This window comes from Ictidomys tridecemlineatus, chromosome 5, assembly GCF_052094955.1.
Source record: "Ictidomys tridecemlineatus isolate mIctTri1 chromosome 5, mIctTri1.hap1, whole genome shotgun sequence".
Classification (NCBI taxonomy): domain Eukaryota; kingdom Metazoa; phylum Chordata; class Mammalia; order Rodentia; family Sciuridae; genus Ictidomys; species Ictidomys tridecemlineatus.
In genome coordinates this window covers 120,480,401-120,549,650 of record NC_135481.1, presented here as the reverse complement: position 1 = coordinate 120,549,650, position 69,250 = coordinate 120,480,401, and the positions used below count along the sequence as shown (strand labels likewise).

Genomic DNA, 69,250 nt, shown 5'->3' with positions numbered 1-69,250 from the left:
GCTGCTTTTCTCCAGGTGTGGAAGGAGAGCCAGGGACAACAGGAGACAGAGCTCCTGACTCACCTGTCCTGGCCCAGAGCCTGGAGTTTGGAGCTTAATAAAGCCTTGGACGGGAGCCCGGAGCTCTGTAGACCCAGATCTTCAACCTACCTCTAAACTCCCTGGCTAGGGGTCAGAGGCAAGTTACGACCTCTTTCTCTCCTGAGACCTTGACACGGCTCCATCTTTTGGACAGTGTGAATCCCGTGGTGGATCATGTTTTGCTTGGACTGCCAGGGAGCTCAGTGTCAATGTTGCCACCTAATTTTAGGAACTGTGTTGGCGTCGTGTTTCTGTATCATTTTTTTATGTCTGAAAAGAAAGTGAGAAAGCCAGGGACACGTGAGTAAGAAATGAAGGACGGAGACCAGGCAGAGGTCCACACGAAAGTTTATTTCTCAGAGCTGACAAACAAAGGCCGTCTCTATAGGAGAGAGAGGCCCCCAGATGTCCGGGTGTTCAGCTTTTGGGGGGTAGGGGTTTGGAGTTGGCGGATAGGCTCGGGGGGTGCTTGCGTCAGAGCTAGGCGGGTGGGGAAGAGGGTGGTTTAGGTCCCTGGCACCATGGGGCTTTCCGGAGTCAAGGGGCCGTGTCCTTCTGGGATTGGCTTAGGGTTATGGTACCATGGGGTGGGTCACCAATGGGGTGGGGGTAGCTTCCGTAAGAGGAAGCACAGAAAGCGAAGCATCCCATAGACGGCTGCTGGAATGTTAAATCAGCACCCCACAGTGTCCCTCTTCATCTCTATCCTGCTGTCTCTGACTTTGTGGGTGCTCTGGACAATGACCCGAACTTCCGTCCAACACGGAAAAGCTTTCATCCCGCAGAAGGGTTGACAGGTGGGTGCTGCCCTGTGGCTGGCAGGAGCAGGGCTGGCGCTGGCACAGCCACAGGCAGCCGGTGTGTCCCCTTTTGGGGCCATGGCCGTAGCAAGTGTCAGAGCTCTTGGAAAGGGAACAGGCTTTCAGCCCAGGCAGACCGGCCACTCCCCACCCAGGCTGCTCCTCGCTGGGGGTGAGACTGGGGGCTGCCCCATCTAGGCCTCCACTTTCCCCCGGAGACACCCCGGGCAGGTCTCTCCCTGGCCTCACCCGGGGACCCTCAGAATCGCTCCTTCTGGCCTAGTGAGTGGGATTCTCCCTCTTCCTGAGCCTCTGAGATCCCAGGAGGACAGGCACCCCAACTTTCTGGGGAGGCTCCATGAGTCTTGGTATTTGTGAAATTTCCATCATCGGCATCTCGTTTTATGGTGCGGGAGCCGTGCCGGGTGGGCACTGCCCTCTTCTGCCTCTGAAAGTTCTTAAGGTCTCCAGGAAGGCGGAGAACCCCCAGCTAAGGTTCAGTGGAGGAGGGGGGTGGTGGTCTGGCCTCAGACTCGGATTCCAGTTGCCTCTCCCAGGTGACCTTGAGGACCCCAGGCCGCCAGCACCTTTCTCTTGAGGGCCTTCTCCATGATAACTGGCCAAGGGCATCCAGCACACAGTAGGTGCTCTATGACTGCAGGTTCAATGAGTGATTCAGGGAAAGTGCTTCTGAGCGTGGCCAGGAACTTACAGCCACCAGCCAGGGCCTGGCAGGAAAAGGAATTCTTTGGAGACTCAGGTCACCAACATCAGGGTCCCTTGGGACTGTGTCCAGGGCCCTCTCCCTGTGTCCTCCTCCCCCTGCCTCTCTCCAAGCCGCTCCCCAGCGAGTGCTGGCTGCAGGTGCAGCTACCCACAGGGGTCTGTGCCTGCGACTTGGAAGCCTCAGTGCTGCTGGTCCAGTTTGGCTCACCCCTGCCCCAGGCTCCGCCCTCTCCTCCCCCACTCTGGCCCCGAGCCTCCAAGGGCTACGTTGCAGACCTGAGATCACCTCCTCCCCCTCTGGCCACACCTGCCCTCCCGGACCCTCCAGCTGCCTTGCACGTGTCCCCGCATCCTCCTGCCCCATGCCCCCACCTGACCGCCTGTGGGCCCTTGCTGTCCCCCCGACGTGCCTCCCCACCTGTCCTCCTGGAGCCAGACCCAGACACGTCGCCTTCCCCTGCCACGGTCCTGAGCTAAGGCCTCCGTGCCTCGGGAGGGAGGCGCTGGGGTCGGGGTGCCTGAGCCGAATCCCAGCCAGGTAGGGGCACACGTGAGGCTCGCCAAGGAGGGGGGAGTGGGCTTGGGCAGAGGGCGTAGTCCCCGACAGCCACGGCTGGCCTGGAGTGCGCGTTGTCCTCGCTGGGCCCGGGGCAGGGCCTGTGGCCTGCTCAGTGCATTTGCTGCTTCAGGTGTGGCGCTCTGGGGTGCTGGCCACAGGAGCTGGGCAGCAGCAGGGGCAGTCTGCTGACCTGGGGCCACGGCTGGGTGGAAGAGCCGCATCGGGGGACTTTCCTGGAAACACTGAGGGGCCATTGTTAGACCGTTAGAGCCCCTGACACTGCTGTTGGCCTCAGGGATCCCTTCACCTCCCTCTGCTGTCCCCTGTCCCCTGCCCTGTGCTACACTGGTTGCTGAGGCTGGCTGAGGAAGACCTTGACCTTCTTCATGTAGAGCCACACTTGGGCAGGAAGGGCCAGAGGCGCCCCAGCTTCCCAGATTCCCACCCCCCGGGAACAGCGGCACCCCTTCCTGTCGACCAGGGCCAGTGACCCCTGCCAAGACAGCCCGTTCTCCTACCCGACAGTCCATGGGCACAAGATGCCCAGCCACTCTGGTGGCAGCCATGGCCTGCCATCCAGCGGGACTCTTTCCATGGCCCCTGGTGAAAAGGTGCCCCTTTGGGGAACCAGGGTCTCTCACCCTACGGAGGAGCCCAGAGGTGAGAGCAGAAAGTGCCCTGTGTCTTGTGGACATCTGGTTCCTCTGGGACTCGCTGAGAGGGCCGCAGGATCTTTACCTTCTGTGTCCACTGCCATCTGTCACCACAGTCTAGCCAGGACCCTGGGACCCTCATCTACCTCCCCCCACCCCGGGGGTCCTAACCAACAGGCCAGCTCTTGCCACTGCCCAGCGGCACGTGCACATGCTCATCTGAGGCTGCTGCCCACTGAGAGGCTGTCCCTCTCCATGCCCTCGAGGTCGCCCCTTGTTGCCATGACCTCTAGCTCAGCTCTGAGCACACCTGGGAGTGGCCCATGCGGAAATCTTGTTCAGGTGCTCCCCCTCCCCATGCCATGGCCCGCGCAGAGGGTGGCCTGCTGGGATGATGCTGGCGGGAGCCGTGGGGTGCGGTCACTGTACATTCAGCTCCTGCTGAACGCTGCCCCTCGAGAGGGCAGAGGGCAGCGCGGCCTGCTCAATCTGCAATGTGCTGGATCTGACAGGACCCCACGATGGGCAGGGGGGCTGCATGGCCACCTGGTGTCGTGCCAGGCATCCTCCCCTGAGGGTGGAGTGACGCTGTGCAATGTGACTCTCAGTCACACAGAGCATGGCCATGTGGAGAGGCCCAGGCTCTGCCACGGTCCTCCAGGACAGCTAGCCCTGGGCTGCAGTGACATCTTCCCCACAGTGGGTCTCCACCCGAGCCAAGGCTGCAGCCTCCTTGGGGCCAAGCCTGGACCAGCTGCAGAGCCCTGTGCTGACCTGGGACCCACTTGAAGCTGGACATGGTGGCCCACTCCAGAGTGTGGCTGGAGCAGCCTTGGGAAGGCGGGCGGCTGTCCCAGAGCCTAAGGACCCAGCAGGGAGCCTCCTTGGGGTGGGAGCAACAGCTTGGCTTTTCACTGGAGGGCTGTCCCCAGGGTCCCTGACCTCTGCACCCCACAAAGGATGAGCGTCCGGCAGGCCCCTGGATGGTGTGGGATTGGCTCCTGTCCCCTGGAACACCTGCACCCTACCAAGGCCTGCGTGGGTCTGGCTCCTTGCTCACCTGGCCCGGACAGCGTGCTGCCACAGGTGGGGTGACCACTGTGGCTCTGTGGGGTGCCGAGGTCCTTCTGTGTGCATCACCCCAGAGGACAAGAGCGTCAGCACAGCCTGGGAAGCCGGGAGGCCTGCTGCTCTCCATTGCATGTGAACGAGAGCCGTTCCGGATCCCCCTTTGGATGGGGAGAGAGGAGGCCGTCTGTGAGCTCCCTGGGTGCCCTGGCATCCTGTGGCCCTGGGACCTGCTGGGCGGGGCACCTCAGCAGCCATGAGGGGTGAGGTGCAGCTGCTCCTGAGTGGAGCTGATGGTGGCTGACGTCTTCCTTGGGGGCCTCGTAGGTTTCCAAGTGGGTCAGATTGGGGAGCTCAGGAGAGACGTGAGGGGCAGACACCGGCCCCCTTTAGCTCCTTAGAGGTGGCACTGATCTGTCGAACCTCTTTCCTGGGAGGTGCTATTTGTTTTGCTGGCCAAGGAGGGGCTTCTTTCAAAGGCTTCATTTGGCCTCCAGAGCTCCTACCCCACAGCCCAGCCTCCGATCAGACGGGAGTCCTGGGTGTGCTCACTGGGCTGCTGCTGCTACTGTGCCAGCCGGTCCTGGGACCTTTGGGAACCTCCTCTCCCTGCCCTATCAGGACTGGCATGTCCCCAGCTGGTAGGTGCTGTTGCCTGACACTAGCCACAGCCTGGGGCCAGGCAGGAGCACCTGCTGTCCCCACTGGCAGCCCTCTGCCCTGCCTGTGGGCACAGGGGACCGTGAACTTTTACCTCGGCCTCCCTCCCTGTCTCCGCCAGGTCTCTGTTCCCCAGCTGGGGGATAACGGCCCAACGGTGGACGGGCATTGAGCCTTCTTTGAACTCCACCACAGAGGTGACTGGGTCTCAGGCCGGGTCCTCGGCTTCCTCTGTCCTGTCTCAGGACGGCCCCTGGGCTGCGCACTGGTTTGGGGGCCTATTTCTCTCCCTCAGCTGTCTGTCACCTTCCTGGAGACCATCAGGGTGCTTAGCAACGGCCGCAACCCTGCCATCCTTACCCGCTAGGTCCCCCACAGGCCCCAGGTGTTGGTCCATCACACCTATTAGAGCTTCCCTCCTCCCTGTGACCCTGCCACTTCTCACAGGTGAGACCGGCTGTCACCCTCTGTGGGGGCCACAGACACCACCAGGCAGGGCTCGGCTGTGACTCTTGCCTGCCTTCCTGGCCCTCCCCGGGCCCACCCTCCGGGTTGCTCAGGGTGGCAGCAGGGTGGAGAAGGGCTGATGAGCGCCAGTCCCTGCGGAGAGAACGGGAGGGAGGGAGCTGAAGAGGAAGGGGTCGGGCTGCCACGCTGGCCTGGCCCAGTCTCCGGCTCCGCAGTCAGCCCTAGCACGGGCGCTGGGCCCGGCCAGGTGAGAGGTTTCCATCTTTCTTCCTGAACTCCACCTGGACAGGGGTCCGGGCATCTTGACACCGCTGCACAGGGCTGGCTCCATGTCCCTTATACAGCCCACCTGGGCTGCCTGCTTTACTTCACCTCTTGGAGCACCCTGCAGCGTGAAGCACCCCACTTTACAGGGCAGGGAACAGGGAGGCCAGATCTCCAGTGTCTGCTTAGAGGCTGAACAGGGCTGCACCCGACACATCTCGTTTGGACACAGAGACCCTCTCTCTGTGGATGGCACTGCCTTGACCCCTGCACATGTCCAGATGCTCAGCCTCAGGAGATGCCTCAAGCATCAGGCCGTCTTGTTAGATATACGGGACCCTGCAGCGTATTTTGATGTATTATACACACATGAAGGATGACTTCCCATTCTTGAGGTTGTACATGATGTGGAGTTTCACTGGTCGTGTACTCAGAGATGAACAGAGGAAAGTTATGTCTGATTCATTTTTCTATCTTTCCTATTCCTATCTCCTCTTCTTTCTTCCCTGCCCAATCTGGGGAACCTCCACTCCTCCCCCCCAAAACTTATTGTGAGTCAGTATCTGCATATCAGAGAAAACATTTGGCCTTTGGTTTTTGGAAGTCGTTTTTGGAAGTCACTTAGCAGGGTAGTATCCAGTTCCATCCATATACCAGCAAATGCCACGATTGATTTCTTCTGTATGGCTGAGTAATATTCCATTGTGTATATTTTCAACATTTTCTTTATCCATTCATCTGTTGAAGGGCACTTAGGTTGGTTCCATAGCTCAGTAATTGTGAATTGAGCTGCTATGGACATTGATGCAGCTGTGTCACTGTACTAGTAGGCTTATTTTAAATCCTTTGGGTATAAGGCAAGGGGTGGGACAGCTGGATCAAATGGTGGTTCCTTTCCAAGTTTTCTGAGGAATCTCCATACTGCTTTCCATAGTGGTTGCCACAATTTGTAGCCCTATGAGAAATGTATGAGTGAACCTTTTTCCCCACATTCTTGACAACAAATATTGTTACTTGTATTCTTGATAATTGCCATTCTGACTGGAGTAAGATAAAATCTCAGTGTAGTCTTAATTTGCATTTCTCTAATTGCTAGAGATGCTGAATTTTTTTTCCATGTATTTTTCGATCATTTGTATTTCTTCTTCTGTGAAGTATCTATTCAGTTCCTTAGCCAATTGATGTATTTTTATTGTTGTTGTTGTTTGTTTGCTTGTTTGTTTGTTTGTTTTGTTTTGGGCGTTAAGTTTTTGAGTTCTTTGTGTACCCTGGAGATCAGTGCTGTTGTATGAGGTGCAGGAGGCAGATTTTCTCCTATTCCGTAGGCTCTCTCTTCATGTTATCGATTGTTTCCTTTGCTGTGAAGAAGCTTTTTAGTTTGACACCATCTTGTTTATTGATCCTGGATTTTCTTTCTTGGGCTTTAGGAGTCTTGCTGAGGAAGTTGGTTCCTAACCACGTGATGGAGAGGTGGGCCTACCTTTTCTTCTAGTAGGAGCAGGGTCTCTGGATTAACGCCTCGGTCTTGATCCACTCTGAGTAGATTTTTGTTCGGGGTGACAGAGAGGGTTCAATGTCCCCAGCGGCACATGGATTTCCATTTCCCCAGCACCGTTTGTTGGAGAGGCTCTCTTTTCTCCGGAGTGTGTTACGGCAACCCGTCTTTGGCAGATCCCAAAACCCAAGTTGGTTTTGTCCTTTGAACCCCAAATTAGGACAAGTCACATGGGGGTGTTTGGTCCCTCCTGGGAGCGTGGAAGGCATCTGGGGGCTGGAACACTGGGCTTGGGACAAAGCTCTGGCTTTTCTGAGGGTGGTGGGTTTGCAGCAGGCCCGGGGGCCCGTTGGGGTCTGGCGTCTGACTCCTGAGCTGGGCTAGTGGGTCCTTGCCTTCCTCTTGGGGGCTCAGAGCCTCCTCTGAGTTCTGTTTGAGAAGAAGAGCCTGCTTGGTTGGGGGTGTCTGTCACCCCTTCCCACCCTCCTGGAGGTGTCCAGCAACAGCTGTGTGACCCAGCTGGCGCTGAGGCTGCCCGCTCGCTGTGTGCTGTGGTTGGTGGGTGAGAGGGTGCACAGCAGGTGTCGAGAATGCCCACCGCGCTCGCTTGGCACTCGAGTGGGAAAGAGGAGACAGGTGCAATTCTGTGCCCAGGAAAAGGGGGTTTGTGGGAGGTGCTGTTCTCTTTCCCTGGGAACCAGAGGCACTCGGCATGCTGGGTGGTTGCTTTGGGGGGGTTGGGGAAGGTACACCTGCCACAGCGGCTGCAGCCCCACTTCAGGGCCTCGCTCTCTGAGCTAAGAATTGCCCCCCATGGCTTTCAAAGGTGCCCACAGGGCAGCCGTGTGCTGGGAGAATAGCAGTGGCTCAGGGCGGGCAGGAGGCCGCTGAGCTGCCCCAACCGTGCGCTGGCTCCTCTCACGCCAGCCTCGGACTGGAAATCTCTCCCTTCCCCAGGACCACAGTTGGGAGACATGTGGGAAGCCCTGGACAAGGCCCCCAACCTTCCCGAACCTTAATTTCCCCAGATGTGAAATGGGTGCAGTGAAAGTACCTATCAGGTCTCTCTCTTTTTTTTTTTTTTTTTTTTAACATCTTTAAGCTCCACTTTCTTTTTTATTTTTTTTCCGTATCTTTATTGGCACGTTTTAATGACACATCAGGATTTGCTCTGACGTAAGTATAAAAGCATGGCATAGAATTTGCTCTGTTCCCGTCCCCAGCCCTCCCCCCTTCCCAATCTCCTCCCTCCCCCCGTTCCCTTCCCCCCACTCCACTGACCTTTCTGCCATTTGCTTTCAGTTTTTTTTAAATCAGATCCTTGTGGGCATATAAAACGGTGAGATCCACTGCGGCGTGTTTACACACATACGTGGGAAAGTTCGTTCTGCTGTTCCTCCCCTGTGGAGCCTCCTCCTCCCTCTCGACCCTTCCTCTACCCCACGGATCATCTATTTTTATGGAACCCCTCCTTTTCTCCCTCTGCCCCATCATTTGGGACTAGCTTCTGCGTGTCAGAGAGAACATCCACACTCTGCCTTTCTGGGTCTGGCTCACTTCACTCAGCACGAGGCCCTCCAGCTCTCAAGCCATGACCTCACTCTTCTCCAATCCTGGATGATCTGCCATGGAGTAGATGTGCCACATTTTCTTTATCCCTTCACATGTTAAAGGGCACCTAGGCTGGCTCCAATGCTTGGCTCTGGTGAATTGTGCTGCTCTAAACACTGAAGTGGCTGTGTCATTGCAGCATGCCGATTTAAAATGTCTGGGATATAAATCAGGAGTGGGATAGCAGGGTCATAGGTGGCTCCATTCCTAGTTTTTTGGGGAATCTCCATACAGCTTTCCAGAGTGGTGGCACCAATTTTCAGCCCCACCAGCAAAGTATGGGTGCACCTTTTCCCCCACATCCCCATCAACACTTACAGTTATTTGTATTCTTGATGATTTCCATTCTGGCTGGAGTGAGATGAGATCTCAAAGCAGTTTCTATTGGCATTTCCCTGATTGCTAGAGATGTTGCACGTTTTTTCATGTCTTTGTGGAGCATTTGTATTTCTTCTTTTGAGAAAGTGTCTGTTTAGTCCTTTTGGCCATTTATTAATTGGGGTATTTGTTAAGTTTCCTGCATTCTTTGAATGTTCTGGATATTAATGCCCTACCTGAGGAGCCGGTGGTGGCAAAGGCCTTCTCCCAGTCTGTAGGCTCTCTCTTCACGGTCTTGCTTCTTTCCTTTGCTGGGTGGAAGCCTTTTAATTTGATGCCATCCCACTTATTAGTTTCTGGTTTTACTTCTTGAGCTTTAGGAGTCTTGTTAAGGAAGTCAGGTCCTGTGCCAACATGCTCGAGTGTTGGGCTTACATTTTCTTCTAGCAGTTACAGAGTTTCTGGCTCAAGTTCTAGGTCTTTGATCCACTTTGAGTTGCAATCCCCAGCAAAATACCAATGACATTCTTCACAGAATTAGCTAACGAAGTTCTAAAATTCATTTGGAAAAAAATAAGAGGCCCAGAACAGCCAAAGCAATCCTGAGTAAAAAGAGTGAAGTCGAAGGCATTACTCTACCAGAACTCAAACTGCCACAGAGTTACAGTGACAAAACAGCTTGGTATTGGCACCAAAGCAGGCATGAAGACCAAGGGGTCGGAAGAGAAGACACAGAGACAGACGCACCTAGATACAGTAATTGGATATTTTACAATGTTGCCAGACATGTTGGAGGCTCAAGAGGCTGAGGCAGGAGGATCTCATGTTCGAGGCCAGCCTCAGGAACTTGGCAAGGCCCTCAGCAACTTAGCGAGAACCTGTCTCAAAATAAAAAAAAAAAAAAAAAGGTCTGGGATATCATGCTAAGTAAAATAAGCCGATCCCCCAAAAGCAAAGTGTGACTATTTTCACTGATACGTGGATGGTGATCCACAATAGAGGGCAGGGGAAGAAGAGAAGTTTAGTCGATTAGACAAAGAGGAATGACAGAAGAAGGGGGGTAGGAATAGGAAAAAACTTGGAGTAAATCTAACATAACTATAAAAATATCTAAGTGAACCCCACCATCGTGCCCACCCACAAGAATAGGACCCTAATTAGAATAAGGTACATCCCATGCTTGTATACTTTATCAAGATTGATTCTACTGTTATGTGTAACTAAGAAGAACCAATAAAACTAGAAAAAAAATCCTAAATGCAGAAAAAGTTCCATGGTACCAGATGTTTACTATTAAATATTAATAAAAAAAAAAAAGAAGCTGGAAACAAAGAAATAAGAAGAGCTGGGAATGTGGCTCAGGGATTAAGCACCCCTAGGTTCAATCCCGATATTGACAGTCTTTTAAACAAAAGTGCTAGAAAGCGGGATATCCACAGGTAACGAAGGGAGCCGGCCCCCATCACCTCACCCTGCACAAAAGTCAACCTGTGGGTTTTATCTGGGTCAGTGAGACGAGGCGTGTGCCTGGCCGGCAGTGGCCCTCAGTGTCAGCTAGTGTAGTGACCGCTTGGTCCAAGCTGCAAATGTTGCTTTTGCAAAAGGAAGGTGGTGTTGGTGAGGACACGGGTGTGGGTCCCTCTCGGGTGGGCAGCTGTGGCTCATTCTGTAGAGACAGCCAGTGAGGTGCCTGCAGGTCCATCGTGTGCACAGTGGTCTCTTCCTGGGGATGTGGCAGGGGTGTCCTCAGCCACCCTGCAAGGGGCATGTCAGGGAACTCTGCTTAGAGGTGCTGGGGCAGGGGGGCATGGGTGGGAGGCAGCGGATATGCCCTGTGGACAGCAGCCAGAACCAGAGATGCAGCAAAACAGATGGCCGTGACGCTGAGCCACCGAGAGAGGGGCCTGTGGCCACCCAACCACAGGCAGGTAGAAGGCGGGCTCCAGCCGGTTGGCACGGCAGACACGGCAGGGCTCCCCTGCAGGATGGCACACAGGCTGGGCCAGGCTGTGAGCAGAGGACTGGATGAGCTTGACCTTCTGCAGCTGAGGTTTAAAAAGTGAAGAAGAAACAGGAATAAAAGGGAAGGAAGGAAGGAAAGGGAGGAGGGAGGATCCAACCAGACGGTGTTAGTGCCAGGAGGGGAGGATTGGGCTCGGGTGTGAGGTGAGGGCAGCACCCAGGTGCCCCAGAGAGCCCCCTGGTGTCCTGCGTAAGACTCGCTGGCCATCGCTGAGGACCACACCAGCCTGGCTTTTTACAGTGACATCTGTTTTTCTCCCTGTCCCCTTCGATAATGACAGGGCTCTTCTTGGGACGACTGCCCCCATCTCACAGAAGCAGCAGGTGAGGCCTGGGGCTGGGGGTGACCGGAGGTCACACTTCAAAAAGCGGGCGGCGTGGTGGCAGACTCCAGTCCCAAGTTTGACTCGCCAACGGCCCGCAGCTGGCAAGTGCTTGAAAGAAACCCTGGCCAGCTGTGCTGCCTGCGAGTCCCTCCACCCCCTCAGAGCAAACTCACCAGATCTAAGCAACCAGAACCCCCAACCAAGCCCACGGCACCCGCGTTCCTCACAGCACCCTGCATAGGAACGTGGGGGTGCACAGCAGCCAGGCTCCAGGCTCCTGCTCCCTGAGCACAGAGGGCGTGGTGAGCAGGGCGCCTTTACAGGACCAGTGTCTGAAACCAGTGGGCCCCCAGTGCGTAGGACTGGAGCCCAGCTCCCGGTCCCAAGTCGGGATAAACCCTGCGCCTTGACCTTCCCTGCGTGCTTTTGAGCTCCCGCTGCCCACGAGGAAATGTGCAGTGTCCCCAGCAGGAAGACTGAACGGGCCCACAGCCTGCTGATGTCCCCCCAGCCCCTTCTCCTCCCTGTAAGTTCCAGACCAGCGGTCTCCAGGATGGGCAGGGGCAGGCCCTGGCCAGCCTCCCTGCACCGCAGGCCTCCCCTTGTGAAGGAGGTAAGGCATGTGATTCTTTGTATGGGGCAAAGTGGGTCTTGCTCAGTGCCCAGCATGAACCTTAGCATACAATAGGCACTCAATATATGTCTATTGACTGAGTAAGCATAGCCATAATGTATCAGACAGACTATTCCTTCAGACACAGCTAAACCCAGGGACGCGGACAGTGTCACTCAGTTTCTCTCTTTCCATGTCCTTGTTCTGATCTCTGTCTTGGTTCTGCAGGTGGAGGACACAAGGTGCTGAGATTGCATTTCCAAATTTAGTTTATGACCTTGGCTAAAGAGAGGAAGCCTTCGGTGATGGGTCCATATAGCAAATCTAAGGAGGTGTGAAAACCTGGACCTGGGATGTGTGCCTTCTTCTGTGGCCAGCTGGGTCCAGGGCCCTGGGATCCACACTGAAGGCTTCCTACAGGAAGGGGTTCTTTCATGTGAGGAGGGGGAGGGATGTTGGGCAGCTCAGCCCAAGGTGCCGTGTGGGACGCGGATTTTGACAGTGTGGCAGACTTCCACCCCTCCCCACCGAGCCTCCCAGGCTCACCTTCATCCCAGGCAGCCAGCTGGGGCCTGCTCTGGAAAACCACGTGACTAGCTACAGCCTGTGGGGCGGGGCTTCTAAGCAGCAGCCACGCCCTCAGGGTCCAGGGGCCGCGGTGCCTTCTCCCGCTGCTGTGTCCAGCTGCCTTCTAGCCCCGTGCATGGGGGGCACCGGCTCCGAGAAGCGGAGTGGGGAAGGGGCAGGACGGATCCGGGGCTCCAGCGTGTGTCAGGAAACCCGTCGGAGTGAACTCAGCCGCTCCTGGCGGCAGAAACCACGCTAATTGGGAACAGCTGTCAAGTTTTCCGTGGCACAGGACAGATCCGAGACTTAGATTTCACAATTTACCAGCGGAGTTCACGGGCTTTTGACAGCTCGGTCATATTTCCACAAGTTACCCATAGGTTCCTTCTCGGGGTATGGGGGTGCTCTTGCACCCCACCCCATGGGCCCTGGTCTTACCCCACCCTACATCCCTGCCTGGGTAAAGGGGTTTGCTACACAGATGGGGTCCCCTCGTTCTATAAATCAAACCCCATTTCCTTATCAGCTCTCTGGAATTTCACAGATGCCCAGATCAACAGACCTGCTGGAACTGGAGTCCCCCCAGCTCCCGACTCCAGCACTCCTGAATCTTGGAGCTGGGGGGAGACCAAGGGGCTGGGTGACATTTGAAGGCTTGGGTAATGAGACTCACAACAACGGTTTTGTTTTGAGTCACAGGGACCAGTACAGAGTGAGAGGTCCTGAAATATCTGTTGATTGTCTGCACCACTGCCACCAATTGGATTCTGACGTGGGCAGGTGGGTGGATGGACGCATGGACATGGGGTTGCAGTTTGGAGGGGTGGATGGGTGGTGCGTTTGGTGTTTGATTTGGGACGCTGTGATCCAATCTGGCTCTGGTTCTTCCAAAGGAGTCCCGACATTTTCACCTCTAGTCAAGAACTCCCAAGTACTCCCAGATTCGGTTCCAAGAGGCTGGGGAAGAAGAGGAGGAAAAGGGGAGAGTTGGTTCCTGAGTGTGGGAGGTGTTTAGTAAGGGGCTGGCTGGTGTTTAAGAGTGTGTGTGTGCTTGTGAGTTGTGGGTGCTTGGGTGTGTCTGTGTGAGAAGTTCCCCCTGAGCCAGGGGCCATAGGTACCCTGTCCTGGGGACGCGGCACTCACAGCCCTTCTTGAGCCCTCTGTGCTGCATTAAGCATAAACTGTCTTCAAGGCTCTGAACTCCCGCATGTCTCAGATCCACGTACTTTGAAATAATCAGAATTCTTTGCATGCCTAGGCAGCCAGGAGCGGTTTCTGGACTTCCTGCCAGCAGGAAGCCACGGGGTGCAGAGCCCAGAGGCAAAGGCACTGGCTTGAGAATGACCCCATATGGGGGTGGAAGAGGCAGCTTGGTTCCCGGAAGCCTGAGCCCTCAGCTCTAGCACTATCAGCTCCTCAGGGCCCAGAACTACCCTGCTGGTGCCAGGGAGCCCTCAGTCCAGGGCCTCTGGCTGCCCCCTCCCCTTGGAGACCCCCCATCTTCCTGGTCCCTGTGAATCCCACTCTACTTCCCACGGTTCTCTTGGAGTCCCGGCACTCCCTGACTCGGTTTCCCTCAGGTTGCCAGGCAGTACCTGGGACCTCGGGCCTCCATGAAGACTGCCACCACCCCTCTGTCCACCTCTCCAGCTGTGGTCAGGATGAGCCCCTGATGTGTCTTGCTGGAAACCCCTCTGGGTGGCAGCTGTCAGCCTTTGGGGCGCTTTCTGTGTCCCGCCATCACCTGTGTCCTCTCTCACCAATATGCTTGGTCACCTGAGCCGGTAGGGGCCACTTTCAACCCTGGTTGGCAGAGAAGAAGCCAAGGCCTAGAGACTTCAGGTCATTTGCCCAAAGTCATGCGGCTGAGTACACGAGTCCACCTGTGGGTCTGGCTGTTGCACGGAGCTGGACCCAGGAAACACTGCCAGGACCTGCTGCCCTGGGGGGGGCTAAGCCGGCAGCGGAGCCAGGTGTCATCACACCCCACTCCTTGCGGAAGCTCCCGGGCCCCGGGCCTCGTCTCTGTTGATCACAATCACAGCCTCTGGGCCTTTTACACTCCTAGAGTGAGCAGAGAGAAGCACCTATCAGCGCTCCCGGCCTGAGTGTCAGCATCTGTCCCCACTCGTCACCATCCCAGCAGGCATGTGGAGGCACACAGTCCCGGCCCTCCACCCCTCACCCCTCCCTGTGCTTCGGAAAACCTCTCTTTTCAGTGCAGCTGCTGGCCAGCGGGGCCGCAGGGACGTGTACACAGGAGCCTGGAGAGGGAGGTCACGTCCCAGCTCCAACCGCTGGCCCCTGGATTCCCTGCCCCCCTGCTCTTACACGTAGGGGTGTCCGCTGGAAGGCAAAGCCTTGGACATATTTCTCCCCCGCTGTCGCTGCTCAGGTACCCCAGGGTCCACTCTAACTGTAGGAAGTAGGTGCTGGGCTCCTGGCGGAGCCCTCCAGGCACTGCTTTCTTAAGTGGCCTGAGTGATATTTGAAAGAATGAAAGTTGATTTTAAAAAATTAGGTTCCTTCTATAACCTGTTTACTTTCTGCATGTGTCGTGGCCATGCCTGGTAGCTCTTAGAACTGGGCGGTGATATGAGCCTTGCATCTCCTGAGGACGTCTGAGATTCACCCAGGGTGGAGGGGCTGGGGCAGGTGGCAGTCACAGCAGCAAGTGGAGCTGATACCTGTTGGCATCTCCATGTCCAGCAGCCCTGCGTCCAGTGTGCTCAGTGCCACAGGCCTGTCCTCTCAAGAGCCCTAGGATATATGGGCTGCTATCCCCATTCTTAGCCAGTTGCACAGCTAGCTCACGGGTGGCAGGGCCAGGGCTTGGCCTGGGCCATCTGGCCCCTGGGCCTGTGCTGCAGGAACATGCTCTTTCCTGATGACAGTGCAGGAGCTGGGCCTGGGCTCCACAGCCCTGTGCTCCTGGCTGCCTGTGGCATGTGCTGAGGGGTGCCCAGGGTGTCCTTCAGGCTATGCCAGAGATCCAAGGGGACGAGGTGCCACATTAGCACTCTTTGGGGATCCCACTTAAGAAGGAAGTGGCTTTTGGCCTCCAGGCAGGGCCTGAGCAGCTCTTCTGGCTCCAGGCTGCCCATCTGCCCCTTGCACAGGTATAGACACTGAGTCCAGGGAAGGAAGGTGTTAAGGTCTGTAAACAAGTCAAAATAACACCTGGTATTTTGCCAGGGGAATGTTAGAGTTCCTAAACAAGTCTGGATGGTGCCTAGCAAAATGCCAGAGGGAGTGGTTTGAGAAGTAACAAAAGCGAGCCATTAAGTGTGCAGATTCCTTATTGGTTGACTGATGTATCTAGTTTATGCTATTTAAGATAAGCTGTGCAAAATGTATAAATAGCTCTGTTGTCCTGAAATAAACGGCTCCCTCTCCTGCTGTATCAAAGTACAGAAGTTATTCGTCACCCCCCGGTTATTCTGCTGCAGCCGGACTCCGGCAGGAAGGGCCTTCACTGAGAGCCAGTGAAGAAAGGCTTCTGCCTGCCCAGTGACAGTGATAAGAAGAAATACTGGTGCCAGCCCCGGTCCCCTGGACACTTCATGGGCACCTGTTCTTTCAATCCTTCTGCTCCCAGAGGCAGGCAGGACCACTCCTTTTCCCAGGGGAGGAAAACGGAGGACAGCAAGACGAATGAGGGGTCTTTTGTGCTTTCTGCTCAGAGCTTGTGTGGCTGAGGCAGGGTCTCCCCCAAGCAGGGGGCCCATTTCATTTTGTGCCCGCCCATGTTCATCCCCCTGCCCTCTGGGTAGATGCCAGAGCCACGGGTGGGCACAGTGCAGCCCAGGTTCCGTGGCACCCCGCCCAGGTTCAGAGACAGGTGTGAAAACTCTCCTTGCCCTCATGCATGTGTGGTGCCAACAGGGGGCAGGTGCCCCCTGGGGCCGCCTGGACTGAGCATAAAGGGTGGTCTCCAGCCAACATCAAACCCTCAGACCTGATCTAGGGCTCCCCGTGGTTCTGGGAATTTGCCCCTGATGGCCTTTCCTTCGACTGACCGAGGGCACGTGCTAGAAGTTGGTGGAAACATGCACGAGGAGCAGTGGGCTGGGTGGGGCAGCACACATACTAAACAGGAAGTGCCTGCCCAGGCTCCAGGGGCAGCCCAGGCACGCCTGTGCCCTCAATTGGACTTAGGTGGGATGCATCCAGTGCCCACCCAGAGGATCAATGTGTGGGTGGGCTGCCTCTTGTTAGCTGGATCATGGACCCTCTCATGCCGCTGTCTCTCCATCTGCAAAATGGGACTTAGAATCAGTCTTCAGAGTGCTGCTATGAAGACTAGTTTAGGCCCACTCCTGGAGCTCACCTGCACTGACCCTGGCCCTGTGTGCTGCCCTGGACCAGAAGGGACCAAAGCTCTTCTGGAGAAGCCCCCAGGGTGACAGCACTGGAGACTCCAGGAAGTTGGGCCTGAAGTCTGAGCATACCCACCCCTACTACTCAGAGTCGATGCAGCTACATTAGTTTTAGGATTTTAAACAGAACGTCAACGTTAGGTTGGCTGGATGCCCTGTCCTCCAGAACTCTCCCTCCTGCTCCCCAGGGGGAGTGATCTGGACAGGTGGCATGTGTTTCATATTTTCACTGCGTCTACGTGTGTGTGTCTGTGCATATATTTTAGGTTATTTGGGTGCTTCTCACCAACATCTCATTCTGTGTATCTCTGGCTTTTCCACTTCACACTATTTTCTTTTATTGAGGAAAACTTCTCATGTGAGATCCGCCACCTTGCAGCATATGCCTGAGTGGCACTTGGTGTGTTCATGTGCTGGCCAGCCGCCACTGTGAGCTGGTTTTAACACAGTCCCCTAGACTCACTGTCCCCAGTAAGCAGCCCACGCAGCCCCGCCCCTGGCCACCTCTACGCTGCTTTCAGTCTCTGTGGATTTGCCTCTTCTTTCCTGTGAATGGGGCTATGATACCTGCGCAGTGTCCGAGGCTCACTGTGAGGGGACATGCAGATCCAGGTGGTCCACTGGAGCTGCTGAAAGGGACCATGGCTCTGTAGCTCCTGCATTCCCTCCCGTGCTTCCCCAGGCAAGGACTTCCTGGTTCCTGGGGAGGGTCCAGTCCAGGTGCTCTGAGTACCCAGTGCTGCATACCAGACTACCCAGAACTCAGTGGCTAAAATAGTCGTTGTATTATTTCTTTTGCTTCTGTGGCTTGACTGGGCTCAGCTGAGCTGTTCTTCTGCAGGTCTCACTTAAAGCACCTCATGCAGTCAGATCGCAGCTAGAACGGGAAGCTCAGGGGATTTGGGGGTGGCCAAGCCTCTCTCCTCCTCCAGTGGCACTCCAACAGAGTAGCCAGCCCCTTACGAAGTGACTCTGGACCCTGAGAACAGGAAAGCAGAGTGACCAGCCCCATTGAGGCTGAACCCAGATGCCCAGCTGTGCCCTTCCTGGTTAAGGTAAGACCCACACCAGAGTGGGCCAGTGGGGCCATTGCTGAGGACCAGCCTCTCTACTGGGCTGTGGGGCTCAGAGTGGCTTTGCCAAGTCGTGGGTGCACCTGTGTCCAGTCTCCTGGGCGGCTGCTGACCCTCCTGCCCCATGCTCCAACAGGCAGAGAACCCATCCTCAGCGTCTGTGTCTTTGCCCTGGGACCCTGCCCAGTGTGACCTGGTGTGACTGTTACTATGCGTTTTTAAATCCCTGCTGTGACACTGTAACTCTGTGGCTTAAAGTGACATTCATTTATTCCTGTGCCATCTGGAGGCCACAGTCAGACAGGTGTCTCTCTGTGTGGAACTCAAGGTGCCCTCAGACCACAGCCCTCTGAAGACCCCTGGGAAGACCCCTTCTTCCCTTTTCCTTCCCTGCTGTGCCTGGCCGTGGTCTCTTCCTCATCTTCAAAGCCAGGGTGGGCACCTCCCTGGCTCTCGCTGCTCCGAGCCACTTCCTTCCATGGTCAGCCTGGGGCTGACCCTGTTCCACACCCAACTCCTCAATCATATCTGCAAGTCCCTTTTGTCCCGTGAGGAAATGCATCCATAGCTGCTGGGGACGAGGGCGTGGACCTCTGTGGAGGATGCAGATGTCTCTGACGGCCTCTCAATTTGTTGGCGGCCCCTCGCCCTTTTCTGCTTTGGGGAGTTATTGCATAATGCTGCCCATCCCCCCATTGGCTTATGGACTCTCACTAGAGACCGGCTTCTTGGTATACTGATGACCAACGTGCCTCCAGTGTCCACTTTACTCTTTTACATCCAGCAGGGTGGAAGCAGGAGCCACTGCATCCTCTGACTGGGGACTGAGGTTTTAACGATGCAACTGTTTGTAAAGGTGCAGAGGAGCCAACTAGGGACAGGAGCACCCTAGGCTGGTGACACTGACCCCAAGAGCCAAGACCCTGCCAGGCTTCACAGGAAGGGCACAGAGCGAGCTGGGTGGAGAAAGCCACCGGGTGGGAGCGGCGGTCTTACGCTCATAGCCAGGCCACCGCAGTCCTGCCGGGTGGACCTGGGACTACCTCTCCTCACCTGGCCTCCCCCAGCCCTGTCGCCTGCCAGCCAGCCCATCCCCAGAGCCCACCCAAGACAGTCTATTGATGAAGAACCCAGGTGGCTGGCCTGGCCCTGCAGGGCAGAGAGCAGGCTTCTGCAGGTGGCCACTGGTCTGGAGGGATAGGCACAGACCCCAGCATGTGCCCCAATTTGGGGAAGGCATCTTTTGTCACAAAGAGTGTTTGAGCCTAGTCATGTAGCAATATCTTTTTTATATTTTGCCTTTTTTCTTTAAACAGGACCTTTGTCCCGAGACCATGGGGATGCTGTTTTTTAAATTGCAAGTGTTTGCGCGCGTGTGCACATTACTGTGGTAAAATACAAATAACACAAGAGGGACCACCTTTGCCACTTCAAGTGTGTAGATCAGACTGTGAGAACGTTGACATGTGAAGCTGATCTCCAGAACTCTCCATCGTGCAAAACGGAAACTCTCCTCTTGGACATCAGTCCCTACTTCTGTCCCTGCCCTCTGCCACCACTACCACGGTTCTGTTTTCTGTCCCCTGGAGTGTGACTGCTCCAGGGACTGTGTGTGATGGAACCATCAGTGTCCATCTTTTCCTGCCTGGAGTATTCACTCAGCCTACTGTCCTCAAGGGCCACTCACGGCAGTGACAGGGTCACCCTCTTTTTGAGGCTGAGTAGTATTCCCTTGTGCAGATATGCCACACTCTGTTTATCCTGTCATCTGTCGATGGCACGTGGTGGCTTCCACCTTTTAGCTGTTGTGAAGAAAGCTGCTGTGAGTGTGGAATGTCTTTGAGACCCTGCTTTAATTCTTTTGGGTCTATACCCAGAAATGGAATTGCTGTCTCATATGGTGATTCTATTTTTGATTTTTCAAAGAGCCACTAAACTGCTTTCCTCTGTGGCTGCACCATTTCGCATTTCCGCCGACAGTGCCCGAGGGTCCTGCTTCTCACGTCCTTGCCTCCCATACCTTCTGCCTTCTGTATTTTTTTTTTTTTTTGGTGTCTCCCTAGTGGGTATGAGGTAGTATTTTACTGTGACAGAGAGACATTTTTCCACATGCTCTTTTAAAAGTGACAACAGTTTGCTTTTTGTACTCAGGTCTCTATTTCATTGGTGTGTCAGCTTTTCAGTGCTGTGACAAACACCTGAGAAATCCCCCCCGTAGAGGACGAGAGGTTGACTGTGGCTCACAGTGTCAGGTGTCATCCCTGCTGGGCTGGCCCAGTGCTCTGGGCCTGAGGTGAGGCAGAGCATCGGGCCCAAGGCTGTTCACCGCTGGCAGCTGGGATGGAGGGCTGGGAGGTGTGTGCCGGGGGGCGGGGGGGGGGGAACTATGGACAAGACCTTCCTCCAACCATGCCCCGCTGCCACTCAGCTCTCAAGGGACTAATCCATTGGTGGGGTCAGAGGCCCCGGGATAAGTCACTTCCCAAAGCCCCACCTCTGGGCGCTGTGCACAGGGGACCAAGCCTTCAGCACACAAGGCCCTGGGACACTCCAGACAGGGTATAAGGACTGGCTCCTTGTGTTCGTGGGTTGTGTGTGGTGAGGGCACAGTGTGGCTCCTCCTCACGGGCCCTGCAGGTGGGCTGCCAGCTGTCCGTGCCCAGCGCTGATGTCCCCCTGTCAGAGCCATGGTGCCACGCCTCCCTGCCCCTCTGCTCTGTCCCGGGCCTGGCTTTTCCATCGCGACCTGTAAGTTGCCTTTCCCTTACCCCAGCTGGGGCAGAGTGTTCTCTCCAGAGGTGGGCCCCGTGCTCCTCCCACAGGGTGGCCTGCGCTCCTTCCATCAAATGGTGGGGCCTGTGTCCACTCCTTGGACTGGGCTGGCCTCTGTGACTGCCTGGGCAGACAGAGTGTGCAGTGGTGATGCTGGGTGACTTCTGGGGTGAGTCGTGAAGGCAGCGCGCTGGGTCACCTGGGATGCTCGCTCCTGGCTGAGGTTTCTGGGAGCTGTGTCATGGGGGTGTTTGTGTCGTGGGCCGTGGGAGTCCCAGGCGCAGGTGGAGACGGGCACCTCTGAGATGACACCAGCCTGCTCCCACCTGAATGCAGCTTGTCTCCCACTTGAGATGCCTGCGGAACTTCCAGGAGGTCACCAGGTTTGGGGGTGACCCACTTCACAGCATTCAATAATGGAAACACACGCCTAATTTCTCTTTATGGCACTTTTTACCATGCAATGTTGGCCTGTCTAGGATGATCCTCCAAAGCTCTCTGACTTTTTATGGTTCTCCCCCAGCTGAGTGGTGTGCCCTTTGGGCAGCACCGGGCTGGTTTTGTTTCCTGTGGAGCAGGAACCGCAGCCTGGTCATTTTAGGTCTTAAATAAATATTTGTCAAAGGAATGAATGGGTAGGTGGTGTCTCCCCCATCCTTTCTTCTCCAAAATTCTCCTGGACCTTTGGAAGGTGAAGATATGCTTGTGAGCATGCTCCTGGGGATCTCGTTGGGTTGACAGGTGAATGGGGGGGGTGACACAGGGGACCACAGTCCTCAGACTCTTGGAACCAGTGGGAATTCTCCCTAAGTGAAATCTTCTTCTGGGTTCCATATGAGACTTTTGCCTTGCGGTCTCTGGTTCTGCGCTGTTAAGCAGGAGGGTGGGCCCGGTGAGGGACGGCTGTGAGGGCCGTGGTGCTCCGGGCAGGGCAGCTGGGGAGGGCTTGGGAGCTCCCTCTGGGGAGCCTGGTGTGGTGGTGGTTTACAGAGGCTGGGGCCAGCTCTGCTCTCACCATGCTCTGTGAGGCAGTCTGGGCTTTGCCTAGACCTGTGTGAGTGGGTCCACCTATCCAAAGGACACAGCGGGGAGTTCAGATCAGAGAGGGCAGGCTGTGGCCAGAATGGAACAGGAAACCAGCACCTTCTTTCAGGTGACCAGGCCGTCAGCATGTAATGGCGTCCACTGGGGACAGCTGCCTTGGACCAACTCTTGTCTGCTCATCCGCAGACATGGGGATGTCTCTCCAAAGCAAAGTGTGAGCTCCATCCAGGACAGTTAAAGCTCACTTTTTATGCTGCCACCTTCCAGTCATCCTGCATGGATGGTTCCAGGCTCTCCAGTCAGCCCTGCAGCACTGAGGAGGGTGCCAGGTGGGTGTCAGGGGCTGGAGAATGCAGTGAGAGATCCCTCCACACACTCATGTACACACATGCATGTGCTGGGTTTCTGTTCTCGCGACTAAAAGGCTCAGGGGTCACTCCAGTTAAACTGGGCTAACTGGGCTGCACGAAATAACCACACAAGAGACACAAATACCTTTTTCTTTGGGGTCGCTGTGACGGCTCCTCTGACCTTAAGTGCCCACGGAAAGAGAGAGAGCGAGAGCATGCGCTGACCCCTTTTATTGAGGAGAAGCTATTCAAATGGGGCAAGGGGTCAGGTTTCAGGGGGCTGAGTATCTTCATGATGTTCACTGTCAGCAGGTTGACTGACACCTGGGTAGGCCACACCCAAGGGCACAGTAAGAGAAGGGGACACACGCAAGGCACTTCCATGGAAGACTCTATCCTAAACAGGGCAAGGGGTGATATTACAAAGGAACAGGTGAGCATAGCTTCACCCATGGGGCTGTAGCAAGACACACCCATGCATGAGTCACCGACCCTTGCACCAAGAAGGGTGCCACATTTCTGTGACTGAGACACTCAGCACCCAGCCGAGGAGTGTAACTCAGTCATGTGTAAAATTGGCCTCCCACACGCGTGCACACACACACAGACCCATGCACATTGCACCTGCTCACACATGCACACACAAGCACATGCACATACATGTTAAACACACTGAGAGAGATGCACAGCACTCACAGGCACACACCTGCACAGTGTCCCTGGCCTCCTGACCCAGCAGAGCCCAGGGGACCATGGCGGTTCACATAGACTTGCTGTCTCCACGGCACCCAGCTCAGGGACAGCTGTACCCGAGAGGATGCCAAGAGGATGGAAAGAGGTTTTGGCTTCTGACAGTGGGTATCTGGGTGATGTGACCTGATAGCTCTGTGCCCACCCAGGAAAAGAGAACAACCATGACATGGGCGGCTGTGACCACGCAGGTGCCAAAGCACTCCCAGGACTCATGGCCAATGTGTCTGAGTGTACAGGGGACCATCTCAGTGTGATGTGCAGATGTCGCAGTGTGTGTTGTGTGTGTGTGTCTGAGTGTGTTGGTGGCTGTGTGTGTCTGGGTGTGTGGGCGGCATGTGTGCTTTGAGGTGTGGGAGTGGGGAGCGTGCCAGCCTGCAGTGGGGCAGGAGCCGGCCCATCTGGGCTTGCTGCCGTGTGCCCAGGTGGTCCCACAGGGCCCCTCCCTAGGACCTGGAGCCTGGTGAACAGTCTCTCAGGTGGCACCTCCCTGCCTCCTGCCACCCGGCATATCTTTATTATAGAACATGGAACTCTCTCCATGTTCCATAGTAAAGTCAAGGAATGTCAGTTGGTCCAGACAGGAGGGTTCTCTGATACTCACAAAGAGGGTAGGTGGGTAGTGAGCACAGGTGGGCTGTGAGCACAGGTGAACTATGAGACAGGGGAGCTGTGAGCACAGGTGGGCTGTGAGCACAGGTGGGCTATGAGCACAGGTAGACTGGGCATACAGGTGAACTATAAGCACAAGTTGACTGTGAGCACAGGTGAGCTAAGCACAGGTGAGCTGTGAGCACAGGTGAGCTATGAGACAGGTGGTTTGTGCCCAGCCAGACTGCGGCAGGCTATGAGCACAGGTGAGCTATGAGAAAGATGGGCTATGAGCACAGGTGGGCTGTGAGACAGGTGAGCGATGAGACAGGTGAGCAATGAGATAGGTGAGCTGTGAGCACAGGTGAGCTGAGCATAGTTGGACTGTGAGTACAGTTAGACTGTGAGCACAGGTAAACTGAGCTCAGGTGGACTGTGAGCACAAGTGGGCTGTGAGCACAGGTGAGCTGAGCACAGGTGGACTGTGAACACAGGTGGACTGTGAGCACAGATGAGCTATGAGACAGGGGAGCTGTGAGCACAGGTGGACTGTGAGCACAGGTGGACTATGAGCACAGGTAAACTGTGAGCACAGGTGAACTGAGCACAGGTGGACTGTGAGCACAGGTGAGCTGAGCACAAGTGAATTGTGAGCACAGGTGAGCTGAGCACAGGTGGACTATGAGCACAGGTGAGCTGAGCTCAGGTGAACTGTGAGCACAGGTGAGCTGAGCTCAGGTGGACTGTGAGCACAAGTGGGCTGTGAGCACAGGTGAGCTGAGCACAGGTGAGCTGAGCACAGGTGAGATGAGCACAGGTGGGCTGTGAGCACAGGTGAGCTATGAGACAGGGGAGCTGTGAGCACAGGTTGACTGTGAGCACAGGTGAGCTGAGCACAAGTGGGGTGTGAGCACAGGTGAGCTGAGCACAGGTGACTGTGAGCACAAGTAGACTGTGAGCACAGGTGAGCTGAGCACAGGTGAGCTGAGCACAGGTGACTGTGAGCACAAGTAGACTGTGAGCACAGGTGAGCTGAGCACAGGTGAGCTGAGCACAGGTGACTGTGAGCACAAGTGGACTGTGAGCACAGATGAGTTGAGCACAGGTGGGCTGGGAGCACAGGTGAGCTATAAGCACAAGTGAGCTATGAGCACAGTGGACTGTGAGCACAGGTGAGCTATGAGCATGGTGGACTGTGAGCACAGGTGGATTGTGAGCACAGGTGGGCTGTGAGTACAAGGACACTGTGGGCAGTTAATACTCTGCGTGATGGCTCAGGAGGACAGCGGAAGGTGAGCAATCCATAGCTTTTTGGTCTCTCCTGACTCGTCTGCAATTGGAAGACAGAGCATGTTGATATGATGTGCCCAAGAAGTCCAGCAGAAAGTCAAGGGGGCTTGGGTGGCAAGAAAGTCAAGGGGGCATGCCACATATGGGCTACATGTGCTTGCATTTGTTTGTAAGACTGGAAAGGCCAATGCTCAAATTCATGCTCATAATTTGAGATGGTTAATTTTATTTATTAATTTGACTGAACAATGAGGTCCTAGGTATTTGTTTAAATATCACTTCTGGGCATGTCTGGGAGGGTGTTTCTGCATGAGACTAACATTTGACTCGGGGAACTGAGTGAATAGATGGCCCTCCCCAATGTGGGTGGGCCTCATCCAATACCCCATCCCCCACCCCACCCCGTCTCACTAGAAGGGAAAGGCTGAGCAAAACGTATCTGTTCTCCCTTGCCTTTCCTTGAGCGGGCACCATCTTCTCCTGCTTGGACTTGAGTTTGGACTTGGACAGGAACTTGCACCATGGGTTCTCCTGAGTTAAGTTGAGTTAAGTTGAGCTTAGCCAGGATTGCTCAGCCTCCATAACTGCATGAGCTAATTCCTGTCTTTTAAAACCCATTTATCAGTGGTAGAGGCTTGCCCGGTGCACATGGGGCTCTGGGTTATGTCCCCAGCACCCCGCCCACACACACACAATTATTACAATGGAAAATAGCAAAGGATACATTTTAAATTTAATTCTATATTTGAATTAAATAAAAATATGTTGTACATAATAATGGAGTCACCATGCTACCAAAAGAAACCCAGAAAATGCATGTGGTATTCATGAACAATAAAAGCCTGATGGTTAGGTTAGCCCGTTTTCCATGTTAAAATCCGTCTGCTGATGCTGCTTTCTCTCCAGCTTTACTGAGTTCTCTCTCCCCGCCCCTGACACACACTTATGCATAGATCTGTTTGAGGTATAGGATGTGATATTTGGTACACATGTAAATGATAAATGATCACAACCAAGCTAAGTAACATAGCCATCATCTCACATCATTTCTATTTTTTGTGTGGTCAGAACATTGAAGATCTATTTTCTTAGCAATTTCAAGTATAAAACAGAACATTCTTAACATTCTTAACTACCTGAGACCACATGAACCTATTCATCCCAACTCCAGCTGTGTGCCCTTTGACCAGAACCTGCCCCTCCTGACCACCTTTCTCCCTCTGCCTGAGTCCACGGGTCATCTTCCACAGGAGACCATGCAGTTTGTCCTTCCGCGCTTGCTGTAGTTCACTTGGCATAACATCCTCCAGGCTCATCTGTGTTGTCACAAATGCAGAATTTCTTTCTTTTTGAAGGACAAATAATTTTCCATTTATGTAAAATAATTTTCTATCTTATTTCCATAGTATATAATTACTATTAATATAATATGAATATTCTATATTAGTATTGTATTAATGTCATACTCCTGTGTTCTTGTTTCCATATGGAAACCATGTTCCATATACACACAGCATTTTCTTTTTCCGTGTCCACTGATGGGCACTTGGGCTGATCCACGCCTTTGCTATTGTGAACAGTCGTGGGATTGCTGGATCACTGCTAAATCTAGTCTTAGTTTTTTGGGGAACCTCCATACTGTTTTCCATAGTGGCTGGACTCATTTATGTTCCAACTAATTATGTGCAAGGGTCCCCTTTTCTCCACGTCCTCCTCGGCACTTGCTCTCTTTGTCCTTTTGATGAGGGCCATTCCTGCAGGTGGGAGGCAGGGTCTCCCTGGGGTTGGGATTTGCACTTTTCCCTGCAACTGGTGAGGGTGAGCACTATTTCTCATATATGTGCTGCCATCTGTGTGGCTTCTTCTGAAAAAATGTCTATTAAGCTCCTTTGCCCATTTTAAAATGTTTCCTTGCTATGAAGTTGTTTGAATTCCTTATATATCTTAGACACCTTACCAGATGCATGGCTTACGAATGGCTTCTCCGCTTCCTATGCTTTCTTTCCTTTGTTGATTGCTTCCTTTGCTGTGTAGAAGCTGGGTAGGGTCCATTCCTTATAGTAAATTAATCTATCTACCTAATCACCCGTCCATCCAACCAGCACCTATCTACCTATCTCTTATTGGTTCTGTTTTTTTTCTTCTGGAGATTAATACATGATTTAAAATGTCACATTTTCTTTCCATACAGTGACATTAAACAGCAAACACCATAACAAGTTGAGATCTCATGGGAGAGAAGGCACTTTCCTACGCTTTCCTTCTGCCCTTAGACCTCCAAATCAGGGCCATTGTGCAGATGGTCACTTCTTCCTCAGCCACAGGTCATCAGACCCCTCTCTGCAGGGTCAGGAGTCCTCTGCCTGGCCACAGGGGTCCAACCAGCTCTAGATGGATCTGAAGATCTTAGAGGCTGTGGTTCATTTTTCAAAGGACCTAGTCCTTTGAGGTTTGCAACCACTCACCACCCCAGAGAGACCACAGTGTAGACCCCCCCCCCATTCCTCCACTCAGGGCTGTTAGAGTAAGACAGACAACGCCCGAGATCCAGTTAAATTTGAATTTCAGGTAAACCATGAATTTAAAAACTGTTTTTAGTATATCTTTAAAATCACCTCTATTTGGGAAACACTGACACTAAAAAATCATTTTTTTGTTCAGCTGAAATGCAAATTCACTGCGTGTCTGATTCTGTTTAGCAGCCCCGCCCCCACTCTTCTTCCCAAGGCCTGTCCTCATGGCACCTCCACCCAGGCCCCCCCCCCCAGGGCCACCATCTCCTATAGACCTGTGCCCTGGGCCCTGGCCTTTCCGCCCCCAGGCTTCTGCTGGCCACAGCCCGGGGTCTGCTGTTTTCAATTGTATTTTTTTCAGTCATAAGAGCAATGCGTGTTCACTACAGAAAAATCACAGGCTACAGATAAGCAATAAGAAGGAAGCAAGAAAACACTCATAATCCCACCCACACAGGAACGGCGGCTGCGACTACCTCGGGGTAGATTTTTCTAGAGCTCTGTGTGTGTGCACCTCTGTGCATCTTTGCAGATATTAAAAAAGAGCATGCACACACCACACCACAGTCCACACCCACAGCCCTGCGGGGCTCTCAGGTAACCTGAGCCGGGCTCTGGAGCACGCTGACCTGTTTCAGCCACCAGAAAGGGCACCGTGGACCCCACGCTGAACCCCCAGCACTGGGGTCAGAGAGGCCTGTGGCCAAAGACAATTTCTAATTCTGGGGCCGCCTCAGAGAAGTGCCACCGAGGGGTGTAAACAACAGAAACAATGAGACTGGAGGTCGGAGGCAAAGGTGTGGGCAGGGGCTGGCTTCTTGCTGGCTCCCTGATGGCTGCCTTCTGAGGGTGTCCTTCTAGGGCTTTTCCGGTGTGTGTCTATATCCCAGTCTCTTCTTTTAAGGACACTAGTCAGATTGGATTAGGGCCCACCCTGATGACCTCATTTAACATAATCATCTCTTTACAGCCCATGTCCAAATAAGGTTTCATTTGGAGAAACTGGAGGTTAGGACTTCAACATCTGAACTTGGAGGGACAAAATTCAGCCCCAAACATCTTGGCCCAGCTCCCTGCAAACATTTTGAGCTTCAGTTTCCTCATCCATAAAATGGGGCCGAGGATCATATTCCTCTCACTGGAACTTCAGCGCGGCCAAGTCAGATCATCCTGAGAAGGCGCTGGCCCCAGACCTGGCTCCTGGGATAAACCAACACTCAGAGGTCACTTCTCTTGTCTTTCCTTCCCTGCAGGTGGATAACCAGGGGGCCATGGGCCTCTTGCTACCTACCTACTCCTTTGCTCACCAGTTTATTTAGCTTAACTCCTAGAGGAGAGTGCCTGGGTTAGAGGTGGAGGCCAGCTTGCCCCCTGAAGGCGCACCTGTGCCTCTGGGTCAGTGGTGGACATGTGGATGTGCCCCCTGTCTCCATCCTCAGGCCCCTGGGGCTCCTCCCCACCCCCATCACCTGCTCCCCTTTCCTGTTTGTAGGTCCTACTGTCCCTAAAGGCTCACAGAGACCCCAGAGGTGTGCCCAGGGCTCTCCCCATGCTGGTCCTGGCTCTGCCTCTCCTCCTCCTCGTCCACTATTGTCCCTTCCTGTTTGCACCACACAGAGAACTCCTTGCCCTTTGACCAGATGTGCACGCTTAGGCTTCTGGGCCTTTGTTGTGCTCCCTACTAAGGATGCCCTTCTTCCCATGTCTTCCTGGGAGAGGAAGGGACGCTGGCCCCAGGCCTGGCTCCTGGGGTAAACAAACACTCAGAGGTCACTTCCCTTGTCTTTCGACTTTTCCTATGGACTCTTTTAAAGTCCCTCTTCCCCCTTCCTGCTGAAGTCTGTACTGCATGATAAGCCACTCCAGACCCTGGAAAACACAAACAAGGAGGATATTATGGAAACAGCAAGGATAATGGCTGTCTCCCACACCCCACCATCCCAGCACTATTTGAGGACAGAGTTGAGTTCCTCCTCAAGGGGGGAGTGGGGCTCAGAATTCAGGATGGTGCCAGGCAGGAGCAGGCATGCAGGCGCAGACCTGCTCAGACTGGATGGGATCGCCCAGGAAAGCAAAGGGAAGGGTGCGAGAGGGTGGGCGTTGGGGGCGTGATCCCAGTTATGGAAAACACATCTGAGAATGTCACATGAATGGCTGCAAATATGTGGAACAGAATCTAGAAGCAGACACCCCACCAGTCCACAGGCACTGTCCTGGATGAGAGGGAAAGGTGACAGACATTCGCCAACACTTCCAAACATCTCTGACCCCCAGGGAAGACACATTTCCTTCAGAGGCCCAATTACATGGATACTCACGTGAACACACCCACACACATTCACACATATACTCACACACTGCATGTGACTGAAAGCAAAGTTGCAGGAAACTACTTCCTTAGGTGAGATATAGGCTGATGTTTTTATTTTATTTAATCTATTTCAGTTGTTCAATGTGCTTGACTTGATCCAATAAATGGATCTCATGACCCACTGCTGCATCCTGACTTATAACTTGAAAAATCCTGCTCTATGTTCTTTTATATTTAACATTTAATATTGAGAATGGATTGTGTATTATCATTGTATTTTTTCACTTTAAGAGAGCCAGCATTGAGAAAATGGAGAACAATAACAATCAAACTTTCTAGAAGACAGCTTAGCAACATGTGGCAAAACAGACATTTTAAAAGTCATGCATGCGTCTTGACCTGCCATTTTACTTGGGGACAAAGAGGGACAGAGCTGAGAACAACTGCACATGCTGATTTTCTGCATAATAAGGGAACATCCTTAACACGTGGAGTGCCCACCCCCTGAAGTTGTCCCTTACCCTTCTTTTGGCCACCTGGTGTTACCATTCAAGACTGATTTATTGACATGGAAAGAGCGGGGCGTGGGAAGAGGGGGTGCCCAGCGAGTACAAAGTTAATGGTAGGCGACAAAAGGACAATCCGCTCTTGTTTACCATTGAGGGAAAAGAGAGTTGAAAGCGCACACATTGAGAGGTTACCTTGCCTTGGTTCTATTGCTTCTCTGGATTCTTCTGTTCTCCGCAGTGAGCAGACATTATTTTCATAATAAGGGAGGATTTCCAAGGAAATGAGAGAAAGAAACTAAACAGGGAAAAGGAGCACAGAGGAAAAAGAAAAAGATGAAGGAGAAGGGGGAAGGAGGGGAAGGAGGAAGGAACAAAGAGAAATAAATCGGGGAGGTAGATGTTCTCTCCCCTCTGCGGCGGCGTGGGGGAGCGGGTCCCTCCAGCGTGAGGAGTGTTTAAGAGCCAAAGGTCCCAGTGCTGAGCGCGCGTCGAGGTCTGGGAAGTCCCAGTGTGCGCAGCTGTGCTGGGAGGAAAGGTTGCTCCGCGCGCCCTGAGGGTACCCCTGAGTGACCAGCAGGGAGGCGGAGCAGCAGAATCGTGCTCTGGGGGACCTAGGGCAAACCCAGCTGCCCCTAACTGTCTTCCGCGAGTCTCCAAGTACCCACCTGGGACAGCCGGCGAGCCTCCAGCTCGGGGCGAGCCCTGTGCGACTCGGGCGGAGTCCCTGCTGCGTTCTCTGTATTCTTGGGAGTTTAGGGTTGTATTCTAGGGAGGTTAGTGCTTGAGGTGGGGTGGGGGGAGGAGACGCTGAAATGCCATCTGTGCCGATTTTTTTCCTTAAAGTTATTTTTCATTTGAAATACTTTTAAGGGAGAAGGAGAGAGAGAGAGAGAGAGAGAGAGAGAGAGAGAGAGAGAGAGAGAGAGAGAGAGAGAGAGAGAGAGAGAGAGAGAGAGAGAAGGAAAAAGAAGAAAGAAAAATCGCCCAAATTTAGGACATCAGTTCCAAAAAGTTTTCACGGAGGAGCAGCGTGGGGGCTGGGCGCGGAGTTGGCTGGACCGAGGCCTCTCTCCTATCCCTCCCGCGGTGTCCTCACTCACCCACGCTTCCCCCGTGCACGCGCACTCCCACCGAGGCGCGCACCGACACTACTCTTTGCCCGAGCCACCTAGTAGTCCTGGGTTCCACTGTCCGCTGGCCCCATGCTGGCCACATCCTCAAACTCTCGCTTCAGCCCCTTTTCCTGTCCCCACCTCTCTTCAGATAAAAGTGTCATTAACAGAGGGGGTGCGGGCCGTGTTCCCAGGGTCTCCCTCACTCGGAGAGCTGCAGGAAGAGAGCGAGAGTGGGCACTGTCTTGCAGCACCTGGTCACGAACACAGGCGGGATCTGTGCCAAAAGCCCCGACCTTCACCTCGCCCCGAATCGCCCCCCGCCCCTCCTTCTTCCACCTCGCTCCGCTTCAATGCTTCTCAGCGGCCAGCAGGCTGGGGTTTGGGGGTGGTGAGGTTGAACTCCAGTTTGGAGAGGAAGAGGAGGGGGTGTCCTGGACGGAGCACATCCTCCAGCACCCCCAGCCCGGCCGTGGGAGCTGCTGTTGGAGAGATGGATCTGCTCCACTACTGCGCGCTTTGCTAGTCGCGCCTCCGGCGGACTCCAGCAGCCAGGCGGGGGTTGGCGGGAGACGGTTTTGCAGGTGCGGGAAGCGGGCGAGGAAGGAGCCAGGTGCGCGGTGGCACCCACCATGGGCGGGAAAGGAGCTCTGCGAGGTTCAAAGCCCGCCTCGCCCTTCCCCACCACCCCTCCCCCACATCGCTGGATGCTTAGAGAAGTTAGACGGGCGGCTGCAGGGACAGCATAACTGTCAGTGTGCGCGCGCGGGCGCGCTCACGGCCGCAAATGAGGAGCCCCTTGACTCTCCAGCCCGGTTCCAAGACCCTGGGGGGCCTCCGCTGCCTGGCTCTTCTTCAGTTGCCCAAATCCTGGCCTGGGTGTGTGCATGAGTGTATAGGGGCGCCCCGGCCCGCCCCAGATCCTCTTCTCACTTCATCCACTTCCTGCGCCCCTTTCAGTTTAGGATCCTCCCCTAATCCCTCTGGGTCACAATGGGGTCGCCAGGGAGAGATTTGTGTTTAATTCCTGTCGCTACTCAGAGGAAAGAGAAAATAAAGGCACCAAAGGCAAGCAGAAAGCAGTTTACTTCAAGCCTTTATTATTGTAGCTTAAAAGAAGTTTATGTACAGGGAATATTTCCAGCCAAACACTCACTGGATGGCCTTTGAATCAGGGCCCTCCATCCCCTGGTCCCTCAATGAGCAGCTTTGCCTAGGAGTAACCTCACTCGGGCCCAGGCTGTCCCCCTCCTCCCTTTCTCCAGACTCTGCCGCCCAAACTCTGTTCCCCCAAGGAGTCCTAGCTTCCCTCTCTCTCTGGGGCGCTGTGAACCTTGCCAGTGCCCCTCCTGCCATCTTCTTCGGGCCTCAAAACAGACCATCACCTGCCCCCACCCCCACCCCATTTGCGGAGATTTCCTCACGGAAACTCAGAGCACTCTCCCCACCTCGCTTTAGGCGCTGTTTCGAGCCTCCTGCAGTTCGGAGCCAGCTCGTGGTCAAGACCAGTTAGAGATAGTTCGTCATCAGCAGTGGGGCTCGTGCGCGCCTAAAACAAGGGGGGAGGGAGAAACCACCCTGCCCACCCTTCCCCATCCCCGAAGAAACCCTCCCCCAGACTCAGGGACAAGAAGTAAACACAAAGCAGCAGGGCTCCCTGCGTGCGACAGGTGGGTGCCAGGCAACTAGCGCTAGCCTAGAGCGCTGCAGGAACCCAGCTGCGCTCAGGGCGCGCGAGGCGTGGCCAAGGTCTCTGCGCTCTGAAAAGCTGGGCGCTTGATTAAAGGCGCTCTGGGGAGGTGTGAAAAGTGCTGCAGGGGCAAGTCCTGGGGGCACACAAGGTGTGGTGAGCACCGCATCAGTGCTGCCAAGGAGATTTCAAGCAAGCCAGGTAGGTATAAGTGAGAGACAGTCACTGAAGTCCCTGGGAGGCAGGCTCAGCCTAAGATCCGCAGCTCATTGTATCTGCTCTGGGGACCTCGCCAAGCTTGACTTCCTTTGGGGGTGCTTGTACGTGGGCTTCAAAGGCCCGAAGGCCCAGCTCACCAAGTTCAGTCAGTTGACCCGTTGTTGGCTTACAACCGACGGGGCCGAGTGCCGTGCAACTGCTCATCATAGCGCTCCAACCAAGTGCGCAGCTCTGAGACCTGGTAGCCATCTGGGCCACGGCCTCCCTGGTACATGATGGTACCACTCTGGATGACGTAGAGGCGCTCGAAGTAGGCGCCATATGCCGAGCTGCTGGAATTGGCCATGGTGTCCAGGACAAGTGCGCAGCCTGGCGCACCTTGCTGCAGCACCCTTGCTGCGCTGACCCGGTCCTCCAGACTCCGGTGTTGGGGAATGATGTACGGGGAGTCTGTGGTGATCCAGCCGTCGGAAGGATGTGCTTCCTCAATGTAGATGATGAGAAAGTCGACGTCGCGCTGGTACTTGGTGACCAGACGCTGGAAGGCGCTCATGCGCGCCATGAACGGTGGTCAGGTGCAGCTGCCGAAATTGAGCACCAGTGGGCGGTTCCCTTGGGCATAGTCTAGGATGCGCTGGCTCCGGAAGCCCTCAGGCAGGACCACCTCCGAGTTGGGCGCTGGTCCGCCCTCGTGTGCCTGCTTGAAGAAATCCAACTTCTGGCCATGCCACACGGCCTTGAGCGACGCCAGGGTGCACAGGCGGTTGTCGTCGGACACGCAGATGGGTGGGTCGTCGGGGGGCACCTCCTCGCCCTCACTATTGAGCTCCACTTCGGGTTCGGGCTGGCGGCGGCGGCCCAGGAAATGCTTGCGGATGCACAGGAAGTCGAGGAGCCAGAGCATGAAGGCCGTGCCTAGGAAGCGCGGGAAGAGCACGAGGCACGAGGCGGTCTGGGCACAGAGCCTCAGGGAGTGAAGCAGCAGGGAGCGGAGCATGGTGGCCGTGGGCCCCGTGGCCCCCGGGGGCCCCTCGCCTTCTCCGACCACCAACCGCGAGGCGGCCTGGCGAGGCATCTGGGCTTCGCCCTGCGGAGAGCTCAATTTATAGCCGAGGCTTCAATTGGCGGGAGACTCCACCTCCGCCCAGGCCCGCCCCCTTGCAACTTGAGCCCTGAGGGATCACCCAGTGCTGCGGCCAATGCCCTAGAAATCGTGGGTCGAGGGCGGGCACTGGCAGGAGGGGGGCGGAGCGGTCCGGCCGGGGGCGGTGGGGGCGGGCCTGAGTCCTGCAGCCAGCTCTCAGGGGCGGGGGACCCAGGCGCCGCTGCCTCCCGGGACTAGCAACCCGACCGGGGACCTGGGCGCCCGCGGCGGAGGTCTTCCAGCTGGCGCGAGCTCTGCGCGCGGCCCCGGTCTCCGCGGCCTGGCTCCGGCCCGCGCCCCTCTCGCCGCGCACCTGAGCCGAGTTCCCCGGCGGCCGCCGCGCCGCGCCGGAGCTCCGGTTCGCTTCCCGCGCGCCGCCGCCAACGCCGCCCACGCCGCTGCCGCTCGTGCGGGGCCGCTGCCCAGGTACCGAGGGAGTCGGTGTCCGCGGCCGCCGCTTCGGTGGCCCTGGCTCCCGCCCCGCCGAGGACGCGGACACGCGAGGAGGCAACTTTGCGTTCCCGCCGCCTTCCCGGCTCGCCCGCGGGCGCCGCTCGACTGCCGGAGCCCGTCCGCCCGCCTCCCGCGCGCGCTCACACTCGCGCCTCGCACACGGCCGCCCCCCGCACCGCCCCGCCACGCACACCGCGCTCCGCGCCCCCCGCCGCTGCCCGAGGCCGCCGCGCGCCGCCCCAGTCCGCGCAGCCCCGGCCGCGCCCGCCCCGTCCCATCTCTTTGCCGCTGAGCGCTGCGGATCCCGGGTCAGCGGTCGCCAGGGTCCATCTGGGAGGTGCGGAGGGCAGGGCCCGCGGGCAGGTTGGCGCTGGCGCCGGAGACCGGGAGGACTCAGGAAAGCAGCGCGGGCCCTGCGCCCCCGGTCCGCTCTGGAGGGCCCCGGGCGCAGGGCGCTGCGGGCGTGGGGCGCGGGGCAGCGGGCGCGGGGCGGCGCCGGCCCCGGGCGGCTCTCCCACTAGGGGTAGCTGTTGCCTGAACGCCGGAGCGCTCCCCTCTCGCCGCTCGCCTCGCCCGGCGCAGCCCTGGCCGCCGGGCGCACCCGTCCCGTTCGTCCCCGGACGTTGCTCTCTGCCCCGGGAACGTCGAGACTGGAGCGCCCGAACTGAGCCACCTTCGCGGACCCGGAGTGCGGCGGCCCGACTCACCGCGGAGGCGCCGGGACGCGTAAAGTGCGTACTTTCAACCTCGAACGTGTGCTGAGGCTTTTAGGGGTGCGGGGAACTCCCCAACTCTGCGGAGCCCTGATCGGCTCGGCTGCCGCGCCTGAGACCTTCTGATCCCTCGCTGCGCGCGGTATCGGGCCGGCGACTCCGGGATTAGAGGCGGCGGGGTGGGGACGTGCTTTGACCTGGGGTCCTCCGAGGCCGTGGGCAAGTCCTGCTTTGCCTTAGCCCAATGCAACCCTCAGGGCGAGGCTTCAGTCCGGTCTGGGAGTTGGGCTGTCCAGGACGCCTGAGCACAGGGACTTCTCTGGGGCTCTGGGGCTCTGGTCTCCTAAGTCCCGTGAGCCGCCCAACTTCTTGAGACAGGGACAGCGCTGTGTCCCGGGCCCTGGTGAGAGCTGGCTGGACCCTGTAGGGCGCGGGAGGCTTGCTTTCCGCGGCTAAGGAACGTGTCCAGAGAAGTGGACACCCGGCAAAGAGTCCAGCAGCGCGCAGGTGGACACTCGCCTTGGGTGGGGATCCTCCCCTCGGGTTTCACCGCCAGGGCAGGACCCTTTGTCCCACTAGACACGTGTTTCCATTAGGTCAAGACCCCCGAGTGTGTGTGGAGGTCGGAGGGGCTTGTGAATGTGGCCCCTAGTCTTTCAACTGGTCAGCGGATCTCTGCTGTTATGGGCAGGGCACACACCCCGAAACTTCTCACCCAGAGGGAAGCCGGTCTGGTCCCTTTCCCACTCTCCCCAGTGCCTCCACGGCTCCCCTCACCCCTGGGCAGGGGTGTTTCAGGTGGATTAGGAAATTCTCCTTGAGCCACACCTGACTGGTGAGGGGGGTTCCACTTGGTGTCCCCCTTCAGTGGGGCCCCTCTGTTTAGCAGATCAGCTCCTTTCCAGCCCCTTTCTTTGCGGGAGGGGAGAAGGAGCAAGTAAGAAGCCATGCCTCCTACTGGGTAAGTTCCTGAGAGATCTGGGGGCTTCTGAGGTCACCTCCTCCCCGGTGAGGGCAAGAGGTTTTGATGGTCTCAACTTTTGTTGGGCGATTTCAAATCCTGATTTCTTGATTCTGGGAGGTGCCAGTCTGGGGCTAGTGGCCTGCCCCCACCCATAAGGGAGTTGGGGCACTTTCCACATAGAGTCTCAGAAAATGAAAAGGCCACTGTGGGCCCAGGACAGCCTTCCTGGGATGTGGTGGCCGTGTGTGTGTGTGTGTGTGTGTGTGTGTGTGTGTGTGTGTGTGTATGTGTGTGTGTGTGTGTGTGTGTGTGTCGTACCTGAGTGTGCATGTGTGCACAGGTGCATGTGTGGAAGGCAGGGTCAGGGCAGGTCCAGCCTACCTGTAGCAGTGGACCACACTCCTTCCAGCCCTGGGAGTACCCAGGACACCTGCTTGTCCCTAGGTCTATCACTGCCCTAGGGTCTGCTGGTGTCCCTTGGTTGGACAGGCTACAACCTCACCTCTGGGGATTCCAGAGCACTGGACAGGGAGCCCAGACCCTTCTGGCTCCACAGCTTCCTAGGCAGGAGCCAGAATGAAGACTCAAGGTCCAGGTAAGACTGGCTTCGGGTCGTGGAAGCTGCCTGTTGCCTCCCACTCCAGCACCCCGCCCCCCAGCTCACTCTCTGCCCTCTTCCCTCGGCCACCCCTGACTCTCCTTCCCTTCTCTCCAGGGCCACACCCCACTCACTGTAGCTCACCCTTCCTGTTGCTTCCCCTACTGTCCTGTCTTCTCCCAACTGTCCAGAGAGAGAGTCCTGGCCTAAGGCCAGGGCCCAGGGGGACCCAAGGGACGGGGGCCTCAGTGGGCCTGGCAGGCTCCCTGCTGGGACTTCTCCTGCCACTGGACCTGCCCCTCCTGCCTACCCTCTCCCAGCTCCAGCAGGGGGCGGACAGGGGAAAGAAAAGGAAAGACATGTTGAACTGGGTCCATTTGGTGTCTGGGAGCCACTTGGAGAGAGGGAGGGGGCAGGGGATAGGGGCAGAGCCCTGGCACTGCGAGTCAGGCTGGCCTTCGGATGGCCTGCTCCCAGGAGCCCAGTCCTGGTGGTGTCTGTGAAGGGGAGGGCTTGGTGGACCCAGGTGCTGTGCCCTCCCTCCCACTGCTTCCCTGTGGAGCTGTGGGAAGCCACAAGTGCAGCCCGTGTCTCTTCTGGTGGAGCCACCCCCATCCATGGTCAGAGGGGCCATCTGGAGACCCCCCATGGGGCTGGGAATGCCCTGTGGCCCTCCATGCCCCGCCCCTGAGGCTTCAGGGGGATGGTGTGGCCCGCACATCCAGAAGAGTTGGAGAATGACATGTGGGTGCCCCGTGCCTGGCCCTGCCTCCTCACACACTGGTGAGGACAGGGCAGCCCTCCTTGGCCACCCACTTCTGCCCTCCCCTGCACCAGGATTCCTGGGGCTTACCTGCCTCTGAGCTTCCACTTGGGCTGTTCCCTCTGCCCTTCCCCTGGAGACTCCCATTTTTCCTCCATTCCTACCATGGGCCTCCACCTGGGCCCACTTGCCCACAGGGGCAGCAGAGCCCCTGACCATGCCCTCGCCCATGCAGCCGGAGGACACCCCTCTGCTGTGTGTGCGTCCCTGTGGCCGAGGCCTTGGTGGGTGTGTCTTCCCATGGCTTCTGTGTCTGCCTTCTGCACACCCAGCGGCTCCCAGGCTGGACACCAGGACTCTCGACAGGCACCCAGGGTGTTGGGGGGGTGCTGCCCAATAAAGATTTGTGAAACAAACAAGGAGTGCAGCGTGGACTCACTGAAGACTCCTTATTTGTGGGGAATTTCAAGATATTTTGTTCTGGTCTTTGCACACGCACGGTGGTGAGCAAGGGGGGCGTGTCAGCACAGTCTCTTGGAAGTCCTGTTGGGGTGTGGTGTCTAAAGGACACACCTGTCCGCTGCCTCTGGGGCCAATCTGTTTCCCTTCCTGGGCTGACCAGGCCCTGCCGGGCGCCAGGCCCTAGTTGGGGGTGCGTTTTCCTCCTCATTGGCTTGGGGAGCGACTTCTCCACGCTTCCTCCCACCTCAGACTGAGGCTGAGCATGTGGATACCCTGTGCAGGCCGGGAGGGTGCCCCAGGGCTCAGAGGAGTAGTCTTAGAGGGTCTCCAACACATCACGTGTCTGTCCCTTTGGGAGTCTGAGGCAGAATGGGGTGACACAGTGGGGCCCAGGGTGGGCAGCCTGGAAGTCTGTCCAGGAGAGCTTGTGGGGGACCCAGGGCTTCACTTGGAGGTCTGGGAGGCAGGCCTTGGTGTTTGCTGTGTGGCCCTGGACCTGGCCCGACCTGGCCTGGCCTGAGCATCTTTCCAGTGCTGTCCCTGCACTGCTGTCTACGACAGACCCCAGGATCGAGGACATTTGGGAGAGACCCCGCCTTCCCCTGCCTGCCGCCCTGGGGGAAGGCGCCTCTGCGTGGTCGCCTCCCCCACGGTTTAGCCCATCCCGCTAGGCCCAGCCTGGGCGCTGACTTGTCCTGGCAGCAGTGCACGCGCAGTGGCCTCGCCCTACTCCTTGGTGCTGGCCAGCCTGGGAGGTAGGGGCAGTGCCTGGCCCCACTGGTCCTGCCCAGGGACGCTGACCTCACACCAAAGCAAACCCTGGTCTGAGCCCAAGAGTGGCCAGAGGGCGCCTTTGGTTCCATCCCTCTGTTCCATCTGTGACCCTTTGGGGCAAGAGGTGGGGTCCAGAGTCCCTTTGCTTCTAGCAGGCCCAGCTTCTAGAATGTGCTGTCACTGACCCGGGGCACAGGCGTGTCTGTTCACACCCACCCTGCTCCTTCCTGGAAGCTGCGGAGCACCAGAAGATACTGCAGGTGACACGGAAGGAGAAGCAGCAGGAAAGACACTCCCCCTGGGGACAGGGTCCAGCGTCCTCCATGCTGGCCAGGGAACCATTGCAGGTTTTCCCCTGAACACCTTGGTGGGAAAATCTGACTGGGTGTGATTCCCAGGGTCCAGAGGTAAAAAGGGGCAGCCCAGCCTTGGCACACAGCACCTGGGCCGGGCTGGGCTGGCTCTGACGCTGGCAGAGGCTCAGTCTGAGGTGGGCCCTGGGATTCCCGGAGCCCAGATGTCTGGGGCTGTGTGCCGTCACTGAGAAGGGACGCCTGGCCGCCTGGGTGGAGAGAAAGCAAGGGAGGAAGGCGACCCCCTCGCCATCGCCGGGGCTCAGACACAGCCGGAAGGGGCGGCAGAGAAGGTCGGCCCCCTTGGGTGGACCCTCCTCCTGAACTGGCGTCCCCTGGGCGGGCCCCCAGGGGCTCTCCAGTCCTCACCAGGCTCCTGGACAGCTTCTGCGCTTTCTGCTCTCGAGGAGCCTCCAACCTGGCAGGGGACCTGGTGTGCTCAAGGAGGGTGCAGGGACGGCTGCCACTTGGGCCAAGTAGGGTGGCACTCAGGAAGTGGCCGAGGCAGGGGGACAGCCTTCGGTTCTGTGCGGCTCTTGGCTTTGAAGTCTGGCTCCTGGGAGAAGAGCGGCTGTCCTCGTCCTCCTTGGTAGGGAGCTACATGCTTGGCTCCCCAGGGCAGGACCCCCACGGGGCAGCTCCTCTGCAGGCCCAGCTGGGTCATCTCCGGGAGCTGTGTGCACCAGCATCTGGCTGTTCCCGTGGGAAATGGGTGGGACTCTTGCTTCCACCTCCAGGAGGGTGTGAGTGAGAACATGCAGCTCCCTGAGCCCTGCATGGAGAGCCCCACGGAGAAGATGGCCACCACTCAGGCCACCGCCATCAGCACCGGGGGGCTTCCGCCGCAAGCCTCCCTGGAAATCCCACTTTTGGGTACTTCTGGAGCTTACGTTCAGCCCCTCCTTCTTTCCAGGTCGACACATAGTGGAGAGGCTTCCTTTCACAGAATTCCCATCTCTGCAAGTCCTCTTAGAACCAGTTATTTTCCAGTCTCCAAAAATTGTGTTTTGTTAGGACCCTTGAGGTTTGTACCTGGCTGAAACAATACAAACTAAATTAAGCAAAGAAGGGATTTCCTGGCTCCAGTCAGTGAAAAGTCCTGGTGGAGCATGCCTTCAGGCATGGCTGCATCCAGGTGCTTGACCTGGCTTTTGGCTATGTCTCCTGTTGCCCAAGTCTTACTCCAGGTGGGTCTCTCCTCAGGAGCTCTGGCTCATGTGGCACATGTCACAGCCACCCCAGAGGAGATACCATAATTTCCATGGCAGAAATCAGGTGGGAAAGGCTTTGGGTTGGATCTGGGACTCCGGATGGCTCTTAACTCATGTGAAGTGACCAGATTTTCTGGCTGGGAGTGGAGAGGGGAGAGGTTCGGGCCACACACACCCACCACATGGTCCCCAGGACTCTCTGTGGAGATGGTGACAATCCTAACAATTCCCCAGAGACTAGTACTAGCCCCATTTTGCAGATGATAAAACAGAGACTTGGAAGCAGACTTGCTGGTTAGCTGGAGGTTTTTCCTCGGGCTCCTCTGGGGGCTGAAGGGGACCACCTGGCGGGGAGGACTGGGGGGCAGCAGGATGCAGTGACTTGGTCTTGGCTTGCAGGACCAGGAGCGCAGCCTGGGGACACGGAGCTGGCCGAGCAGGCTGCAGGGTTCCGGGGGCACATGCTGAGCAGGACCTGCCGCAGGCCAGAGGTGTGAGCCTTGGCTTCCTGGGAATGAGCGGGCCTTGGCCTGGTTTATTTTGCTTTGGGAATTTCGTGGTTTGTGGGCGTGTCTTGGGGCCAGGGGATGGCCGCTAAGAAGCCAGAGGGAACTGGCTGGAGGAAGAAGTCACTGAGCCTGGAAGGGCCCCTCAGCTGGGCCACAGCCTGGGAGGCTCTCTGGCTGTTGTCTCAGAGCCAACATTTGGTGCATGGTGTCGCCAGGGCCCCTGGGCTGTGGCAGGGTGCCAATACCAATTGGCTGGCGCCATCCCGTCAGGACCAGGCCTTCCCACCTGAGGGGATACACCACCTCAGGAATCTCACAGACCTGGGTTTGGGTCCTGTCTCTGCTTTCCAGAGGCTGTGGGTCTTGGGTATGTTCCTGAACCTCTCTGGGCTGCCGTCTGCTCATGTTTGGGGGAGTAATCATCCCCTTTCCTATGGGCTCATGGGAGCTTGGGAGGCAGTGCAGGGGATACCGCTCGCGGGAGCTCAGGCAGCAGCAGCTCTGTGTTTGATTGCTTTTCCTTTGCTAGAGTCTCAGGGATCCTATGGGAGGGGCAGCTGTGGCCCTTCAGGTCAGGGGCTTTGCACAGGGCGGGGCAGTAGCCGTGCATGACAGTGGACTGAGTGCTTCCTTTGCCTTTACCGGTCCTTCCACCCAGAAGACGGACCCTTCCTGCCTCTCCACTGGCCAGCTACAGGAACTGACCTTGTCCTGCAAGTCTTGATGGCTGTCCCTTCCTGCTTACCTCCTACAGTGTCCCCTCTTCTAGTCAGTCCTGGCATTCCAGCCATCCACGACTCTCCCATGGGCCTCCTGAGGCAGGTTTGGGACTGAATGACAGGTGCCTGCTGGGCTCTCGTGCAGTGGGGACAGGTCCCAAGAGGCTTCTGGATTGGGAACTACTCCTGTGTGACCCTGAACCAGCCCTTGGCCTCTCTGTTGCTTGAAGGGCTGGCCTGGAGCATCTCAGAGCAGGTGGCATTACCAGGGACTTGGGGGCCCCGTCAATCATGGTCAGAGCAATTCTGGGTGAGGAAAGACCCCAAAACCACGAGCCCTCGTTTCTCAAGGGCTGGGCTTTAGCTGGGCCTGGCGTGGGTGATCCCGGTGGCTCCCTGGCATGCCCCATGCTGGCCGGCTGCCAGCTGGATGGTCACGGCTGGACCCCCTCCACATGTCTCTGCTCCTGTGCTGGGCTTCCTGGGCCAGGTGTGTCAGGGACAGCGGAGCACAGAGGGGCCACTCTGCAGCCTGCTGGCGCCGTGGGCTCTCCCACCCACCCCCGGGAAGTCCTGGGCAGTGCCCCGTCGGGGCGGAGGCTCCAGCAGACTCCTCGGCATGGCACGGGGGCTGGAGGAATGCAGGAGCGGGGCCTCTTTGCAGCTGCCACGGAGACTGGGTCAGGGCTCGCACCTGGGGCCTCGCATACTGCAGGGCCCGCCGTGGCCAGGCGACAGTGCTGGACCAACTCAGGGCTGCGTTTCTTTACCCGTGGTTCCCCGCGTCCTCTGTGGCAGGATTCTGCAGTGCTGGGGAAGGTGGTGTCGGGGACAGGCACGGAGACCCTTCACTCTTCTCAGAGCTCCTTGTGCTGTGGTCTGCAGGGCACAGATGCGCTGGACAGGCCCTTCAGGAAACGGCCAGGCTTCCTGCTCCGCCCCTGCCCTGCTGTGTGGCCGGTCGCGTTCCTGCCCCTGGGGCTCTGTGTCCTCACCTCTACGCGGGGACTGCATGGCACCTGCACAATCTCCACCTGCCCAGGGCTGTGGTTCAGCAGGTCTCGGAGGGCAGCCATGGCCGGAGAGAGAGGACGAGGGAGACAGAGAAAAGGTGGGGGCAGGGCTAGTGCCTGTCTCTGGTGCCTGACTTTCCCTTCTGGAAGCTTCTGCTTACCCCCTGTTAGGAGGAGGGGTTGAACGGGCAGGAGGGGGGTCAGTGTGCGATGGAACCCCTCCCTGTGGCTCAGTGACCTCACCCTGTGAACCTGGGAGTGGCCCTTCCCCAGGCCTCCATTGCCCGCCTGGGGCTGTACCTGAGGGTTTGGTTTTGTTGGTGGAACAAGAGCTCCTTATAGTTACATGGGTCCTCTGGGCGGGAGAGAGGGTTCCCCCGGACGACTGTGGAAAATCCACTCCAGATCATCTTCCAGGCGCAGAGTGAAGCTCACGACTGCTCTCCCTGGTGCACAGAAGGAACAGGAGGCTTCAGAACTTCGACTAAGTGCCTACTGTGTGCCAAGTACTAAGCTAAGTGTGTTTTCACATGGGGATCCTGCAGCGGGGGTCTCTGGGCATTCTGCACAGCCACAGAGTGGATGCTCTGGGAGTGGAGTAAGTGCCAAGATCCACACAAGAAGTGGCACCGCATGACATCTTCACCCACCATCCACCACCTTTCTGCCTGCCCATCCACCCACCCACCTGTCCACCCATCCGTCTGTCATCTGTTATCCACCTGCCCACTCATCTTCACACCTCTCCATCCATCAATTCATCCACCAATCCAACCATGCACCCACCCATCCCTCTGTTCATCAGTTCATCCATCCATCCCACACCCATCCTCCCATCTGTCTATTCATCCATCCTATCCATTGACCCATCCATATATTTGCCTATCTATTCATCCATCCATCCACCAATCCAATCATTCATTCACCCACTCTTCTGTCCATCAATCCATCCACCCACCCAACCATCTGTCCTTTCATCCATCCAGGTGTTCACTCACTTATCCATCTATCCATCAATTAATCCATCTATACACTTATCCATTCATCCATCTACCCACCCACCCACCCACCTATCCATCCACCTGTCCATCCATGGAAGGATCTATCCATCCATCCATCCATCCATCCATCCATCCATCTATCCATCCATTCATCCATTCATCCATCTGTTTATCAGTCCATCTGTTTGGCCATCCATCCACTTATTCATCCATCCATCCACCCACCCAACTATTTATCTACCTGTCCGTCCATCCATCCATCCATCCATCCATCCATCCATCCATCCATCCATCCATCCATTTATCAGTCCATCTGTTTGGCCATCCATCCATCTAACCATCCATCCATCCATCTGTTCATCAGTCCATCTGTCCATCCATCCATCCATCCATCCATCCATCCATCCATCCATCCATCCATTTATCAGTCCATCTGTTTGGCCATCCATCCATCTAACCATCCATCCATCCATCCATCCATCTGTTCATCAGTCCATCTGTCCATCCATCCATCCATCCATCCATCCATCCATCCATCCATCCATCCATCCATCCATTTATCAGTCCATCTGTTTGGCCATCCATCCATCCATTTAACCATCCATCCATCCATCTGTTCATCAGTCCATCTGTCCATCCATCCATCTGTTCATCAGTCCATCTGTTTGGCCATCCATCCATCCATCCATCTATCCATCCATCCACCCACTTATTCATTCATTCAGCAATCCACCCACCTATTCATCCACCTGTCCATCCATCCATCCATCTATTCATCCAACTATCCATCCATCCATCAATCATCCATCCATCCGTCCATCCATCCATCCATCCATCCGTCCATCCATCCATCTATCCATCTGTTCATCAGTCTATCTGTCCATCTATCCATCCATCCATCTATCCACCCACCCACCCATCTGGGACCTGCAGTGCATAGCTCTTCTGAAGATCTGAACCAGCCCCTTTCCTGGAGGGACTCAGGACTGGAGAGGGGAGGGCTGAAAACCCAGGATGGTATGGATGTCGGTTACAGTGAGGCCCCCAGAACACTACCTATGGGAGTGGGAGAAGATGGGACTTGCCACCCAGGGTGACTGCATGGTTGTCCTTGCAAACAGTGTGGTCTGATTACGAATCCAGCGCCTGTGGCTAGTACCACAGTCTGATGATGCTGATGCTGGTGGACAAGTAAGAAGCCCCAGCCTGCAGGTCCTGCACAGAGCAGTAACTTCGCGTGACACTGTAGTGAATAGCCACCAGACTTCAGAATGCCCTGCTCTGTTTGGAGAGGGACAGGTTCAGCTGGGCTCCCACTTGGATGCGAGTGGGGGGTCAGTCAGATTGACGGCACAGCCAACCTGCAGGAGGCCGGGGTGTGGTCCCTGCACATCCTGACCCTCAGGTCCTCCAGGTGCTGGGAGGCAGGATGGGGCAGCGCCTGGTGCCCTCTGCAGCAGTGCAGGCCTGGCCCCTGGGGCCGCCTCCCGCCTTTCAACTTTTCCCACGGGGCCATCAGGGCCATCAGCTCAGGTCCTCCTGGGACTCCTGTTGCCCTGGAGATTAAGACCAGGCATCTTGGGGTGGTGCTAGAGGGAGGAGGGTGGCACGTAGGTTCCCGGGGGGCAGCAATGGTGCCGGCCCCAGGACAATCTCAGGTGAGCCATAGGCGCTCACGTGGGGTGGTGCAGGGGCCGTCAGCCATCTGTAACACTGTCCCACGAGGGTGGGAAGGGACAGACTCCAGTGCCCAAGCATCATGGCCAGGCAGGTGGGGTCTGTGACTCCCAGAGACCTGGTGCTCTGGGGAAGTCTCTGCACATGGACCCTGGGGAGGCCCCTCTCAGTGAATGACCCCTTGTGCACGAGAGTTCCTATCCCCGTCCAGCAGACTTAGAGCCAAGGACAGGACCCCTCACTGGGGGTGCTGTGAACACTGGGGAGAGGGCTGGGGGTGGGCTGGCCCTGCGGCCCCTCCGGCCTCTGGGGCTGATGAGGTCATGATTCTGGGGTATGACCTCTGGAAACCCTGGGAACTGCTCCCAAGACCCCAGGTCTGCCAGGGCCCTGCTGGGGGTGGGCTGTCCATGGGTGGGCCCAGAAGGCCTAAGCACTACCCCAAAAAAGGGCTTGGAACCCTACAGGGCTGAGTCATGCTGCAGGAGCTGTGGCCAGGAGCCTGCAGAGTGGCAGAGGCCAGGGTAGGGAGAGCCACGCGGTCCTGATTCTAGAGCAGATTCTGAGAGGGGCAAGGCTGGGTGGAGTCTGGCAGGTGGACTCTGGTGCCGGCGAGAGGCCTGCGCAGGAGTAGGGGGGCTGTGGGGGAGGCTGTGCCCTCCCCCTCCCCTCCCCCCTTCCCTCCCGAGCCCTGCCCTCCTTCCTGCCCCCACCCCTACTCCACGGAGTCAGAAGAAGCCCACACGATGCCCACGCCCTTCATGGCAAGAGACTTCTGCAACCAGGATCATCGTGGGCCCAGCTGTCCCTGGGATGGGGACAGTCCCCGGGTACCTCCTACCCCAGGCTCGCTGGACACCCTGCTCCCGGGAGTTGCAGACCCTGCTGCTGGCAGTGGGCAGGAAGGGGCGTGGGGTCATTTGAGGTCAAGGGCCACACAGGTTCTGGGTTCTTGGAGGCCAGCTGCCCATTGGTCAGGATGTGGTTACCTCCCCAAGACCCTGTGCAGGCCTGGCCACTCCTGGCCCTGTCCTCTTTGGGCAGCATCCCCTCTGGCCAGCTGGTGGCCTTGGAGGGATTCTGGGGGCACCTCTGTCCTCAAGAAGGGCTCTTTGGAGAGGGAAAACGAACACATTTCAACACCTCCAGATTCTGAAAATGGATTTCTCCCAGGGAAACAGAGACTCAGAGCGTGTTCTCTTCCCTGAGAGGGAGCCAGGAAAACAGCGGGGGGGTGGGGTGGGGGGGAGGGGAAGAGGCCTCAAAGAGAACCAGTGGGAACTGGGACATGAAGTCAGACAGACCTAGGTTCAGATCCTGCTGACCACTTACTGCTGTGTGACCTGGTCCTGTGACTTCACCTCTCTGAACCTCAGTTTCTTTTTCTGTTCAACAGGGTAATTCTTCTAAGGGATGCTGGAGGGTGGCTGTGGATGGAGCAGTTCCATCTTCTCCAGGAAGACAGTCTTAGACTGTTTCTTAAGGATGGCCAGAACCCCAGGAGGGGTCCAATAGTGCCTGGTATTCTGGTTTGACTGCTTGGCCTCAGTGAGGGGAACAAGACTCTAGGTTCCAGTTTCTTTGGCCATAAACTGGGGACCAGGATTTCTCCTGCAGGAGGTCACTGGGAGGATTAGTTAGCCAAGCAGGCCCTGATTGCCTGGGGTGGGGCCTCTCCTGGGTGGGGCCTGGCTTTTGCGGTCCCTCCCTCCAGGGAAACCACCCCCCACCAGCCCCCCACACACAGCCAGCTTGCAGGTCTGGGTGTGAGGGTCCCTCCCAGGAAGGCCTGGTCTCGCCGCCATGTCTCTGGGGACTTTGTAGCTGCCTCCGCTTGGGCCTCCACTCCTCTGAGCTCACCTCCTCTCCGTCTTCCAGGCTGGGGTTAAAACTGCTCTCTGCTCGGGACGCTGCCTGGCCGTGGAGCTGCCCACAGCAGCTGAACGCATCGAGGCTGCTTGGCCTGGCCTCTGGGGCCTCCCGGCAGGGTGTCCACTGCCCTGTCCAGCCCCATCGCCCCCCACCCCTGCTGGCACAGATCTGACGTTCCACTCCTTGCATTCCGGCCCTCTCCTCAGCAGGTCAGGAGGTGCGGGGGGACCTGGGCCAGCTAGAGAGAGGCTGGCAGAGGCTCAGGGGACGGAGCGCAGGTCACATCCCAAGAGGCCTCTTCAGACTCCTCCTCAGGTCGCCTTTGCTTCTCCTGGTCTGCAACGCCTCAGGACCTGGGCTACCCATGGTCCTGGGAGAGGGGAGGAGACTGTGCCCCCTGAGCTCAACCTGGACGCATTGACAGATTCAAATTCTGAGACTCCCTTGCAGCTACATGTGGCTACTTGACAGAATCCTTGCCAGTGAGTGACATGTCAGAAGTGATCTGTGAAACTCTGGGTCCTGCCCTTTGAGGGAAGAGAGGTATCTTTCCCTTTTCTCCCTGTTCCCCTTATTGAACGATAGATGTAATGGCAGGAGTTAGAGTTGCCATGTTGACTGTAGGATGGAAAGTGGTAGTTGAGGATCACGGGGCAACAAGGTCCTAAGAACCTGGGTCAGTACGTGTCACCTGTCCCGCTGAAAGCCAGACTGTCACACGGAGGAGAGATTTCTAGCTTGCTTAGTCCTGTGTCATTTTGGCATTTGTAACATCAGCAGAACGATATCCTCATTAAAATAGAGATGTCGATCAACTGTATATAGAATGACCAAATGACCACTAACAAGAGGTCAGCGAGCCACTGCGTGGAGCCTGCTTTTCAGGTGCTGCTCGGGAATCCCAGTGGGGCTGTGTCTGTGGGTCTCAGCACTGCCTGGGCTGGGTGCAGATGCATGACCCTGGCTGAGTCAGCAACGGCTCAGGGTTCTGAGGCCTGATTGGTGACATGCGGGACCAGGCTCAGATGACAGGGCAGAGGATGGCAATGGAGGCCCACCTGTGTGGCTCTTCTCCACGTGAGTCGTGATGCAGGGCTCAGGGGAGAGGGAGCCCCCCACCGCCTTCTCTCCTCTCCTTCCTCTTCCTGCACCCCAGCTTTCCCGGGGGCACTGGTGGGCTTCATGAGCCCCAATGAAAGCACTCGGCTTGTAACGATGGCTGCTGCTTAATGATCTCAAAGTCCCTGGACGCCGTCGAGGAGACAGGGGCTCTGCTCCAGGACCTGCTTTCCTACTGCAGAACCCGGGCCCTTGAGTGTGGCCCTGAGCCCTGAGCCCCAGCCACCCGACGGGACCACTCACCAGGAGCCTCGCCGGGAGCTAGTGCCCTTGCCCTCCCTCTGCACTCTGCTGCGGGGTTGCCCTCCAGGAGTGTTGGAAGGACCCTGGGGGTGAAGCTCAGGAGCCAGAAGAGCAGCCTGGGCGCCCGGGCTCAGAGCTGGCCAGGAGGGACCAGGACGCCCTGGGAGCTTCAGGAGGATGCGAAGGTGGCAGGACTTGGGGACACCCGGGTGTGGACGGCGTGGTTCAAAGCCACTCGCTTCCAAGAACCGATACTAGGGTAAAATGCACGAGGTAAGGGATCGTCCCCAGCCCTGCAAGTGGCCCCAGTGCCAAGGACACGCCACTGTTGTGCGATCGTGTCCCCAGCTCCTTCCGCCTCGTCTGGCTGCAGCCCCAGCGGGGCACCGCCTCCTCCCGCAGGGCTCTGCAGTCGCAGCGTCACTTTCTGCTCCTAGAATCCCACGGCTCCCGCCTTTTTGTTCATTTTCTAGTGTCGATGGCACGTTGTGCGGGGGAGGGGGCTTATGTTGGATCTGAGGACCCAGGGTGTGATGGCCTTCCTGCTGGCGCGGGGCACCTTGTTTTGAGGGACAGGGACACAGGTGCCCACATGTCTGGTCTCTGAGCCACCAGGGCTGCTGGGTGACAGGTCACCTCCCGAAGGCCACACTCAATGCCTCACCATGGGGTGACTCCTCGGGGACACATCCGTGCCATGGCATCTGGGGACCTTTTGTGAGTGGGTCCTTTTGTGACTGGCCTGATTGGCTCCGCAGGGGTCCTGGGGGTCCTGGTGTGGCAGCAGGCCTCAGGGTCTCCGTCCTGTCAGGCCGATCCATGTTCCACCGTGTGGGTGGACCTTACGGATCTCTGTCCATCCCTGGGCACTTCTCCCACGAGGGTGCACGATGCTCTTCAAGGCCTGGCCTTCAGAAGGGGAGTCACTGGGTCACAGGGTGATTCTGTGCGTGAGTTGTGAGGGATGGCTGCTGTCCCCACAGCCACACCGTCCTGTGCCCCCCCCCCCGAGTGCACGAGGCCTCCCAGGGCCATCTTCACCAGCACACACCACTGTCCCCCACGTCCTAGTGGATACGAGGCCAAAGCCATCGGGTTACAGAAGTGAGCTGAGACCCACAGCAGGAAGGACCTGTCTGGGGCAGCTGCTGGGTAGTCCAGGCCTCCAGCCTCCTTAGTCCTCTCTCCCAAGAGCCCTGGGCCTCTGAGCTCACCTGCAGCTGCAGGGGACAGTTCCTGGTAAGCTGCCATCTGCCCCCTCCATGGCCTGGCTCTGGTGTCCCCACCTAGGCCTGAGGAGCTTGTGGACCCATGGCCCTGGCGGGTGACCCCCCTCAGCCAGGGTAGGTCTGAGGGGGGGGTAAGCACTGTCTCGGCCCCTGCTGGCCTCTCTGGGCCTGGGGTGTGAGCCCCCCTGGAGTAACACCTGGGCCTTGGTTCCCGACTCCCCATCTCAGGGGCTCCACCTCCTGGGTTCCCCACCCCCGGGCACCTCCATCTCGGGGTTGCTTTGGGGGAGTCACAGCTTTTACAGACTGGTCAGGCCTGGGCCTGCCCTTGAGGGCTCAGAGCTGGCCAGGGGGGTGCAGGGGTGCCAATGTGAAATGAGCCCTGAGGAGCGACGGAGACCTGGGAGGGGGGCCAGGGCAGAGCAGGGTCCTGATGACCGCATCCCTGGGGCCCCAGAACAGGGGGACATGCCAGTTGAGGGGCCTACGTGGACTCGGTGGGCACATGACCACAGTGGAGGTGAGCCTTGTGGACAGGCCCACTCACCAGGAGCCTCGCCGGGAGCTGGTGCCCTGGCCCTCCCTCTGCACTGAGGGAGGCTGAGGCCTCCCGAGGGAGGGCAGGGTGTGGGGGAGGGGCTGCTGGCCGGGCCCTGGGCGGTCACCTCAGGCAGGGATGGCCGAGCAAGGCCACAGGGCAGGTGAGCTTGTGGGGTGTGGGGATGGAGGGGCCCCCCAGGCCAGGAAGGCGGGCAGGGCCACCAGGAGCCAGCTGTGTGGACTCTCCTCTGAGGCGGGCTCCCCTCCCTCAGAGTGGGGTCCAGCCTCTCATGGCACTGGTGCCTGACCAGCTGGACAAATGGCGTCCAGCAGATGAGGAGCAAGTGGTCAGAAGGGATGGGGATGGGCCATGGGGTCAGGCTGGGCAGGAGGGATGGGCTGGCAGCAGGCTGTGCTGGCTGGGAGCCGGGCACTCTTGAAGCAGAGGACTTGAAAGGTACCCGGCAGCCTCCCTGAGCTCTGCCCAGTGGCCCTGTGCCCCCCTGGGCCAGTACCAGCAGCCCGTGGCCCCCCGTCTGAGCACCTGCCTTGCCCCTGTGAGTCCCAGGCCACACCCAGCTCCAGGAGAGGCCTCAACTGGACCCTGACAGGCACCTGGCTTGAGAGCCGGCCAGCCTCAGGCTCTGTCCAGTGGGCTGGTTCCGTGTGGCTGGGAGCAGGGACAGGCACTTGGGGACCTGGAAGCTGGGAGGTGCCAGGCCGGGGAAGATCAGTGCCCTCAGAGGGGTGAGCACCCTGGCACGCCCACCCACAGTGCCTGGAGCCTGGGTCCTGGTGTCCCGAGAGCCAGCTGACCAGGCCCAGAGCACAACCGGGGACTCCCCACTGTAGCTCAGGCTCCTCCTGACTCTTCCCAGCTCCTCCTCCAGGAGGCCGGACACTGCCCAGGCCCGGCTCCTGCTGTGGGGTGTGCTCGGAGGCGCTGTCCCCCATTCTGTGGCTCCTGGGGGCCCGCTGGAGGGCTGCAGGGCCCAGGGTCAGGGCAGAGAGGAAGTCACTCTGTGCCTTATCAGACGTGGAGTTTGCCCTGAGCCGAACCAGCCTGTGGCCCCAGAGGCCCTGAGAGCTGAGGAGGGACGGGAAGCTCCAGGGCCCCACTGGGGGCTAGCACCTCCTCCCCTGGGGAGACAATGGCACACCTTTGCCCCAGACCCATCCAGGGGCCCTCCCTGTGTCCTGCCCCTCTCAGTGCTGGGGAGGGGGTGCCCTGCTGTCTCTCCCAGGAAGGAGGGAGGAAGACCCGTGGCCCCTGCCTCCCAGCCCAGGCTGCCCAGTGCCCTCTGAGCATGGCTGACCTTCTGTTCACTGGGGTTGGGATGCAGAGGTCACAGTCCCCCACAGCCCCTCTCCAGTTATCCAGCAGCCTCCACGGAGTCCGTCCTTCCAGGAGAGGCTGGCCTGGGACACACTTCACAAGCCTTTGCTCTCTGGCTTCTGCCAACACAGATGTGAATGAGGCCTTCAAGGGCCACTCAGGGAGGGCAGGCATGCTGCTGGGCTCCAGGCCCCTGGCCAGCTGTGGGCAGCCCTGCTCTCTACTCCCAGGTGGCACACTCACTGAGCTTCACACAGCCTTTACTGTGAGTGCAAAGGCCCTGAGGTAGGGCCCTCTGCCCCTGCTGCTTTCTGTGCTTTGAACATGGCCCCTCCACAGCAGCCCACCTGTCCTGTGAGTGAGGACGTCTGTGGTCGGGGCATGACAAGGTCCAAAACAACAGGGACTTAGGCAAGGGCAGATCTCATTCCTCGCATGAAATACAGGTCAGCAGAACCCGGTGAGGTGACCCTACCTGTCTCACCCGTTTTGTCATTCACTTTGTGTTGTTTTAAAATCCGCTGGCTTTGTGACCTTACCGCCTCGGTGACAGAATCCTAGACAGTGGGTCTGATGGACTCGTCACACATCCATGAACACGAAGAAACAGCTACTGGAACAGAAAGGCCCTTTCGCCGGAGCCTTTCCCATCGTCTTGCCACTTCCCATGAGGAAAGCCGACCACCTGCCAGGATAGGAGGCCCCTGAGGAGTGTGTGACGTCCCAGAGCTTAGGGGAAGGGTCACAGGGTCTGGCCCGTGCCAGGTGCAGGCCAAGAGGGTGGCGAGGGCAGAGGAGAGCCCCAGGGCCTCAGGGTCCCGCAGCCGCCCACCCTCAGGAGATGGCCCAGCGGCCTCTCTGCCACCCCAACCGGAACCCCCGGGCCACCTGCTCCCTCCAAGAGTATCCTGGCCGCAGGCTGCCCGCACAGGACTGTGGCCTCCTGTCCAGCAGTGTCCCTTCCTAATACTCTTTCCAGGCCAATGGGAAAGGGCTGTGAGGAACTGACCATTTGTTCTTCAAATGTTTTGCAACTTTCCTGGAAATGTGGACGGTCCCCGAAGGGCTCCGAGTGGCCAGTCTGACCTCTGCAGGCTGCTCCGCGACTTGTGGTGGGGAGGCAGCAACCTCGCTGCCACCTTTCCAGGAACTGGTGGTCACTGGCCAGGCCTGGCCCCTGGAGGTACATGGGCAGTGGTGGAGGACAGTCTGGACCATGGACTTGTTGGGGGAGGAAGTGTGAGGAGGTTTGGGTGGGCAGGGAGGTGGTTAGGGCCCCTCCAGCTCCCCGGCTCCAGACTGGCCCCATGGGGTTTCCAAACCAGCCTGGTCCCTGGGGTGGGGGTGGGGGGCTTCTGAGGCCCTGGGTCCTCCTCCCGACCCAGGGTCTGTTCTCCTGCACCTTGAGGAGCAGCTACACAAGACAGGGATCAAGTCCCCCTGGGGAGGTGAGTGGCCTGGATGATGGTCCTGGCGTGGGCACAGATGTGACCTGCTGTGTGACATTGGGAGGTGTCTCTGAGCCTCTGCTTTCCTGTCTTTAGAAAGGGAACGGGAAGGAGGGACCTGAATGCCCACGGGCCTCTCCGGGCCTCAGCTTCCTCTTCCACAGAGGACTGGTGGGGGGTCCAGAGGACTGTGGATACAAAGCCTTCTGGACAGAATCCCCTGGAGGGAGCGCCCTGCACGTGTGGCCTAAGAGAAAAGGCAGATCCAGAGCCCTCACAGCCCAGCGTCCTCCGGCAGGGCCCAGGGCTGGATCCCAGGTGGGGCCTGGGGTCTCTCTATGGCATGGGCTGGCCCTGCCCCACCCCCAGGCCTCCGTCGCTGGCTCCCTTGGCCTGGTGGCATGGCTGGCACCCTCCATGTCTTCCCAGGGGCCGCCAGGCTCCCCCGCTGGGTTACTGCCAATGGAGAGGGTGTCCTCTTCCCCAGGCACCCCTGGCCCTTCCAGGCCACTGCCCCACCTCCTGTCCCCTCCTCAGGAACCTGGTCCTGTCCTGACTTTAGAGGGGCATCTCACCTGCCTGGATGCTGGCCACCTCCTGCCCTGGACTCTGGGCGACTACCTGGGCACTTCTCCTCCCGCTGGCTGCCCTCCTCTCAAACCCCAGAGGATGGACCCTGAGGCTCCCCTCTACCCTGTTCCATGTTCTGCTCTCTCCTGGCCCCAGTGCCCACCCGTCATGGCCCTCTCCCTGCGGCCTCTCCTGGACATCTCCATCAGGCCATGCCCCTGTGGGTGTCCTCACCGGCCAGCCCCTCTCTGCCATGTCCCCTGCCCTCCTCTGCTGTCCCTCCCTCTTGAGAGGCCCCACCCCATGCCAGCCCTCCCAGCTCCTCATGGGCCATCTGATGGGTGCTTCCATCCCACGCCACCCCTGGGCCCATGCCCACACCCTCCCTCCAGGGTGAAAGAGCAAACTGCTTACTAATAGTGTCCTGGCAGGGCTGGGGGATGTCCCTGGCCACCACACCACAGTCCTGCTCCCAGCACCTGGCTGCCCAGGACACTCCTGTTCCAGCCTCCTTTTTGCAGCCAAGTGTGACCATGGGACCCGTCTGCCAAGGGATAGGCGCAGAGTCACCCAGGCCCTCCAGCTGCCCTTCAAGGGAAGGCCTGGCCCCCTGCCCTGCTGCCCCACCAGGAATGAGGATGTCCTCTGGGGTCACTGCAGGACAAAGAGCCCAGGTTCCAGCCGCTTGGCAGGGCAGAACTTCTATTTTGGCCCAAACTTGTAAGTGAGAGGCAGACTTTCACCTGTGGAAGCCATTGTCCCCTGGGGTCTGTACACTCAGTCAAAGCCATCGTATCCCTGAGGGGTGTCCCTGCTGGTGCGGCCGCTCCTCTCCCACGTTGGAGCCAGTCTTTGTTCCTAGGACCAGGTTGGCCCTGCTGCTCCTGACCCAGCAGTGCCCAGGCTGTCCCCAGGCCCTCCAGGGAACCCGGTGGTGCGGTGGGGCCCTCGAGGTCGGACCTGCCTGTGTCCCGGCCTCCTCCACACGTGGGAGTGCCCAGGACGCGCTGGTCTGTCCTCCCTGCCCTCTGCCGCGTACCTCTGGGTCCTCAGCCCAGTGGGCCTCTAGTCCAGCACTTGGTCATTCAACAGACTTCACGGGGCTCTCGGGAGCCAGCCCTGCCTGGGCACGGGGGAGGGGGTGAGCGCGGCCTGGCACGTGCACCCTGCCTGTCTGTTTCAGGGTGTGTCTGCCCGAGGGCCGCGGGCTCCCCAGGGCAACATGTCCTCCTCCCTGCCCGGCACAGGCTGAGCACACACCCTCCAGACAAGTGAACAGATGAAGGGTCAGTCCTATGGAGATGGCAGGCAGCCCACAGGTGTGGCGGTCCAAGCCCCAACTGGAGTTTGTGGGCCCCTGTGCTGCTTTTGGGGGGCTGCACACCTCTGGGGGGGTCCCTCCTTGGGAGCCAGCTTTCCTCGGATGGCTGCAGCCATTCCCAGCCCCTGCCGGGGTCCTGCTCTGGGAAGGGCCAGCTCTGGCCCTGGAAGGCTGGCTGGACCAGACCTGCCACCCAGGTGCTGGGGATGTGGCCGGGCTCCTGCTCTCTGCGGGGGGATGGCGCGGGCACAGTGGAGCCAAAGGTCCCTGGTAAGAGATTCCTGGGCTGAGCGGTTGCCTGGACCCTGGCAGGGGTGTGGAAGAGGAGCGGGGCAAGGTCAGGGCCGAGGCCCGGCCCTGCCTGCTGGCCTGGCTGGTACCCATCCCTCCCAGCTCCCCAGGGAGGGCCAGAGCAGGGCACAGGGGCTCCAGGGCCCCAGGGTGAAGGGACAACATCCCGGAGGAGGGGCACGGAGGGAGGCGTGGGAGCTCGCTGCGTCACCCAGGGGAGGAGGGTTTCCCAGGCAGGGAGTCGGTGGGAAGCTGTGGGGTGGGCAGGGGACCAGGCTGTTTGGGGTTGTTGGGGCGGAGAGTGAGTCCTGAAGAGAGGGGAGACAGCAGACCCCTGCCCAGTCCTGGCCAGGCAAGTGGGGACTCCAGGGCAGCACTTCAGGCTTTGGCAGTAGTGGGCAGCTTGAGGGGACGGAGGTCACAGGGCTGGCTGAGGAAGAGGGGTCCCCGGGGAGACTTCTGGGTGTCCAGCCTGGAGGGGCCGCCCTCTGAGGAGGGACCTGGAGGACAGCCCTGGGTTGGGGGTGGTACATGCTCCTTGAAGGGGGTCCCTGGCCGCCTTCGTGGTCAGCACCTCTGCCTGGGCGCTCAGGCCTCCTGGGGCTGCCTTGGCCAAGGCTGGGTGGGTTCATGGCCACCGGACCCCCGGGCTTCTGCCTCCCGGACTCACTCGGACCTTCTGGTGTTTACAGTTGGCACAGTGCGACTTCCTGTTTTTAAGAGAAAAGGATTAGAAGCACTTATTAAAAAGCCTTTTGAAAGGCATCAAAAGACTTCCTGAACGTCAAATGACTCTTACAAAAGAGCCATTAATGATTTAAGCAACGAGAATGAGAAACATACCGGCCACCCCGCCTTTAAAGCCCCGGTTTCTACCAAGCCCAGGAGGACGTGGGGCCTCGTGTGGTCTGGACTGAGGGGACCAGAGGGGCTAAAAATAGTGCTGAGGACCGGGCAGCCTGTTCAGACATGGGTGGCGGGGGGCTGTCAGGGGACACTGGGTCCCGGTTGGCCAGGGCAGCCCCACCAAGGGACTTCTGACCTCGTGCCTGACCTCTCTCTTGCCTCCAGCACCTCGAACCCCCTCAGGCCCCTGGAAGACCCCAGTGTCCACCCGACTCCCCTGGGACTCACTCCACCAGTGTCAAGGTCCCTTACACCCCAGCCCCCCGGGCCCATCCTGTCCCTAACGGGACATTGAGGTGCCCCCCCCAGCCTGCCAGCAGTGTGTTCAGATGTCCCTTTGTCCCCTCCCCCTGACATTTTCCAGGCCTCCCTTGGCAGTGGCCTCTGCTCTGGCCTCCAGACCCGCCCTCCCTTGTGTCCCTTCATCCCTGGCCCTCCATGGCCACTTTGGGGTCCCCATTCTGGATGCACAGAACACAGAAGTGACACAGACCCTGCCCCGCTCCCAGGGAAGCATGGGGACATGAGGTGTCTTGTGGTTTGGGCCAGACAAGGTGTGAAAAGGCAAGTGACCGAGCGGGGAGTCAGTCCACCATGAACCTGGGCTTAATGGGGGATGCAGCTGCAGACGCCAGCCCCCGGTTCCCGGAGTGCTATCGCCGGGGAGGGCGGTCCGGGTCCCTCCAGGGGCGGGGCCTGTCTTCTGGCCCCCACCCAGAGGCCCCCTGTCCAGCCTCCAGGTCTTCTGAGCACTCATCCTGCTTGTGAGCCCTGCCTAGAGGCCACCAGGTGCCCCTCAGTCCCACCGCCTGGCCCCATTCCCACGTCTGGGCTGTGACCTCGCGTGTCCTCCCAGGATGACCCCCAGCCACGAATGTTTGCTCCTCTGTTTTCTCCAAAGAGGGCATGTCGTTACTCGGGCAGCCATTAAACACTTCAGTGGCTCCTGGAAAATGCCAAGGAATTCTTGGAATAAAAATAACAATGAATAAAGTTGCCTGGAAATGAGGCGACGGGGCTGAATTTGATTAAGCCCCATTTAGAAGAGAAAATCAGCTCATTACAGCTGAGGTGAGGCGAGGTTCTCTGTTTTCTTCAGTAAAAGAGGATGCTTTTCACCCACCCCAGGCGCTGGGCCCTGCAGAGAGCCCAGCTGGGCTTGAGCTGGCTCGTCCGAGGTCCGTCCCTCTGGGCCACACTCCTGGGGCAGGGACAGTGACCTGGCGCTGCACCCTCTGCAGCCACAGTGGTCCTGCTCCTGTCAGCACCTCAGTCAGTGTCTGCAGGTGAGGGGCGGGCCCGTGGGCACCATGACACTGCTGGGCACGCCTGTTGGGCGAAGCCTGCCGTGCCCGGCTGCGCCCCAGGAAGCTGCGTGTCGCCCTCTGCTTACCCCCACCACCCAGGCCTGCCCATCCCCCCTCCTAAGCACGCCCCACTGTCTCATCCCCAGCACTGGGTCCCGCCGCCTCCAATCAGGGCACATCTTCTCACCAGCAGTCTGAGCCCAATGCCTGCCCCCTGCCCTCGGGACAGAGCCAAGCCCCGTACCTGGGCACGCGGGTCCTGTGGTTTCCCATGGCTGTTGTGATGGTTATTTTCAGGCATCACCTGGACTATGCGGTGCCCAGATATTTGGTCAAACGTTATCCTGGGCCTGTCTGTGATTAGAGATGGTAGACTTAGTGCGTGGCCCTCCTCAGGGTGAGTGGGCCTCGTCCAATCTGGTGAAGGTGTGACCAGGACAGGAAGGCAGACGCTTCCCCAGGGAGAGGGAATTCTTCCTGGTCTTGTCTTTGGGCTGGGACGTGGGCTTTGGCCTGCCAAGTACACTCTCCTGGTCTCCGCCTTTGGATGGGACTTGCATGGCGGGCTCTGCTGGGTCTCCAGGGGCTGATTGACTCCGTGGGTCTTGGGATTGCTTGACTCACCACTGGGGAAGCCCGTTCCTCGACCTCTGGACAGCGCCCACGGTCACCGTCCACAGGCAACCCCCGGGCTTCAAGAAGCAGATGTCACAGGCCATGCTCCCTCTGGAGGCTCAGGGGAGGAAACTTCCTGGCCTCTTCTGGCTTCAGGGGGCCTCCCTGACCCCTGGTCTCTTCTGTCTTCCCTTTTCTTCCTCTCTGTGTCTAACCCACCTGCCTCATCTTATGAGGAGGCTTGTGGTGGCACTCAGGGCCCACCTGAGTAGTCGGGGACAAACTCCTTGTCCCAAGACTCTTGACTCAGCCCTGCCAGGCAGTGTCAGGGAGGAGGGATTGGCACTCGGCCTCCATGGGCCACCAGGCATCACTGCAGGCCCTTCCCTGTCCCAAGCCCTGGGAGTTCCCCTCACACAGGGCTGGCACGCAGGGATGGGGGCTGGGCACGGGTGGACGCCTTCTACCGCCCTCTCAGACGGGGACTGGCGGAGGGTGCGAGCCCTCTCACACTGTCCTGCACCCCAAGGCGAGGGCTGCACAGCCTGCAGCTTCTAGACGTACATCATGGACGAGTGTCTTTCCTTCTTGGATTTTCCTTTCTTTCCTGAATTTTCTGTGGGGCTGATCATGGGTGGGTCTTGTTTTAATGATGGGAGGAAGTTAATCGCTAAAGCTTTCATCAGCCTGGAGTCCTGGGGAGCCCGGCCTCCGTGGTGCTGACAGCGATTACTGAGTGCCTACTGAATGCTGTCGGAAGCCTCCAGCTGGGTTTGCTCTTTAGGCTTCTGGTGGTTGAGGCCTCCAAACTGTGCTTGGCCTCCGGCAATTCCCCAACTGGCAAGGCCTGCCTCCTGCTCGCCTGTCCCAGGCTCACCCCATCAGCTCTGAGACGCTGGCCCTGCCAGGGGCTCTCGGGCCCAGCCTCTCTCTGGCCTCTGCCCAGCACCTGCTCAGGTCTCTGCCTCAGTGTCCACCCACATCCAACAGAGGACTCCTGGCCCCAGGCGCCTTCTTGCCTCCTTTTCTCTTGACTCCACTGCCCCAGACTCTCCACCTTGGACCTCCTGGGCCTCTGTCCCCTGGGTTAGAGTGGGCAGGGCACTTGGCGCTCCTTGGCTTCTTGGGCTCTTGCAACCCCTCCCCCTGAATCTAGGGCACGTCTCCCTCCTGCAGCAATGGCATAAACCTGAGGGTCAAGAGCATGGGCTTTGGGGTCAGAGAGCTGTGTTGCAATTCTAGCAGGGCCACTTGGCAGGTCTGTGACCCCACATGACTGTGGGGTCTCAATTCACCCCGCTGTCAAATGGGGTTAGCAACGGGTTATCATTTCCACCAGGGCCATGTGTCGCTGGGTGCCAGAGCTCCCTCGCCACCACTGTTTGTCACGTCCTTCATCTGTGCACTGGGAGCAGTGGTGCCACTAGCCTTAGAGGGTGACTGGGTGAGAGCAGGAATCCAGTGAGCATCTGTAGGGTGTTTAGGACAGCTGGCCTCTCGTAGGGCCACGTGCATGGGGTGTCGTGGGAAGCAGAGCATGCTTGAGGCTGGGAGTCCCCCGCAGGCACATGGGCCAGAGTGGCCAGTGGCAGGGGCAGGGGCAACACCCTCTCCAGATGGCTGTGCGACTGCTCCCTGCTCTTGGCTTCCGGCTTGTTCTCTCCTCCTGACCCAGGAAGAGGAACAGGGCTGACCCCATGGAGCAGTCTCTGTACCCAGAGAACAGGCAAAGCACAAGGCTCACGGCAGGGTCAGCAGCGGGTGGGGAAGTCTGGGAGGAACCTGAGTTTGGCCTCCCCAGATTTCTGAAGACCAAGGTGCTTACTTCCAACAAAGGAGGTGGGTGGAGAGCTGCGTCCAGGGAGGACGGGGGCAGGGCGATGGCCAGGTGGGTCTACAGACGGTTGGATCGGTGGGTGAGTGACCCGTGGATAGATGGTGGAGGTGGACCCATGGACACCTGGATGAACTGACAGATGGCTGGATGTGCAGGTGGCTGGCTGGCTGGATCAATGACTGGACAGAATGATGAATGGGTAGACGAATGAAAGGAAGGAAGGATGGGTGGGTGGATGGATGGAAGGATGGATGGGAGTTGGATAGATGGATGGATGGAAGGAGGGACACACGGGTAAATTTATAAAGTTTTCTGGCTGCCTGACTAGGACCATTAATTGATGGACTGAGGTATTTGGGGACAGATGGCAGTACAAGGATAGAGGGTGGAGTGACATCTGAAGCTGCACTTTAACTTCTTGTACTGAACAGTTATGGAATGATACTAACCAAGTAGAATGGAATGAAAGATGGGAGGTGCCTGGGTAACATAGCCTCTTCCCAGGTCCTGGATGAACGTGGGTCTCTTCAGAGTCCATGGGGTTTCGTGCAGAAGAGCTGGGAGCCAGGCCGGCGTGAGGACATGCCCATCTCCTATTCCCTCTAGCCCCTGGAGCTGGGGCCCTGGCCAGGCTGGGTTGTTCTTCCGGCTCTTCTTGGGTCAGGCAGGCCTAGGAGCTCAGATGGAGGGCTGGGAAGGGAGGGGAGCAGAGAGAGAGCCTGAGGCAGACCACCCAGCTGCTGCCCAGGCTAGCTCAGGAGTGGGGTACCCCGAGGAGACGAGCAGAGCCTGACCGGTGGGTGGGGGTGGACTAGAGGACTGGTCCTGTTCCCACCTGCTCTGCTCTGTGACTCTGCTAGTGTGTCCCCTCCCCAGGATCTTGCACTACATATGTGGCCCTTCATGGGCCGGACAGAGGTCCTCTTTAGTCCTGTAGGAGCCAGCCTGGGGGCAGATCCTCAGAAACCTTCCCTTCCCTCCCTTCCCCAGCCCAGTGGAGAGTGCAGGGAGGACCCTGGGTAGCACTGCCCGGCTGTCCTTGGTGGGCGGCTGAGGGTTCTGGGGCAGATGGGGGAGCCACAGGAAGACTAGGGGGGTGGCGATGCAGGCGGAGATGAGGCTGCCAGACACGGGCTGGCGTCCAGGCTCTGTGCGGAGACCAGGCTCCAGCTAATTAGCTCCCACCCACCCACATCCTCCCCTCCTCCCACACACAGGCTCACGTGCGCGTAGCTGATGCACCCTGCATCACCCCGCACCCCCAGATCAGCCCAACTACCCCACACCCTCGACAGCCCCCACAGAAGCCCACCCAGCTCCCACAACCCCCTCCCCTACCACCTACACTGTGGGGGACACCAGGGCTGCTGCATCCCCAGGACACCTGGCCTGTGCCCCGTGGTCACAGTCACCCAGAGCCCACTCTCCCAGACCCATCACAGCCAGCCTGACCTTCCTGGGTCCCTGAGGCTGGGAGAGCCATGGTGGGGCTCTTGGAGGACTGCTGACCCCTGAGCACGCCCCTTTCCCCCTCAAAATGAGCTGAATCCACCTACATGGGCGGGGCTTGACATAGGTCTCAGAGGGGAATCTGAGGTCCTGCAGGCCCAGGTCTTGGGGGTGGCACCCCATTTCCTGCCTCTCTGAGCCTCAGTCTCCCCATCTGTGTGAGGGGCTGATGATGCCCAGGGAGCCAGGAGGTGCTGTCCACCCAGCTCTGCATCCTCTTCCTGGTGCCTCTGGCTGAGGCTGACCCTCCCTTCACCCTGGGCATCATGCTGTCCTTCCCCCACCCCCACAGGACACTCAGCCTGCAGCCCTGGCCCTCCTCTCCGCCTGGCTCCACAGTGATCTCCTTCCTGCCGTGCCCCTACTCCACCCTGCCTTGGTCTCCCTTTTTACCTTCCACCAACACTCCACACCCCGGTGCCCTAGTCCCCCCTCCACGCTCAGCTCCCCTTTCTGACCCCACAGTCCTTCCATGACACACCCAAAGTCCGTCAATACATTTGCTCCGCCTCTAAAAACCTGTGTCCCAAACATATCCCCTGGCTGTGTCCCCAAGGTCCTGTACCTAGTCTTTGTCCCTCTCTCCACCTTCCCCTCCCTGTCATTCCCAGGGGAGCCCCAAGCCCACCTGCACACCGTCAGGTGGAGCGCACAGCCCACTGCTGCAGGCACTGGCCCTCCTCCCACGGAGCACTGGCCCTCTCCGGCTTCTCTCCCCATGTGGAGCCCCCAGACCTGCACAGCCACCCAGCCCTGGGCCCTGCGCTCTGCCCCGCCCCCTGGGCCCTGCTGCCAGCCTGGCCAGAACCCCCTTTCCAGACCCACCTCAACACCCCCTGCACTTTTCTGCTAAAAAGCACAAAAGCAAAATGGCCCCTGACTGCTGAGACCCCCAGCTCCTCCCTCTGCAGGAGGACAGGAGTCCTCCTGGCAGCCTCTGATTTCTCCCACTCAGGGCTCCTGCCTGCCCCGTGGGCTGCGCCCACCTTCCTGCAGCCATCCTCCCAGACCAAGGGCTGCTTCCAGAGGGTCCAGCCTCTGCCTGTGCCAGGTCCCCAGGTGCATTCCGGTGGGCACCAGGTGCTGGTTGGCACCCAGGTTCACCCTGTGGAAGGTACCAGCAGGATCCTGGAGCACAGGAGAGTGAATGGGGTGTTGCTTCACCAGCTTCTGCCCTGTGGGGCTATGGGCTGGCAGCAGCCTGGACCAAGGATGGCCTCCTCCAAGTCCTGTTGCCCGGCTGTGTCCTCTGGCTCCAGGCTCCAGGAGCTGCATCCTTCTTCCTTCCTCAGGTTTGGGGTGAAATATGGGACCACCCTGCAACTCTGCCTTCCTGTCCACACCTTCCCTTTCCTGGGCTCTCCTGACCTAACCCTATCTGCCTGAGCAGTGGTCTTGTGAAGGAGTCAGCAGGCATGGCCCCTGTGTCCTGCAGGCCAGGAGACTCCCAAATCTCTCAGCAGCCACCATCTGTTTCCCACACAGGTCTTCCTGAATCCCCCCTGGGATCTTGGGTCCCCAAACTCATTTCTCCCTCTCTGGCTGCCCCCCCCCCCGGCCCCTGCCAGGCTCCTGGTTCTGGCCCTGACCTCCTTTAGACCCTCCCTCACTTGGCTGACCACTGCTGTCGCCAGCTCCGCCCAGAGAAAAGGGTTCTCTGGCCTGGGGGAGAGCCTGCATGGAGTGAGCAGGCTGGGGCAGGGGATGCCAGGGCAAGGGCCAGGCTTCCCACCCAGGCCCCTGGTGACGACGGGCCCCGGCTCCACCTAGCCGTGCCCACTCTGAGCCAGCCCACAGGGTCCAGCCAGGGAGCATGGGGGCCTCAGGAGCCCCCCGCAGCCTCCTGTGCAGCACTAAGTGGTGGGAGTGGGCTCGTCGGCTCGGGGTGGGATGCCCATCGTGTCCTGCGCTGCGGCGTGGATGCCCGCCATCATTCATCATTATCATTGAGCACAGTTTGGCAGCCGCGTGGGGAGCTGTCAGGCCCACTCGCTGCACCTACCTGGAACGGCAGAGCCAGCCCCAGCAGCAGAGACGAGGACCGGCCACCTCCCACCAGGCTCCCTGGGCTGTGAGGTGTGGCCTGGGTGGGGGCTGTCCTCTGACCCACCCCTCTTCACAGAGCTGAGGTCACCTTGCACCAGGACACCAATCCTGCCACCAGCTCCAATGCTCTGGGACCCAGACTCTCATGAGGTGGCCTGCTGGCCCAGCTGGGCTGGAGGTGGACCCACGGGCCCCAGGGAGGCCAGCATCTCCCCGTGGGTGGGAGTGAGGGAGCTGGCGCGGGTGTCAGTGGCTGTCCCCCTTCCTAGCCAGGAGCTCTTGGGTAGGTCAAGGGGCTCCTAGCCTGGTGCGGGAGACCGTCATGGGCATGATGCTTCTTCCATACCAGCAGAAATCAGACATCTCTGTTCATAGTGACTTCCCTGGAAAAGGCAGGGGCTATAGAGAGGCTTGTTCCTGCTCCCAGACTAGAGACAATAAAGAAACTTTATCTTATTTGTTAACTTCAATCAAATGGTCGCCTTGTGCACTGATGTTCAACAGGCACTTGGGGTGGGGGGGGGATTGATGATTGATTAGTGATGTCTGTCATGAGTACAGAAGGAAGAAGGTGGGTTATGTGTGCTGTGGATCTAGGATTTCTGTTCAAATTGTAGAGCATGGATTACTAGACAGGAAAAGATCCTGGACATGATTGGTCTAAACCTCCACGTTGCAGAAGAGGAAACAAGTTCAGGGTTGTGCAGGGACACCGGAGCCATGGCAGAACAGAGCCCCAGGTAGGTCAGACTCTGCACTGTCCATGCTGGCTGGGGGGCTACCCCCGGAAGAAGAGGGATCTCAGTTTTGGTCTGAGGGAGGGCACACTCCAGCAGCATGTGCAGAGTGGCCCCGGTGGTCAGGAGCAAGTCAGGTGGTGGGAGAGGAGAGGACTCTCCAGGGGCCCAGAGCTGCTTCTTTTCCCACCACTTTTAGCTGTGTGACCTGAAGCAAGCTGCACCACCTCTCCAACCACAGCTGCACAGCAGGGCATGAAGCTGTTTAGGGTTGAAAGAGACCCTGCCCTCTGGGTGTGTTTGCTGAGTACTTATTGAGGGGCTAATTGCCTGTAGACACAGGTGAGCAAGACAGAACAGGATCTGGCCCCACCTGGCTCCTTCTTTGCCAGGGAGGCAAACTTTGGCTCAAATAGTCACCCCTGGGAAAGAGGAACAAACAGGCAGCGAAGCCCTACAGGGCAAGGTCAAGGTCAAAGCCCTACAGGGCAAGGTCAAGGTCAAAGCCCTACAGGGCAAGGTCAAGGTCAAGGCCTCACTGCACCCAAGCACCAGCGACAGCCAGGACACCCAGTGTGATTGCTGGGGCCGCTGTGCCGAGCGCCATGACTAGAGCAAGGGTGCTGGAGGCCCATCTCCTGCTGGGCCCCCACGCCTCTGACCTCCTGAAGGGGTACCTTTCTCTAAATCCCACACAGGGGCCAAGAGGGCTGGCACTGTGGCTGTTGACTTGTGGGTTGCCCATGATTATCTGCCCCTGGGACAGACAGAGCGGGCAGCCAGGGTCAGAGTGCTGCAGGGTGCTGGGAGAACCGTGCTGAGGCCAGCGCTGGGGCCAGCCCCTGAGTGCTGTGGGGAAAGGCTTTGTCTCTCGAGGCTTCAGTGTGCCCCTCTGAACACCCACACGGAGGCCTGTGTGCACACGCCCCATGCCAGCCTTCAGCAGGGGAAGGGCCTGCCACTCAGGCTGCCCTGATGCTGGCTCCATCTGGATGGGGCCTTCCCCAGCCTGCCCTCCCACACTGTCACCCGCTGTAAGTGTCTCTGTACACGGGTCACCAGGACTGTCCTGGTTCTCCTGTGGGCACAGCTCCCTCTCCAGCTCTGGTCTATGCTGTGCTTTCCACTTGGAACCCTTATCCCTTAACTCTGTTGTTCTTCAAAGTCCCACTGAATTCCATGTCCTCCATGAGCCTGAGCAGTCCTGAGGCTGGTGGGGGCTTGTGCTCTGGGGGCCCTGGCCCGGGGGGCTGCCGCCTGCAGGTGATGTTTCCTTCGATCCTGCTCAGGGCAGACACCACGGTGAATGCAGAAGGGCTGGGAGGGAGCTCAGATGATTAGATCTTGTCCCGGAGGTTGTGGACAACAGTAGCCCAGGGTCGGGAGCAACCCCAGAAGCCTTGCGCTCACCCGCCACAGGACTATGGACGCACTCACCAATGATCTGGGTACGAGCCGGGCCGGGGCAAAATGAGCTCGTGGACTCTTCCTTCGTTGCCGTCCTGTGATTGACAGGTGGAGAGTGGTGGACATCAGACACAGAGGGTCTGTGGGCTCCTGGGCACCGGCCTTCCACTGGCTGTGGGTGCTTCTGTGTGTTGGAACTCCTCCACTGGCTTCCTCTCCGGGGCCTCCCTGGACACTTGTGTCTTCTCCCTGTCTGCCAGGCCCTGCCCACAGATGTACAGTCCCTTTTAACCTCTCAACCTTGGTGTAGGCCAGCTGAGCTGGGGGAGTGGTGGGTGGGGCTGAAGGGACTTGAAGCCCACCTGGTCCAGAGCTGAGCTGTTGAGCTGACAGGGACCCTGAGCTTTAGGATTATTGGGGTCAGGAGATGATCCCTGGCCTGGCCTGGCCGGTCTAAATGGTGAGCCTGGCACCGTGGTCATGCAGGGTTCAGGGGATGGCAGGAAGCTGGAGGGGAAAGCTGGGCCCCGCAAGCTGTGGGTGCACAGGGCCAGGCTCCTTCCCTGGCATGCAGTGCCCTCCCTTCCCATAACTTCCACGTGGGGGTCCTTCTAGTTCCTGCCCCTTCTAGTTCCTCCAGGCTTCCTGCCCACAGCCTGGACCACTGGGGCTTGTGCTGGAAGCTGCTCTCCAGCCTTACCCCAAACCTGTCTCAGCCCCTTCCCTGCGTCCTGATTCTGTACCCCCAGGCTCTGGGCCTTGGCCCGGGTGGCCTTTTGCACACTGAAGTCCTGTGGCCAGCCTGGTTGAGTCTTTTCCTTCCCTGGGAGTGGGGCTCCGAGGCCTGGGGTGAGGTATCTGGGCTCTGGGCCCCGGGGCCACGCTGGCACCCAGGAAGGTGCCCTGAGCTGAGCCTCTGCAGCTTTGGCCCAGCTGACATCTCCCCCGGGCTGGTGTGTCGCAATCCTCCCTGGCCACTGACCCCATTTCTCTGGCAATTGCAGGTTCTCTGGGCTGTGATTTGGAGAATGTTTTCTTCCTTCTAAACGACCGCTCTGGAGAAGGGAGTGGGGCTCTGCTGGGCTGGCTTCAGTGGCTCCGCGTAGGTCCTCTGCAGCGCCTCTTCCCCACCGGTCACCCCGCCAAGTGCTTGCAGCCTGGGGAGTGTGGTGGGGGCTGGGGCCCATCTCTGGGTCTTGTCCTTGAGTCTCTGCACACTTAGTGTCAGGGCCTCTGAGCTCCCTCAGCTTCTGCTCCGTCTCAGGCAGAGGTTGGAGTTCCCTGGGAGCCTCCCAGGTGTGACCTGCAGGCACATCTCTGGCCTCAGTCTCACCCTCCTCAGCCCCACCCGAGGCTCAGAGGCGAGCATCAGGGCTGGACCAGACCTCAGAGCCCTGGGGGTGGTGATTCCTCCCAGGGTGACCTTCTCCACAGTTCCAACATCCTCCAGAGAGCTGGAATCACCTTGGACTCTGACCTCTGGAGTTGGCTCAGTACGGACTCTCATTCCCATTCCAAGCATCAGTGCTGGGGCTGAGAGAGGCTAAGAAATTGCTTGAAGCCACACAGCTGTAAGGAGCAGCAGGACCTGACTCCAGGCTGTGGGAACTCTGGTGAAGATCAGTTGCTCTGCGATGATGACACCAGACTGCCTCCCAGGTGGCAGGTTTGGAAATGACCTCCCTATAGGAGAAAGGCCCAGCTAGGTCAAAGTGCCCCCAGAAACTAGCACTTCCGTCTCCGACCCCACTCCACTGTGAGGTGGTGGAGGACTTGAGGGGTCCTCCAGCTCCATCTGGTTTCAGTGGTACGGAACCTGAGCTAGAGGTCAAGCAGGAGTCGGAGGTGGGGCAGGGCGGGGGCTTTGGTCTCCTGGGTTCTTGCAGCCCTGGATCTTAGCAACCTCCTCTCCTGGGCTCTGTGGAGCTCGCGGCATGGTGGGGACAGCTCTGCCCCTTGCTCATGAGGAGCTGGGCTCTGACTGGGGACTGGAGATGGCAAAGGCAAGCTGGTCCCCATGGGGTCCTGCAGGGTGGGGTCCCGCAGTCCCCACATTTGCCATCTGTGACTTTGCTGTTGCCCTGTGGCCTGCAGAGGGGAGGGAGAGCCCTGCACATTGTCACCTGCAGCCCCCACAGGTCCTGTTCTACCTACCCCAGGGGCCAGAGGACACGGTCCCGAGTCCTCAGCCCCCCTCCCTCCCTTCGCCCTCCCTTCTGGGTGTACCTGTGTGGGTGCAGGACCCGCCCAGCTTTTGGATGACAGGATGGACTTGTAGGGAGGGCATCCAGGCCGAGTCTACACTGGTATTCTAACTTTTTGTTAGCAATTACACCAATATGCCGTTCATATATATATATTAAAAAAAATCTGTTCATACTACTTTACAGAATGAGCAGCCTCCACTAGCCTGCACGGACACGGCTCCGGAGGACACTATGGAAAACCCTATTTCTAGTGGTTTTACAAGCCGCCGGGTGCCAGGACTGAGAAGCCAGGAGCTGGGCTTGTGACTTCTGGAGTCCCTCCCAGTCAGCCACAGGCTTCTGCCTCTGCTGGCTACCCAGGGGAGCCAGGGTCCCCGCTACCGTCTCATCAAGAAAGGGAGGTCCAGGAGCGATCCACCCCAGCCAGGTGGGGTGAGCCCTGGGGGACCATGGCCAGCTCAGGAGGGTCACCAGCCACACTCCCAGGGGCAGGTCACACCCTGCCTCCTGGGCATTTCCCCAGGACCTACCTGGTGCAAGGCTCAGCCTGGGGCCAATCCCGAGGGTACCTGATGTACCCAGAGCCCTTGCCCCCGCCCCCAGCCCCTGGGAGGCTTCACTCCCCTGGCTGCTTCCCTGCTGGGAGTTTTGGGGGTGACTCCAGGGGAGGCCAAGTTAGCAGTCCCGCCTTCTGTTCTAACCCTCGGAGTAAACAGGAACATTAAATCACTACTTGGGGGTCAGGAAACTGGAAATAATCAAAACATAGTGTCCTGTCCTCGGCCTGGGCGCTGGGCCGCCTGTCACCAACCCAGTTCTGCTGCCCGGGGCTTTCCCAGCCCCACCTCCGTCCCAGTTGCTGCCCCCACTGCCCGCCCTGCAGGCCTGGGTGTCCACAGTGGCCCACGCCCAGGGTACAATTAGCGAGATGGCAACCACCCCACACCCAGACTGGCCACCAGCAGGGAAGGTCACCATGAGGTTGGGCTCTACAGTACCGAGCACTTCCCCTCGATGGGGTTAGGGATGGGCAGGGCCCCCGGAGGCCTTGGAGGGGCAGGGGGCTGGAGCTCCCTCCTGCTGCCCCTTCTCGGCTTCTAGGGCAGGCACTGCAGGGGCCAGCCCCGCCTGCATCCTCATCACCAGGGGCCAGAGGCCACGCAGAGGGCCTGGGCTCACGGGTGTGGAGTCTCCTCTCCCTGACCTGGATGGAACGTGGTCTCACCTCCCACTGTTGGGCTCCTTGGGTCCCTCTGTGGCCCTTTCTGGCTGCCCTTCCTCCTGAGTGCGCCTGGCAGCATGGAGGGCTCTGGACAGCGGCTCTCAGAGGCAGGTGGCTGCGAGGCTCAGTGCCCTGACTGGCTTTTTCCTGCAGCCCAGGAGGCTCCAGGGGGGTGACCAGGTGAGAAAGGTGGGAGGAGAGGCCCCGTGGGCTGGGAGGTCACCGTGAGCCACATGTGTCTCTTCTCTGCCCCCCACACCCCCGATGCTCCCTGCACAGCTCTTCCCACCTTGGGATCCA

General features: G+C 58.3%; 1 protein-coding gene and 2 long non-coding RNA genes across 6 annotated transcripts; 1 reads left to right on the top strand and 2 right to left on the bottom strand.

Annotated features, from left to right (window-relative positions):
* Window positions 1-32,004: 32,004 nt before the first annotated feature.
* Window positions 32,005-34,603, bottom strand: Dio3 (iodothyronine deiodinase 3). The gene has a single exon (XM_005343035.5). It carries the CDS (start codon window positions 33,907-33,909, stop codon window positions 33,001-33,003), a length of 909 nt encoding a protein of 302 aa, XP_005343092.3. The 5' UTR covers window positions 33,910-34,603; the 3' UTR covers window positions 32,005-33,000.
* Window positions 34,604-34,674: 71 nt separating this feature from the next.
* LOC144377954 (uncharacterized) lies at window positions 34,675-37,888 on the top strand. The gene is made up of 2 exons (XR_013439306.1): window positions 34,675-35,162; window positions 36,553-37,888. It is a non-coding gene; the product is annotated as an uncharacterized LOC144377954 (long non-coding RNA).
* On the bottom strand, window positions 35,137-52,505 carry LOC144377953 (uncharacterized). 4 transcript variants are annotated; one of them, XR_013439303.1, is made up of 8 exons: window positions 52,416-52,505; window positions 52,067-52,212; window positions 51,508-51,646; window positions 48,119-49,331; window positions 42,811-42,956; window positions 42,493-42,674; window positions 41,524-42,376; window positions 35,137-40,094 (listed from the first exon to the last, which is right to left on the bottom strand). It is a non-coding gene; the product is annotated as an uncharacterized LOC144377953 (long non-coding RNA). The 4 variants fall into 4 exon arrangements; XR_013439304.1 differs by having other exon boundaries at window positions 35,137-39,830; window positions 39,949-40,094; window positions 52,067-52,450; XR_013439305.1 differs by having other exon boundaries at window positions 48,119-48,676; window positions 49,087-49,331; window positions 52,067-52,450.
* Between the last annotated feature and the right edge of the window lie 16,745 nt (window positions 52,506-69,250).